Raw genomic sequence first — 72,089 nt, forward strand, 5'->3', positions numbered from 1 at the left:
GAGTAAGTCCCATTTGTTGATTCTTGTTATTAACTCTTGTGCTATAGGTGTCCTATTAAGGAATTTGGAGCCCGACCCCACAATATGTAGATCGGAGCCAACTTTTTCTTCTATCAGACACAGAGTCTCTGCTTTGATATCAAGCTCCTTGATCCATTTTGAGTTAACTTTTGTGCATGGTGAGAGAAAGGGATTCAGTTTCATTTTGTTGCATATGGATTTCTAGTTTTCCCAGCACCATTTGTTGAAGATGCTATCCTTCCTCCATTGCGTGCTTTTAGCCCCTTTATCAAATATAAGAAAGTTGTAATTTTGTGGATTGGTATCTGTGACCTCTATTCTGTACCATTGGTCCACCCACCTGTTTTGGTACCAGTACCATGCTGATTTTGTTACTATTGCTTTGTAGTATAGTTTAAAGTCTGGTATTTCTATACCGCCTGATTCACACTTACTGCTTAGAATTTCTTTTGCTATTCTGGGTCTTTTGTTTTTCCATATGAATTTCATGATTGCTTTGTCTATTTCTACAAGAAATGCTCTTGGGATTTTGATTGGCATTGCATTAAACCTATAGAGAACTTTGGGTAATATTGCCATTTTGATGATTTTAGTTCTGCCTATCCATGAACAGGGTATTTTTTCCATCTTCTAAGATCTTCTTCTATTTCTCTCTTTAGGGTTCTGTAGTTTTCATTGTATAAATCTTTCACCTCTTTTGTTAGGTTGATTCCCAAGTATTTTATTTTTTTTGAGGATATTGTGAATTGGGTGGTTGTCCTCATTTCCACTTCAGAAGATTTGTCGCTGATATACAGGAATGCCTTTGATTTATGCATGTTGATTTTATATCCTGCCACTTTGCTGAATTCATTTATTAGCCCTAGTAGTTTCTTTGTAGACCCTTTTGGGTCTACTAGGTATAGAATCATATCAGCCGAAAATAGTGATACTTTAAGTTCTTCTTTTCCTATTTTTATGCCTTTAATTTCTTTTGTCTGTCTAATTGCTCTGGCCAGTGTTTCGAGAACTATGTTGAACAGAAGTGGTGACAGAGGGCATCCTTGTCTTGTTCCAGATTTTAGAGGGAATGCCTTCAGTTTTTCTCCATTCAGAATGATGCTAGCCTGAGGCTTATCATAGGTAGCTTTTATGATATTGAGGTATGTGCCTATTATCCCTAGTTTTTCTAGTGTTTTGAACATAAAAGGATGCTGTACTTTATCGAATGCTTTTTCTGCATCTATCGAGATGATCTTATGGTTCTTATCTTTAAGTCTATTGATGTGGTGAATAACATTTATTGATTTCTGTATATTGAACCAGTCTTGCATCCCAGGGATGAATCCTACTTGCTCATGATGCACGATCTTTTTGATATGTTTCTGTATCTGATTTGCCATAATTTTATTGAGGATTTTTGTGTCTATGTTCATTAGAGATATTGGTCTGTAGTTTTCTTTCTTTGAGGTGTCTTTGTCTGGTTTAGGAATCAGGGTGATGTTGGCCTCATTGAATGAATTTGGAAGTTCTCCCTCTTTTTCTATTTCCTGAAATAGGTTGAAAAGTATTGGTATTAGTTCTTCTTTAAAGGTTTTGTAAAACTCTGCTGTATACCCATCCAGTCCTGGGCTTTTCTTAGTTGATAGTTTTTGATGGCTTCTTCTATTTCCTCAATTGATATTGGTATGTTTAGGTTGTGTATATCCTCCTGACTCAATTTGGGCAGATCATATGACTTAAGAAATTTATCAATGCCTTCACTATCTTCTATTTTATTGGGGTATAAGGATTCGAAATAATTTCTATTTATCTTCTGTATTTCTGTAGTGTCTGTTGTGATATTGCCTTTTTCATCCCGTATGCTAGTAATTTGAGTTCTCTCTCTTCTTCTCTACATTAGCATGGCTAAGGGTCTGTCAATCTTATTTATTTTTTCAAGATCCAAGTTTTAGTTTTGTCAATTTTTTCAATTGTTTCTTTTGTTTCGATTTTATTGATTTCAGCTCTGATTTTAATTATTTCTTGCCTTCTACTACTTATGCTGTGGTTTTGCTCTTTATTTTCTAGGGTTTTGAGATGAAGTGTGAGATCATTTATTTGTTGGTTTTTTTTCTTTTTTTAAGGAATGAACTCCAAGCAATGAATTTTCCTCTTAGAACTGCTTTCATTGTGTCCCATAGATTCCGATATGTTGTGTCTGTGTTCATTTATCTCTAAGAATTTTTTTATTTCCTCCTTGATGTCTTCTGTAACCCATTGATCATTCAGTAACATATTGTTCATTCTCCAAGTGATGCAGGATTTTTCCTTCCTTCTTTTATCGTTGATTTCCAGTTTTATTCCATTATGATCAGATAGGATGCATGGTATTATCTCTACTCCTTTATAATTTCTAAGAGTTGCCCTGTGACATAATATGTGGTCTATTTTTTAGAAGAATCCATGTGCTGCTGAGAAAAAAAAGTGTAACTGCTTGATGTTGGGTGGCATATTCTATATATGTCAATTAAGTCTAGGTTATTAATTGTATTATTGTGTTCTATAGTTTCTTTATTCAACTTTTGTTTGGAAGATCTGTCTAGTGGTGAGAGAGGTGTGTCGAAGTCTCCCATAATTATTGTATTGTGGTCTATTTGACTCTTGAACTTGAGAAGAGTTAGTTTGATGAACATAGCTGCACCATTGTTTGGGGCATATATATTTATGTTTGTTGTCTTGTTGGTGTATGGTTCCCTTCAGCAGTATGTAGTGTCCTTCTTTATCCCTTTTGATTAACTTTGGCTTGAAGTCTATTTTATTTGGTATGAGTATGGACACTCCTGCTTGTTTCTGAGGTCCATATGAGTGATATGATTTTTCCCAACCTTTCACCTGTATGTCTTTTACTATCAAATGCGTCTCCTGTAGGCAGCATATTGTTCGATTTTTTTTTGATCCATTCTACTAGCCTGTGTCTCTTGATTGGTGAGTTTAAGCCATTAACATTTAGGGTTACTATTGAGATATGGTTTGTACTTCCAGCCATATTTGTTTATTTATATTACTTAACATGATTTGTTTTTCCCCTTTGATTATTTTTCCTTTTAATGTACTACCTCCCGCTGTTGGTTTTCATTGTTATTTTTCATTTCCTCTTCCTGTAATATTTTGCCAAGGATGTTTTGAAGAGCTGGTTTTCTAGCTGCGAATTCTTTTAACTTTTGTTTATCGTGGAAGGTTTTAATTTCATCTTCCATCCTGAAGCTTAATTTCGCTGGATACACGATTCTTGGTTGGAACCCATTTTCTTTCAGCGTTTGAAATATGTTTTCCAGGATCTTCTAGCTTTCAGAGTCTGTGTTGAAAGATAAGCTGTTATCCTGATTGGTTTATCCCTAAATGTGATCTGCTTCCTTTCTCTTGTAGCTTTTAAAATTTTCTCCTTATTCTGTATGTTGGGCATCTTCATTGTAATGTGTCTTGGTGTGGATCTCTTATGATTTTGCACATTCGACGTCCTGTAGGCTTCTAGGGTTTGGAATTTTGTTTCATTCTTCAAGTCTGGGAAGTTTTCTCTGATTATTTCATTGAATAGATTGCTCATTCCTTTGGTTTGGACCTCTATACCTTCCTGTATCCCAATAACTCTTTTAAGTTTGGTCTCTTTATGTTATCCCATATTTCTTGGTGTTCTGCTCATGGTATCTTAACAGTCTTGCTGAGCTGTCTATGTTCTTTTCATGTTAAAATACTTTGTCTTCATTGTCTGATGTTCTATCTTCTAAGTGTTCTACTCTGCTGGTAGTACTCTCATTTGAGTTTTTAATTTGATTTATTGCTTCCTGCATTTCTAGGATTTCTGTTTGTTTGTTTTTTATAACCTCTATCTCCCTGTAAAGTTGATCTTTTTCTTCTTGGATTTGTTTATGTAATTCATATTCAAAGTGATCTTTCATTGTCTGATTTTGCTGTCTAATGTCTTCCTTGAGACTCCAGATCATCTGAAGCATATATATCCTGAATTCTTTATCTGACATTCCATCTGCTGCAGCTGTTACCTCTTCTAAAGTTGAGTTGACCTGCATTGCTTGTGGTCCTTTCTTTCCTTGTGTTTTCATACTGCTCAAGTTTCTTTCTGCTTTGTGAAACTGTTGTGTTATTGATTTTCCCCCTATATATTTATATTGCTCTTGTATAGTTGCAATGTCTCCCTTTTGTGGAGAAAGACAATATTAACAGTTCCCAGTATCAATAGTACATCATCTAAGCACACGTTTTCCTTATTACTACATTTATAGTTAGACTCTATGTCTACAAATGTTGGTTTCGATTATCATTTACAAATATAGTCATTAGTTTCATGAAAGGCATACCATTTCTGGTAGCTTGAAGAAAACTGAATTTCAGGTGTAGGATGTTATGCTTAGGGGGAAAGGAGTGAGGGTATGGGGTTAATCTAACTTAGTAACTTTCGAAAGCTCTAACCAATAGATGGGTAATTTATGGAAGAATGTATAGATTTAAATTCCTATCTGTATTTCTAGGATTACCCTACTTATAAATAGTAAAATTTAGGGGGTTGCAAGTGGGATAGAGGGAGTAAGAAGGAGAAAAACAAATAACAAGGAAAGAAAGAGAAATAGAGAGTGGCAAAAAGAAAATAAGAGAAAAAAAGGAAAGGGGGGGAGGGAGGTGGGACATATTCAATTCCACTATATTATATTATTCTGTTGATTCAGTTGTTAAAGACCTTTTTCATGCACAATTCTTGGTTTCACATATGTTGAGGTTTCGAGGACCAGAGAGGGAAGGGTAGAGGAGACTGGATGAATGGATGAAAAGAGAGAAAAGAAAGAAAAAAAAAGTCTCTCAGAACTCTGTTTTCTTTTCTTCCAGTTGGTGGCATTGTCTATTCCTAGCTTGAGTCTCTGGGTTCAGGGTTGTGGTGGTAGTCAGTGTGAGAGGACTTGAGCTTCCACCTGTGGCCTCTCTACTCTTGTTCTCTGAGATGTAAACCAGGTGCCTGATCCGCTGCAGAACCGAGCTGGTTGCCACGCCCACCAGTTGGTGGGTTTTAAGGGTTGGTGGGATTTTCCAAGATGAGTTCCATCAGTTTTTCTCATAAGGTGTTTGATGAGGTGGGGGGGGGTGTGGGGAAATCTTATGTTTGTCCAGATTTCGGTCAGGTGACCGCACGGGTGGGCGGCTGGGCCCCTCCTCCAGTTGGGGTGGTCTGTCTACCGCGCAGGCAGGTTGCTGGGCCCCTTCTCTGGGTCACGTGGTCTGCCAACCGTGCAGGCAGGAGGCTGGCCTCCTCTTCCAGTTGAGGTGGTCTGTCTCCTTAGAGTTGTTTTTATTTGCATTTCTGTAATTGCTACAGATGATGAATATTTTTTCATAGTAATTGTTGATTGATTGTATATCCTCTAAGAAGTGTCTGTTCAGGTCCTTGGTCCACTTATTGATTGTTTTTTTGTTTGTTTGTTTGTTTTTGGTGTTTAGTTTTTGAGTTCTTTATATACCCTAGAGATTAGTGCTCTATCTGATGTGTGAGGGGTAAAATTTGCTCCCAGTTTGTAAGCTCTCAGTTTACCTCACAGATTGTTTCTTTTGCTGATAAGAAACTTTTTAGTTTGATTCCATCACATTTATTGATTCTTAGTTTTTAATTCTTACACTATAGGATTCTTATTAAAGAAGTTGGGGCCTAATCTCACATGATGAAGATTAGGACCTGCTTTTTCTTCTATTAGATGCAGAATCTCTGGTTTAATTCCTAGGTACTTGATTCACTTTGAGTTGAGTTTTGTCCATGGTGAGAGATAAAGGTTTAATTTCATTTCTTTGCATATGGATTTCCAGTTTTCCCAGCACTGTTTGTTGAAAATGCTATCTTTTCTCCAGTGCATATTTTGGCATCTTTGTCTAAAATAAGATAATTGTAATTTTATGGGTTAGTCTCTCTGTCCTCTATTCTGTACCATTGGTCTACCAGTCTGTTTTGGTGCCAATACCATGCTTTTTTGTTACTGTTGCTCCGTAGTATAGTTTAAGGTCTGGTATAGTGATGCTACCTGCTCCACTCTTCCTGCTAAGGATTGCTTTAGCTATTCTGGGTCTCTTATTTTTCCAGATGAATTTCATGATTGCTTTTTCTATTTCTACGAGGAATGCCATTGGGATTTTTATCAGAATTGCATTAAATTTGTATAGTGCTTTTGGTAGTATGATCATTTTGATAATATTAATTCTGCCTACCCAAGAACAAGGTAGTTCTTTCCACCTTCTAAGATCTTCTTTGATTCCTCTCTTTGGGGTTCTGTAGTTTTCAACGTAGAGATCTTTCACCTCTATCGTTAAGTTGATTCCCAAGTATCTTATTTTTTTTTGAGGTTATTTTAAATGGGGTAGTTTTTTTCCCTCATTTCCTTCTTGGAGGATTTGTCACTGATATACAGAAATGCCTTTGATTTCTGGGTGTTGATTTTACATGCTGCTACTTTGCTGAATTCATTTACTAGTTCTAGAAGTTTTCTGGTGGAGCTTTTTGGGTCTCCTAGGTATAGAGTCATATCATCAGCAAATAGTGCTAATTTAAGTTTTTCTTTTCCTATATATATTTAGTTTCTTTTGTCTGTCTAATTGCTGTGGCCAGTGTTTCAAGAACTATGTTGAATAGAAGTGGTAAAAGAGGGCATCCCTGGCTTGTTCCAGTTTTTTGAAGGAATGCCTTCAATTTTTCTCCATTTAGAATGATGTCGTCCTGAGGCTTAGCGTAGATAGCCTTTATAATATTGAGATATGTTCCTGTTATCCCTAGTTTTTCTAGTGTTTTGAACATAAAGGGGTGCTGTATTTCTTCAAATGCTTGTTCTGTGTCTATCAAGATGATCATAAGATTTTTATCTTTAAGTCTATTGATATGATGAATTACATTTATTGATTTCCATATGTTGAACCTGCTTGCATCCCTGGGATGAATCCCACTTGGTCATGGTGCACAATCTTTTTTATATGTTTTTGTATTCAATTTGCCAGAATTTTATTGAGAATTTTTGCATCTATGTTCATTAGAGATATTGGTTTGAAGTTTTCTTTCCTTGATGTGTCTTTGCCTGGTTTGGGGATCAGGGTGATATTGGCCTCATAGAATGAGTTTGGAAGTGCTGCCTCTTTTTCAATTTCCTGAAACAAATTATAATATATTGATCTTGTAGAACTTGCCTGTGTATTCATCTGGTCCTGGGCTTTTCTTGGTTGTTAAATTTCTGATGGTGTCTTCTATTTCATTATTTGATATTGGTGTGTTTAAATTATGTATATCTTCCTGATTGAATCTGGGCAAATCGTATGCATTAAGAAATTTGTCAATGCCTTCAATGTTTTCTATTTTAATGGAGTATAAGTTTTCAAAATAATTTCTAATTATCCTCTGTATTTCTGTAGTGTCTGTTGTGATATTACCTTTTTTATCACATATGCTGGTAATTTGAATTCTCTCTCTCCTTCTCTTCGTTAGCATGGCTAAGGGTCTATCAATTTTCTTCATTTTTTCAAAGAACCAACTTTTTGTTCTGTCAATATTTTCAATTGTTTTTTTTGTTTCAATTTCGATAATTTCAGCTCTAATTTTAATTATTTGTAGCCATCTACTGCTTTTGCTGCAGATTTGTTCTTATTTTTCTAGGGCTTTGAGATGTAGTGTGAGGTCATTTATTTGTTGACTTTTTCTTCTTTTGAGGAATGAACTCCATGCATTGAATTTTCCGTTTAGTACTGCTTTCGTAGTGTCCCAGAGATTTCCATATGTTGTGTCTATGTTCTGATTTACTCTAAGAATTTTTTAATCTCCTCCTTGGTGTTTTCTGTGACCCATTGTTCATTTAGTAGCATATTGTTTAGTCTCCAGGTGAAGGAGAAATTTTTATTTTTTATTTTATCATTGATTTCCAGTTTCATTTTTTAGGTCTTAATATATCCTGGAGATTGATTGAATGTTGTTGTCTGTTGTGCAAGTGGTAAAATTTTTTTCCCATTCTGTAGGCCATCTCTTCACATTATTGTTTTTTTTTTTTTTTTTTTACTGTGAAGAAGCTTTGCAGTTTGCCATCCCATTCATTGATTCTTGCCTTCTTAGCATCCCAGGCACAGAAACCAAAGGTAAAATATCCATCACACTCATGATCTCTGTTACAGTGCCTGAGTCCCACTAGATTGTTTCCCCAATTGGCAGGGACATGAGAAATGGGCATTCTGCGGGTACTAAACAAATAGAGGACTGGGGTAGTTACTGAACCCTCTTCCCCTTTCAGGTATCACTGAGAAAGCCTGTCTCCAAGGGCCTTTGAGTTGAAATGTGAGCCGCAACATGTCAGAGATGCAAGCCTCAGATCATACCTGGATGTAAATCCACAGATGAGAAGTTGTAAGGGGACAATGTTGGGTCACCAGTTCAACTGTGGTGATGGTGGAGCCTTTCCTCTGCTATCAATAGCTGTGTAACCAACATTGATTCTGGAAAACAGTGGACGCTCTTCCCAAGTAGGCAAGGAAGGGGAATTCATAAGCTCTGGTCCACGTGTTGGTTGTCAGAATGTTGTGGGTGGCAGAGATGATGGGCTTCCCTGTGTTGTCTCAGGGTCAGACGGAAAGCTGAGATTTTCTGACATGATGAGGTGATCAGAGCCTGGGGTTTAGGGTTAGATATACTCTCAGTTCCTGGGCTGGTCTTAGCCACAGGGATATCTTAGGTGTTTACATCTCTTCGGTGGTTTCATTAGTTAAAATAATTTCCCTGGTGCCAATTCAACAAAATTAAAAAATTTTTAATGAAAATTTGACTATGTAATCTCAAATCCTTAGATAACTTCTGTTGATTTGCTAAATATGATCTCACAAAGACGTTTTCCTTTGATATAGAACAATTTTCAGTAATAGTATAAATCCTGGGCCCACAATTCTGTGTCCTGACCTATCCAGCTCACTTTTCTCCTTTCCTCCTATGTTTGAAATAAAGTGACACCTTCACACAGAAAAGTGCACAAATTGGTCTCCTTGATGATTCCATACTGAGTCCATCCTCTCTATTCATCTATCTCCATAGCCATATCAGTGTCCTTCTCATAAAGATCTAATTCTGCTCAAATGTGAAGACTGAAGTTTCAGTCCCTCTTGTCCCCTTAATCTGGGTTGTGTTCATCTTTATTCTGTGTCTCCCTCATTATCAGTTTCTGGAACCTGTGGTACCTGACATGGTTCTCATGTCAGGTACCACACTCATCTGAAAGAAATGGGCACCGTTGCACAAACCTCTGAGGGTCATGCAAGAGAAAAAACACCTGTCCCTCATGTGGAGCACTCCCTGGAATGGGCTCAGTGTGTGTCATTGGTGTGTAGTTCGTGAAGCACATGTGATAACTTGAGGAGGTTCACCATCTTTTCTTTCTGCTGGACTGTCTTGTATGCTCCCACAATCCTAATCAAGACTCAGCCTTCAGCCTCAGTTGTGTGATTATATTCTGTTGTCTAACAAGACATCTGCTTTTCGAATATTTTTTTCCTCATGTTTCTAAATTATTTCTAACTTCTACTGGCCAGAATATCAAATATCCCTCACGTAAGCATTCCTAATTATGTGTTCATCAGATGTATCTATAATGCCTGTATATAAAATAAGTCAGTCATATGTAAGATTTAAAATTTTCCAGGGATGATCTTCCCCAGTTCTTTACTTTCATATAGTTTTCCTTCTACTTTGATTTTGCCTAACTTTTATAATCTCTTCCCTACTCAAAGCACTGCCTATATCCCTAATGGTATTATTGCCATATATAGCTGGGAGCTATGGGTGTGTATAACTATTTCTTGAATATTTTCATAAATTGGAAGCATGCTTGCCTCCTGTCAATTTGATCATTATGGGATATCTCAGATATCAACAAAATGTATATATATATATATATATATATATATATATATATATATATATATTGCACAATCTTGCACTTTCTTGTGCAAAGCTGCTTTCTTGATTTAGTGACCCTTTTGGGTCAATAGGTGTGTCACAGGATAATAGTTCCTGTTTTATTTTCAGAGCTGAAGTTGGATACTTGCATTAAGTTGAAGAACCCTCCCAAGCTAGTGAGTCATGCCCTTGGAGGCTGAGCTGTCAAAACACCTGAGTGTGAGCTGCATGTTCTCATTGAAACTATGAGTGTCCTGACACTGAAAAGAAAACAAGTCTTCAGCAATTGGAGAATGGCATGCAGATTCCCAGGACTTCAAGCTTTGGGTAGAGTGGTGTTGGCTTCTGTGGCTCCGGGATGCACTTACCCATTTTAGCTCTCTCTATGAGGATATAGCTCCTTCTGCTGTGATTTCTCTTCACCATTGGTTCGTTCCAACAGCAGATGGAGACTGTCTGGTCTTACCTCTCTTTTTCATGGTCTCCCACCCTGACAGGCCTTTCCATCTCCATCTCCTGTTTGCATTCTGAAATCTGCTCTGTTCCTATATCTGCTATCCTGATATTCCCTGTAAATGCCACAGGAAAGCCCAGCTCGATGGGGGTCCTAATCCCATGAAGAACATCTTTTCAGACACATGCCACCTTCCCTGGAATCACATGCTGTCTAGGCTTTTTTGCCTTCTCTTCCCAGCTTCCGTGACTCCACTGCCTCTTTCTTCTGGGAACATGGCTTCATAAGTCACTAGCACATAGCTCCTTCTTGGACCCTCCTTGGCAAACAGGACTAAGTCAACCCTGGATTTTATCTTGGACATACAAAGGAAAATTGTGAAAACTGTTGAGAAAGATTACAACAACTAAACTTTATCTGAGCTATAGATAGCAGACCCAAACTGGTCTAGAGTCATTATGTCTTCACCCCTAGCCCACTCCATTTTCCATGACTCCTTTTTCTGCTCATTCCTGACCTACATTGCAATAACTTCCAAGATTTCTTGCAGATTCTTATTGCTGTCTAGCCAAGATGACTGGAGAACCCAATGGGCTCTAGTTGAAATGGATGGAATTGCACTATTTAATGACTCCTGGATGTTTTTGAATTGTTTGCAGAAAACCATGAAAATAACAATGAAAAAGATCAAGATTCATTGAATTCCAGGTAACAACAAATAATCTGAGGGTAGTAAAAAGGATAAAATAAGGGGTTAAGGATGATCTGAAAGGCAAAGTAGACACATTTCATGACCAAATGTAAAGAAAGACTGCTGTTGGCAGTGATGATGTTGACTCAACCCAGTATGATGGAGCCCTTTAGCAAGGTTATCTTTTGTCCTCCTGGGACTGGTACAGTGTGTCTGACTAAGAGGAACTGCACAGTCAGTTTTGGGCATTTCTCGCTTTTACGGAAATCAGTTGTTAACGTTATAAGTTGTAAAATCAGGATTAGAGGCATACTATCTTTCTACACTAATGGTCTGAGATCATGGACAGGTATGCCATAGCAAGAAAAGCAGAAATGAGTGTTATGTCAAAAAATGGATAGAAAAAATTCTAGAAGGCACAAGTTCTCTGGCCCTCTATCATGTAGCAGGGTGTATTCGCCTGCCAACTATGTGTGTCAATATCAGTCATGCACAAGGTTCATCCACAGCTATGTTTCTTATTATGTGCTCCTTCTGTACCTTATAGGTGGAGTCAAGCCTCCTTCCTCATGAGCTTGTTATCTGGCCAGTACACTGGATACTGGTGGCTCTCCCTCTCTCTTTCATATCATGGCACCTACACTATGTCCATGTGATGAAAATGGTTTCCTGGATCATTTTTGATGGGAGGCGCCTGTTTGGGGACTCTACCCATCAGCTTCGAATCAGGACCAGCTGGGAGGCTGTAGTTTCTAAACCACCTTGATTTTATCTGTCATTCTTCCCTGTCTCAGCACTCTCAACAGTGAACTACATGAGGAGAAAGAGAATGATCTCCTGCTGGACAAAAAATATTTTCTACCCTCTGGTCATCCTGATTCACCTGACACACAAGAACTTTTCAGAAGCTCTGTCGTCCCATCAGATGAGCCTAAAGTCAGCTCTGCTGTGGATGGAGCCAGTGAGTACTACTTAGATGAATTCAATTTCTCTTTCTGGTAAAGCCCAAATTCTCTGCACCCAACTCCACTGTCTAGGCTGAGACACATACATTCAGAACCAGGAGACCCATTTTGTTTCAGGGCAAGTGCATAGGTCAAGTGGGTCTAAGCTTTGCTGTTTTTCCTATGGCCTGGTCAGATTTCTTTCTGTGGCCTTTACTGTGCTAGTCATATATTTGCATGTAGGTTGCAGTTACAAGGGAGAACATCATGAACACTTCCCAGACTGATTCTACCCTTAACTTATGTCTACTGTGCTGAGCATGGTAGCTCAGGCCTTGGATGTCAGAGGCTTAGGAGGCTGAGACAGGAAGATCACAAGTTCAAAGCTAGCCTCAGCAACAGCCAGACACTAAGCAACTCATTGAGACCCTGTCTCTAAATGAAATACAGAATAGGGATGGGGATGTGGCTAAGTGGTTGAGTGTCCCTGAGTTCAATCCCCGTTACTCCTCCCCCCTAAAAAAAAATCATGTCTGCCATTTTTTTCCATGATATTTTCTGCCTGTGGATAAAGATTAACAAATCCTTCATTTTCTCCCATGCCCTGGTATCTCTGTAGAATGTTCTCTCCAGAAAAAGTAACTAAGGTGAACTCATTGTTACTTCAAAGCCCTATTTTTCAATTGGATGATTTCATTTTAGGGACTCTTGTCTGGGCACTGCTCATCTAATACCTAAGCACATGTACAAATGATCACATGTCCATTGGACACATGATCTCTGTCACTGTACCTTGGTCACTAGATGTATCAATAGGCAGGCACATAAGAAATGGGTTTTCCAGGAGTGATTAGCAAAGGAATAACTGGGGTTGTTACTGAACGCTCTTCTCCTTTCAGTTTTCCACAGAGAAGGCCCAATGGCCTTTGAGTGGACATGTGAGCCCGCACATATCATAGATGCAAGTTTCCAATGCACAGGTAGAGTCAAGAGCCCAAAGAAGCAGTTGTCCATCAGATAAATATAGAGAACCCCCCATGTGTATATTAAGCATTGTTTATATATGGTGGTTATATTGTATATAATGGGTATATATGGAGTATATTATTATTATGCAAATGTGTATTCCTTAGGTGGAGTTTTCCTTTCTTTAATAATGTGGTTGTTTATACATTGATTTGCTTGATTTTTATTACCTCTTCCTTTCCAAAAGCACAATTTACCTCCAGTGTGATTTCCTAGTTTTGGCTTATATATCTGGGCACTATTGGATTTTACCAATCCTATTACTTGCACATTTTTTAGCATTTTGAGCACCTTTGCCTCCTGGAAAATTCATCATTATTGAATGTGGAAGAAGCATGAAAGTAAAAGAAAATATCAAAGTCATTATAAGCTGCATATCAACTCATGGACTTCTTTGTCCAAAGCTGCTTTCTTGATTTGGTGACCCTCTTGGTGGAAGAGTATGTCACAGTAAGATCATAGATGAAACTGGATCTTGTTGTCTGTGCTTTTATTGTCAGAGCTGAATTTAGATGCTTCCATTTCAATGAAATATCATGTCAAGATAGAGGATGATGCTCTTAAAGGATCATCTGACAACATAGATGGTTTACAAGAGCATGTCCTCAATGTTGCCACAGGTTTCTGCAAACAGAAGATAACTGGAAGAAAACTTTGGTTTAGCAAGTGGAAAATAGCATGCAGATCCCCTGGCCTTCAAGCTTCAGGTATGTTGGCTCTGGGATGCACTTGACTCCTTTTAACTCTGTATAAGATTGTAGCTCCTACTTCTGCAGTGATTTCTCTTCACCTGTGCTTGTCTCCAACAGCAGATGGAGCCTCTGTTTGGTCTTATCTGTATTTCCCATGGCCTTGTAGCCTTGACCTGCCCTTCCATCTACATTTCCTGTTTACACTCTGAATTCTGCTCTGTTTTCATGCCTGCTCTCCTGATATTCCTCATAACTGTGGCAGGGAACCCCAGTCAGATTAGGATCCTAACCCTGTGAAGAGCATCTTTCAGACACATGCTACCTTCTCTTAAATTCCATACTTTTAGACTGATTTCCTTCTGTACCTAACTTCCTTGACATCACTGCCTCTTTTTGCTGGGAATGTGGCCTTCCTAAGTTACTAGCACATGGATCCTTCTCTTGGGGTTTTTTTTTTGGGGGGGGGGGGGGGGAAGCATTAACTCAAACCTGGATTATTACCTTGGACATGCAAACGAAAAGTGTCGATTTTTAAAATTGTTTTTATTTTATTGGGTCTTTTTAGTTATACATGAGATTAGAGGCCATTTTGATATCATTATACAAGCATGGACTATATCTTATTCTAATAATTACCCCAGGCTTGTACATGTACACAGTGGTGAGATTTTCTGTGTTTTATTCCTATATATAAATAGGAAAGTTATGTCAGCTTCATTCCTTTTCTTACCATTCATTTCCTTTCCTTATTGCTCCTCTTTGTCATTCCCCTTTGTCTGATTCTTCCCCTGTTCCCTCCCCCTTAGTGTAGGTTAGCTTCCAAATATTGAAAAAACATTTGATCTTTGTTTTTGGGGGGATTGACTTATTTCACTTAGCATGGTAGTCTCCAGATCCATCCATTTACTGGCAGATGTCATAAAGTTATTCTTATTTATGCCTCAGTGATGTATACATACAAACACACACACACACACACATATGTATGTGTGTATATATATATTATTATTAGGTTGACTCCACAGCTTAGCTATTGTGAATTGTGCTGCTAAAAACATTGATATGACTGAATCACTGTAGTGTGCTGAAGATAACCTCTTCAACAAATGGTGCTGGAAAAACTGGAAATCCATATGTAGTCAAGTGAAATTTAACCCCTATCTCTTAAAACTGAACTCAAAGCAAATCAAAGACCTTTTAAGTAGACCAGAAACCCTGCATCTACTAGAAGAAAATGTAGGCCCAACACTCTAACATCTAGGTTCAAGAACTGAATTCCTTAAGTACATTCCTACAGTGCAAGTAATAAAATCAAAAATTCACAAATGGAATGGCATCAACCTGAAAAGTGTCAAAATTGATGAACAATCATCCTGTATAAAAAGCTGTATTGCAAGACAGGAAGATGGTGAGATAGTGGAAAGCTACATTCCATGTTGGGCCTTGCTCATGAACTCAGCAGCAAGAGTACAGCTACTCAGTGAGGCTGGTGAAAGAGGAATTTCAAAAAATATAATATTGGACATTCAGTTGGATTAGGGGTTCAGAAATTTGAGTACAAAACAAAGAAAAAGAATACATAGAAGCCAACCCACCTGCCACATGGATACCAAAAGCAGCAAAGATTCCCCACAAATGGGGGGAGAACACAGAGAAACACAGATTTAGTACAAAAAAATCTCTGAGATCAGTAAAGCCTTCTGAAATTGGTTGATCCATAGGCAGCACTGTTTAAAATCTCTAGCAATTAGAGAAACGTAAATCAAAACTACACTGAATCCATCTCGCCCCACTCAGAATGGTAAATATTAAAACTAAAAGCAACAATAATGGATGTGGGCAAGAGGTTCACTTAATACATGGCTGGTGGAACTGTAGATTGGCGCAACCACTCTGGAAAGCTGTATTGAGATTCCTCACAAAACTTGGAATGGAACCACCATTTGACCCCATTATCCCACTCCTCACATACACAGAGGACTTAAAATCAGCATACTACAATGACACAGCCACTTCGATATTTAATAGCAGCACAATTCTCAAAGTCAAGCTAAGGAACCAACCTGGGTGCCTTACATCAGATGAATGGATAAAGAAGGAGGTATACATATATACTGGAATACTACTCAACCATAAAGAAGAATGAAATTATATCATTTGCTAGTAAATGGATGGAAGTAGAGATTATCATGCTAAGTGAAATAAGGCAGTCCCAAAAAGCCAAAGGCAGAATGTGGATGCTAACTCACAATAAGGGAGTGGAAGATTAGAGATTCATTGGACTAGACAAAGGGGAATGAAGAGAAGGGAGGGAGCGTGGTAATAGGAAATACAGTAGTATGACTAGGACACATCTTTCCTATCTTTATCTATAAATACGCGACCAATGTAACTTCTCATCATGTACAACTACAATAATGGCAGAATCCTATTTTCAACAAGTTATACTTATTCTGTGTTTGTATAATATATCAAAATATACTCTACAGTCATGTAAAAATAATATTTTTTTAAAGTATTTTCATTAAAAATACTGTATTCCTAGGGCTGGGGTTGTAGCTCTGTGGTGGAGCGCTTGCCTAGCTTGTGTGAGGTACTGGATTCAGTCCTCAGCACTACATAAAAATAAATAAATAAAATAAAGTTATTAAAGAAAAATAGCTACACACACACACACACAGAGTAATTCCCACCACTTCAAGTGGGAATGTTAATATATTAGTCACACAGTTGACTCCTACTATCCAATTCCTGAACTAGTTTTTGTTTCAGTTTGGTTTTTCTTATTGGTACCATTATTAAACACAGAATACCAGTAGTGTTGCAGAGCTGTAGTAACAAAACCAGCATGATAGTGTCACCAAAGGTATAGACCCATAGACCAATAGGACAGAATAGAAGACAGAGACAAATCCACATACTTAGAGCCCTCTGATACTTAACAAAGGTGCCAAAAATATACATTGGAGAAAAGAGCCTTTTTAATAAATGGTGCTGGGACAACTGGATAACTATGTAGAAAAATAACACTAAGGGCTGGGATTGTGGTTCAGCAGCAGAGTGCTTGCCTCGCACGTGTGAGGCACTGGGTTTGATCCTCAGCACCATATAAAAGTTAAAAAGTATTATGTTCATCTACCAACTAAAAAAAAACTTTAAAAATAAAAAATAACACTAAAACCCTATTTCTCACAGTGCACAAAACTCAAGTCAAAATGGATCACAGACTTAGAAATTAGACCAGAAACCTTATAACTGCTAGAAAAGAACATAAGGCCAACATTCTATCATATAATTGCTGGCACCAGCTTCCTTAACAGGATACTCAAAATTATGAATTGATAAGTGGAACGCCATCAAACTACAAAACTTCTTCACAGCAAAGGAAAGAAATAAGAGAGTGAACAGAGAGCCTATAGAATGTGAAAAAATCTTGGCAAGAACTCATCTGTTCAGAGATTAATACCCAGAATATATAAATAACTCAAAACACTTGAAACAAAAATATCCCAAATAATCCAATCAATCAATGGGCAATAAAAAAATAACAACAGAAACACAGATTGCCAAATCTATGAGGAAAAGCTTCAACCTCACTAGCAATCAGAGAAACACAAATGACAACAACACTAAAATTTCATCTCACTCCACCATGGCAATGATCAAGAATACACACAAAACAAAATGCGGGGAAGGTGGTGGGGGAAAAGGTGCACTTGTACATTGTTAGTGGGACTGCAGACTAGTACAACTCCAGAAGACACTATGGAGTTTCATCAAAAAACCTAGGGATGTAAGCATCCTATGAGCATCTGTCCACTCCTTGGTATTTTTCCGAAACATCTAAAAACAGCATATTACAGAGACAGCTACCTCAATGTGTATAGCAGCATAATTCACAATAGCTAAATTATGGAATCAACCCAGATTCCCCTCAATAGATAAGTAAATTTTAAAATTCATATATATATATATATATCATATGACATGTGTGCATGTGTACACATGTGTGCGTGGGCACACACACACATGCACATACACACGCACACTGGGGTTCTACAAAGCCATAAAAGAGAATGAAATCATGGCATTTGCAGATAAATGGATAGAAATGAGAATGTCATGCTACATGAAAAATCCAAGCACAAAAACTCAAAGCTTGAATGTTACTCTCATGCAGAAACTAGAGTAAACAAAGGAAATGGGGAGGGCAGGATAGAATATCACACAGATAAAGGAAAGAGCAGCAATGGAGAAGATCAAGAGGCAGAGAGCAGGGATTGGTAAGGGGAGGCAATGCAGAATGAATACTTTTTAAAATTTTTTTTTATGATGCTGCAATCTGTATATGGGGTAAAAATGGGAGCTCATAACCCACTTGAATCAAATTGTGAAATATGATATATCAAGAACTATGTAATGTTTTGAACAGCCAACAATAAAAAATTTAAAAAAATAAAAAAATTAAAAAAAAATAAAAAAAAAATAAAATTGATACATAAAAAAAAATAAAAATAAAATTTTTTTTTAGTTGTAGATGGACACAATATCTTTATTTTTATTTATTTTTACCTGGTGCTGATGATCCAACCCAGGGACTCATGCATGCGAGGCAAGTGTTCTACCACTGAGCCACAACCAGAGCCCCAGAATGAATTCTTAAAAAGTTGTCATGTGCACATATAAAGATACCACAGGGGACTCCACCTTTATGCATCGGTAGAAAGAAGCAATCAAATATAAATTAATAGATGAGCAAAAGGAAGTCTAGTAGAATGAAGGAGATTGAGAGACTTTAGGGAGGACAGGGGGTAAAAGAGGGAGGAAAGGGGCGAATCATGAATTGAAATCAAATTGCATGCATGTATGATTTTGTCCAAATGAATCCACTACTATGTATGACTATAAAGCTCTAGTTTTAAAAAGGAATATATTTAAGAAAATTATTGTAAAATCTAAAAAGGCAAAAACAAAAATTCTGTGGAAGTTTGGCTATAGGTGGGAGACACATTGTCCTGGAGCCTGTGTTTCCAATGTCATTTATAGTAGGACAGGTTTTATTATATTTACATGATCCAACTGACAAAGGGGGACATTAACAGACATGCTGGAGTTTACAGGGCTTAAAGACCAAATCAGGTGCTTTACTTTTTAGATGGTCTTCCTTCCACCCCACTAGTTGGTCTCAGCATCACAGACCTTACCACACAGTCTCTTGAGTAGCTTCCCTTTCCTTCACCTAGGGGGAACTGAGTATGTGGCAAAATGCTCCTGTCCCTTAAGGAAACCAGGGCTGTGGGAAAGTGCTGGGTGGCAGGCACAATTATTCCACATGGTAGACATCCACTTCTGCCCCAGTCTCTTGCCTGCCTCTTCAGATAAGCATGTTTACCAGATTTCTCTGGCTCTCTTCAATATCCAGTCTCTATCTTGCTTCCCTAGTTTTAATTTGAGTGTTAACAGAGGCCCCACTCCCCAACCTCTTGACACATTCCACTCTGTGTCTTCTGTTTTGCCTTTTGGAGCACCAATTAATTCACGCTCTCCAATCGCCTCCATGGCCATATCCTCAATCACTTCTGCTCAGGTTTCTCTAAGTCTGAGCCTTGACATTCTCATGCCAGATATTCTTGGGTCATGTTAATCCTTATTTTCTCTGGTTGCGCTGAATACTCATTTTTCAGATAATGACCTCAATTGTCAAATGAAGTGAACAATTTCATGGGCTTTTTATTGTGTCCTTTAAGTGAGAAACATCGGTGAAGTGCTAAGCACAGTACCCAGCTGGCAGGAACTGCTAGGCACACATTAGGTTGTTGCCTTCCCCATTTGGAGCTGCCATGGTGGGTGTGGTGTTGAGTCACATCTTCACTTCCTTCTAAAAAGACTTCCCCATCACTGTTTTCCCATGCACCAGCTAAGGTGTAACACCATGACTCAGTCCCTGCTCTTCCTCTTGTTCCCAGCCCCCAGAGGCCTGAATTGGAACCTGGCTCTGACCCACTCCCCTCTTACCAGGAACTCCTTTTTTGTGATGTTTCATATTTTCATCAACTTTTTTAATACAGGGGAATTGAACACAAGTCCTTCTGTGTGCTAAGCAAGTATTCTACCACTGAACTGCACTCAGCCATTGATCAATATTTTAACATATACACTTATCACATATATGCATATATGAGTGTAACTTATATATGTATTTGATTTTTGTGCATACTTAAGTTTCACTACAAGGCATTGTACTAGAGAGCACCTGGAATATTATACTCAAAGTTGGTTTACAAAATTGTTTCTCAAAAGTTTTTAAACTGGAATTTACATTCATTTGGAATACCCATCTATCAAAACTTTTTTGTTCTAAATAATAGAAACATATCAATCTGTTGACTTTTCCTTTTTCATGCGGCATAGGTATGCTAATGACATGAGAGGGAAGTCCTGGTACCTTCGAACTTTCATGGTGAAGGCTAAACTGTGCATGATTTGTGGTACAGGGTGTTTGAGGTATCCTGAACACTGGTTGTTTTTACTCCCTAGTTTCAGTTGTTTTCTCTGCAGTTTGGAATGTTGGTATGAATTTTCTAACTCTGGTCCTCCACAGCTCTTCTTTTTTCTCCTGGCTCAGATACTGTCATTGTCACCAGGACAAGTGGTATAAATATGACAACTAAAGGGCTTGGACACAATGAAGGAAAATTATTAATGCAAATAACTGTCAGTCCTCTTTAAGTGTGTCATGTGAATTTAGAAAATTTTCTGTGTGCCACAAAGCCTTCAGTCCTGTTCATTGAATCCTCTGTGGCTGCCTTTCTTCTCATTCTTCTTCTTGCCACAGTTGTTCTATTGCTCTGTTTGGGCCATTTCCCTGTACACATTCTTATTTACTTGATGTGCCTTTTCTAACCAGAAAACTCTTCATGTTTATAATATTGTCCTGAATATCCACTTGTTGATGAAAACAAAATTTGTCTTCTGGCAAGTTTATCATTATGTAATGATGTAAGAAAGATTATAAAAATAAAGAAACCAAAAGGTCTCTATGGAATTGACCCACCCTGCATTTTTGAAGGCTGCCTTTCTTGATCCTGAGCTCTTTCACATCTCTGCATCGGTGGGAACTGAGGATATTATCATGAGTAACAGCAGATCCTATATTATTGTGGTTTTCTTTTTTAGAGCTGATTCAGATGATCTTCCAGGAATGAAGAACTCTCCCAAGCTGGAATGTGATACCACAGATGGCTCCTTCACCAACAAGCATGGCCTCCCTATCATAGGCCGCATCGATGACTATACTGCTCTCAGAGAGAAGACTGAGGAGGGAAAACAGCTGGTTCAAAAGATCCTGTCTCTCCTGAGGCCCACATGCAACTTCTTGGGCCTTGAATCTCAGAGCTCAGAGGTAGTTCCAGCTGTAGCTTCATGGTTTACCCTTTCTTTGTGCCCTTTGTCCTTAATTCTACTTCTTTCTCCACTATTTCTTTTTGTGGCCTGCTTCTCCCAATGACAGAGAAAGTATCTTCCACTCATTCTAGCCAGGCCCTTGCTTCCCTATCTCCTGATTCATTCTAAGTTCTACTCTGTTGTAGAGAAGGCCAACTAGATATTCTCCCTCAGAGCCACAGAGAAGTCTGCAGCATTGCCACCATCCTCAGTAAAGCATTTGTTAAATGTTGATGTAGTGGTTTATTATCTGTTACAGTCATGCTGACCCATGTGGACAGATTAAAATCAATCAGATGGATAGGTACTGAGGGATTTGCATCCATAAAGGCCTTGGGTGTGGAAAGAGTAAGAACCTGGTGACCACAATATTTCTTTTTCCCGTGGCGCAATGGGAGGGAAGCAGTCTGCTGTGCTTCTCAAAGTGCTTCTCTGTGGAGAGAGAACAAGGGCCAGTGGCTGTGCTGTCTGAGCCATGGAGACCCATGGATGTGTAGACATAGCCTTGCACCCAGGGAACCCCCACTTCAGGGCAAGACAGACCCCTATTGATAAACCAACTGAGGGGCCACAATCCCAATGTGAGAAGTTACCTCTTGTGCCTTGAGTGCAGAAGGTCTTTTATTGCATGTGAGGAAGATAAAGGTTCTATGGACATGACATGGAATGGAGCTTTAACAGCCTTATAATGGGGGTGTCCAGGTGGAAGAGGCAATACAGGTAAAAAGAGCAGCATTTTAGTTCTGAGACCTCTAAGGGATGAACCAGGATTTTACAGGTTCAAGCAGCCCATACTTTGTGCCTCATTGACAAAGGAAGCTTGAGTCCTGTGCAGGCCTACAATGTCCTGAGCTCTGAGATGTCTCAGCTTCAGTGATGTCCATGGCTACCTCCCGCCTTTTCACAGGCACCAGGCAACAAATGTTTCCATGAGCTAAGAAGCAGCACCTGTGCCCTGCAGTACACCCTAGAGGAGTCAGCCTCCCTCCTGACCATGTTCTGTCAAGTAGCTTTACCAAGCTTCCACGGCCCTGGGCTGCCTGGCAAAGTGGTAAGAAGTCAGTGTTGTCTTCTGGTATAAGCCCTGCTCTTCTGCCCCATGAGTTCTGTATTCTGAGTTCCAGGGCTTTCTGAGGGTCAGGAGCTACATGGGTTGTTAGAATGTGCTGGACCTTAGTGCAGGATCCTGGGGGAGACCCCTGGACCATGGTGGCTGCTTTCATTGAAGCTCTGATTACCTTACTTCATCTTCACACCCCATCCCCTAAGATAATAATTCAAAGAGAAGAAAAGGAAATGAAGAAGCACAGACATGGACACCTTGGTAATCCGTAAATGTCCACTACCAATAATTCTGAAGTTTGAAGTTTGAAGATTCTCCTCTCCTCAGGGCTTCTTGGTCAAAAGATCAAAGGATGTCACTATGATACTGTAGCTTCTTTTGGTCATGGTCCTTGAATCCTAACACACCTTTTAAGTTATCTCTGTGCCAGTTGTAGGAAAAGGTAGATCCCCTAAGGAATTGTCTTGCCCTGGGTGGGCTAGCCTCTAGATCCTCTCCTCAGTTTCCATCCCACATGAATGTTACTGGTATGTTTTCGGATCAATCTATGCTGATTCCTAATTCCAAGGAGACCCTTTACCATCATCAGATCCATACAGACATTTTGAAAAGTGAACACTGTCATCAGGGCAGCCCTGTGTCTCAGACACAGTATCTCTGAAATTCCCAGTCCTGTAATGGATGGGGGAGATAAAGCTTCTACAAGGACTGAGATGGAGGTCTTGTTCACACTTTTAACAGGGGAACTTTTCACAGCATGTCCTTAAAATACCACAGGCTGTTTGTACATGTGCGTGTTTCATGTTCCATCCTTTTTTTCCTGGAAGATGACAAAGGCCTTTATTTCCTGTCAGACCACATAAATTGTAGCATGAACTGGCTAAAAAAAGGATCTGACCATATGGCATGCAGTAGGGCTGTGGTTGGGGCAAGAGGGATTTGAGTGCACAGGGAGGCTTATCCTCTAAGCTGGGACCTGGAATCTCCTCCCAACCCCGTGCAACTCCTTGTCTCATCCTCTTAACCACCTCCCAAGTCCCACCATGTTCCTCTCTTTTTGCATGCTTTGCCCTTATTCTAGCCCTGGGCATCATCAGCAGTGTGTAACAGTTCCATCTGAACAGGATTCTTTCATGTTTTCTTGCAGGTGACATTCTTAAGGGACCTGCTGTGTGCTCCAGCCTTGAGACCCTTTTTTTTTTATTGGTTGCTCAAAACATTACAAAGCTCTTGACATATCATATTTCATACATTTGATTCAGGTGGGTTTTGAACTCCCAATTTTACCCCAAATACAGATTGCAGAATCAAGTCGGTTACACATCTACATTTTTACATAATGCCCTATTAGTAACTGTTGTATTCTGCTACCTTTCCTATCCTATACTATCTCCCCCTTGCCTTCCAGGAGCCACACAAGAAACAAAGCTACCACAGGTCCCTAAAGCATGAGGAAGCCTAGGAATACCCCCCTCCCCACATCTGAACAACTGTCTATCTGCTAAGGAACATCTGGGCCCTGTTCCTTCAAAGCTGGTATAGGTTTGAAGAGGTGATCAGAGATGTCTCCTACTAGCATAGGCAGAAAGACAGAATGACTTCCTAGCAGTGATGGAACACCAGTAGTCAAATAGCACCAGCCCCAGCTCTAGGCAAAGTGCACCAAAGATTGCATAGTAAACCTTGTGACACTGCTTCTGAGCAGCCTCAGTGGCACAGCACCTGCCACAGCATAGTTCTCACCTCAGCAGCTCTCCTCAGATGATCAACTTGGGAGAAATGGTTGCCTCCTACACATGGGTCATGTGGTCCCAATGTAGAGCTCCTTGGCAGTTCTAGAAGCATGCTTCACACATCCACCCCGACCAGGTAGCTCCTCTAGGCCAAGCCAGGTTGGACTTTGCCCTGCACTATCAGGTCTGATCTTTGAGTCCATGTGAGGAAGGAATGTGGTGACTTGCTAAGAGGCCCTCTCATTCATACCCTAGCACAATCTGCTTCCTTTATTAACATGTTCTCCAAATTTTACTGCCCCCTGCCCTCCCATTAAGTATGCTGTGCCATTTTCTTAACCTAACATCCCTCAGGGCAATATGAGATTGATGTCCACACCACACCTATGCAAAGTCTTCTGTATGGCAGCCTCTACTTGTTTCTTAGTGGTGTGGGCCAGGCCCCAATTGTACTGAAGCCTCCTTTGTGTCTTCAGGGTGTTCCTAGGATGTGAGTAGGTGAGTATAAATGTAAGAGATTTATCTATGTTACTGTAGCCATACATTGAAGGCCAACATCAGTCATGGACAGGTTAGGTAAAACTGAATAGTGGTCTTTCAGTAGCTATTTTATTTTTTAAAGCAAAATTTGTATAAATAGATTCCTTTTGGCGGCTTTGTTTCCCATTTCTACACCAGTCCCTAGAACAAGTGTTAAGAATAGAAAATAAACTAAGCCAAACCCAGAAAACCAAAGGCTGAATCTTTTCTCTGATAAGTGGATGCTGATCCATAAAGGCGGGGGCGATGGGAGTGGGGAAGAAGGAACTTTGGATTGGGCAGAGGGGAGGGAGGGAAAGGGTGTGTGTGGGGGCGGGGTGAAAGATGGTGGAATGAGAGGGACTTTTAATACCCTACATACATGTGTGACTACACTACTGGTGTGACTCTGCACCATGTTCAGCCAGAGGAAGAATTTGTGCTCTATTTGCATACAATACTGTTATGTATAACTAATTAGAACAAATTTTAAAAGATTATAGATCTGTCATTGTGACTCAGTGGTAGAGCATTGCACGTGTGAGGCACTAGGTTCAATTCTCACCACCACATATAAATAAATGAATAAAATAAAGGTCCATCAACAACTAAAAAATATTTTTAAAAAAGACTCAAAAGTTTTAAAAGAATAGAAAATAAAACTCATGAAAAAAGTTATTGGCCAATTCTGAAGTCTCAGTTTAAAAAGTTACAGTTTTCTCTCTTTGCCATTTTGCAATAATCTCTATGGTATGATGGAGCGATTCTTAAACTTGATGTGTCTTTACAGTTCTCACAGGGAAGGGCATATTTTGCTGTTTGTTCTGCAGCATTAAAACTCAGGAGTCAGGATGACAATGGAAAATTAGGTTTCTTTCCATTCTGGGTTTGAGCAAGATAGAGAACAACATTTTCTTTCACAAGTCTACATCTTTGGCGAGTGAGAGGCTTGGAAAACTTTTATAAGAATAGAGAGCACAGTGGGGAAAAAAATCAAGAAATACCCAAGTGTATATTTAGCAAGGCTGTGTTAGCCAGAAACCTGTCTCAGTGCACGTTCCCCTTTGCAGTGCCCATGAGGGCCTGGCAGTCCATCAGCCTCCATCCTCAGTATAAAGAAGAACAAAAGTTAAAAAGAATTTGAAGATTTTTCATTTCAAAGGGGGTCTTTTGCACAATCAGCTGTGGGGATTGTGGCAGTGACTCCCTGGGCTGCAATATCAAGCACTTTAGTGAGTGTGGGACTCTAATCTAGGATCTGCCTCTTTATGTAAATATCCCAGGTGATACTGATGCAGACACAATTTGACACACTGATGATTCTGATACAGGTGGGCTGCAAACCACAGTTTAACACACGTGTGCATGTGCATGTCATTGACTCACAACAATAAATTTATTTAAGAACCTTAATTGATAATCATCATTCCATAAATTTTTAAATAAAAGTCTTAAAATAATCCTTCAGAAAATTCTTGTGCCCTTTCACCTTCCAGAATGAAAATAAAGCTATTAGTCTACAATTATATCCTAGAAATAGTTAAAAGTGAACAAGACAATGACAGAACAAAAACTGTAATCATTATCAACAAAACCACCATTACCAGCAGCAATTACAAAAGACTCTTCAATAGAACTCCCTGTGAGGAGATGTGAAGTCAACTTGTGCTTTACACTCAGGGGTTTCAAGTATTTGCATGAATGCTTTTGGCTTTTGAAATACAGAGGAATTTACTGGCAGAATTAGCTGAATGGTTGGAAACTCCTCAGATCCATTACTGAATCAAAAGATAAAGCAGCCAATGGTAAGGACCTCTAATCCTGAGGTTATTGCAACAGCCTGCAAATTTCCTTTCTTTATCTCTGTGCTTCAAGGACTGATAGTCTTGAGAAAATAATCAGTGAACACAGGAAAACTCAAATATTTAAGTCAGCTTAATAAGTAGCAACTTAAGGATCACAACAACAACATATTATCTCTTGAAAGTCTGAGAACTGGTGGATACAGTCCCCAGCTACTTTTGGAGAAAACTTTGAAAGCTATTGTATTTCCCCTTTTATGATTGTAGCAAAATAACTGTCTGAATTAATAATTTTTTAAAAAGTGAACCCAAAATATCCTTGAGGCAGGTTCTCCAGTGTATAATTTTTTATAAATATATTATTTCTCTGTGTGTGGCAGAAACAGAACTCATTCTGTAACAAGTAAAAGGAAAGGGGCTGAGGATATAGCTCAGTTCGTAGAGTGTTTGCCTCACATGCACAAGGCCCTGGAATCTATCCTCAGCACCAAGGGGGAAAAAAGGAAAGGGGAAAACCTCAGTCATATATGACTACCACTGTCTCCCAATTTTCTCTAATTCCAATAATTCCATGGAGAATCCTGTGAGGAAAATAGAGTGAAAGTCCATAAAGGGGAACAGAAAAGAAAAGAGAGGACAGGTACCTATTGTAACACTTAAAATACGTAATAGTGTCTCACCTGCTGACCTAAGACCTTCCGAATTTACAGAGAATTCCTCATATCCCTCAGATCTCCTCACAGCTGAGGTGAGAGAGGCGCTAGTGATGATTTTCCATTGCTGCCATAAAAATCTCAACAAACATCATGGCTGAGAATAACACAACCTATTATGCTGGAGTTGTAGGTTAGGAGTCCATAGAAGGTCCCACTGGCCTAAAATCACTGGGGAACAGGGCTGTATCACCCAATGGAGGATCTAGGGCACATCCTGCTTCCTTGATTTTTCTGGCTCTAGAAGCCACCCACTGGTCTGGTGGCTGCTTCCTCCACCTCCAAAACCAGCACTATCTGGAAGAGTGCCTGACCCATCACCATGAGTTCTTTATCTGCCTCTTTTTAAAGACCCAGGGGATTATGTGGATTTTGTAGATTACCCTGTGCCATCCAGGATGGTCTCCCCTTCTCAGAATCCTTAACATAATACCATCTGCAAAGTCCCTTGCTAGATAATGAGACATGTTCACAGGTTCCAAGGAGGAAGAGGATCTCCTGGGGATGACATTACTCTACCTGCCACATACTCTTAATTCATGTGCAAAGTAATATTGGAATTAAAAACAAAACCAAAAATCTCTAACTTAAGCCAAGTTAGTAAAATTAAGGCACTACCTCAAAGCCTAGTCTTCAAAAGCAACTCAACAGTAAGTTCAAATTTAAGACCTAGAAATTCTCCACTGATGACTTCAGGATTTCCTAAGTATCCGATTTATTTTAGATGTGGCCCTTATTTCCTGAAAGGCTGGCTTTGGATGCAGAAATATCATCTGAGACAGAGAGCACACAGTGAAGGCAGTAGATAGAGGAAGATTTGGTGGACCAGAAGCCTGTGGACTTTTGCTCGGTACATGGAGAGTTCTAAATGGAGCAGGTGGCTGGTTTTCTTTGAGCTTACCCTGGTCTGTCTTTCCTTTAACTATTGAGATCCTGTATGCCCCCTGGACACCAAGAAGGTCTCCTAGGGAAGGGTTTGTGGATTCAAGTTCCTGGGTGTGAAGGCAGGATTCTAGCCAGAAGGAACAGGAGATTCTTGACTACTGGTCCCTGCATCCCTAGAGCACCTACCAGTCCTTGGGGCTGTTGTGGCATCTTAGCTCTCAGGTGCAGTCATCTTCCTTGGTCTCCTCAAAAGCAGAGAAAAATGTAGTTGTGCTTCTCCTCCAGGGGCAAAATATTCCTTCATCTTCATCTGAGATGTGGACAACCCCTTCTGTGTTGGTCTGCATGGTGTGTATGTGGGGGGGCCACAGGCTATGGGGACAGGAGTATCAAGAATAGGAATGAGGAGTGGAAACAACAAGGCTGGCAATGAGGACCAGGAGGAGTACAGGAATGGGGACACAGTGTGTGGAGAAACTTGAAGTCTCAGTGTTCTGTTCTCAGTCCCAGAATGGCACCCGGTATCTCTGTTGATTGATTGGTTCTCAACAGCTGTTCTTTGGACTGTGCTGTTTCAGCTGACTGACTTTCAGAAGTGAGGGACAAGCAGTGAGTGACGGGTATGGAGAAGTGTACTAACTGCATCAAGTGACCACAGTAGAGAAGGTAAACACAACCTAGCATATCCATATCCCAGTATCTGGAGCTTGTGAATTTGTTATTTTACATAGCAAAAAAGAATACTTGTGATCTAGTTAAGAATGTTCAGATAGGGAGATAGATGATCCTAGAGAGTCCATTTATTCACAATTTTCCTTGTATGTGAAAAAGACATCAATGTAAAATAACAATTCTGTTTTAAATGAAATGAGAAAATAATTGATTCTGGGCCAACATCCTGACCATGGTTTAGGATCATGGATTCATGTTACCCTGTGTGTTGATTTTGACATTAGATAGGTGGACTTCATCAAAGCACAGACATGTCTTCTAAAGGCATTGTTAGTTTTAGCATTGGTGTAAGCTAGAGCTCTGCTAATATTAGTGAAACATTCTGAGAATAAGAGTCATAAGGATGTTAGGCCACATACAGAGGTTGAAAGTAAATGGTTATTAAAGAAACTGCAATAGCCCAAGATAAATTTGACTCAATTCACAATATTCCATCTCTCCACAATCATGATGTTCTACGTCAAGTCCAAACAGTGTGCATGATCTTTAATATACAGAGTCAGCCTCTTCAGAAATTTTCAGTTCCACCAAGGGTTGAATGAATGTATCAGAATGATGTGACATGGGAATTATTTGATCACCCAGGACTGGCTTTGAAGAAGGTTGGGGACTACAGACCAAGGACGGTGGGGTAGCCTTTAAAAGTTGGAAAAGACAAGGACACAGTGGCCCCCATAGCCTCTAGAAAGGAATGCAAACTTGCTCACAGAACATCAATATAGTGCAGTGAAATTCATTTTAGACTTCAGATCTTCAGAACTATAAGGTAATAATTTGTAAGACATTAAGTTTTGGGTGACCTATTACAGTAGCAACAGGAAACGCGTGCAGTGCTTACTTATAGATTAAAATCTTTTAAAACCACTTACGGTGGCTATGTTTTTCCCACAAATTCAGAACAATTATTTTTTCTGTAAAATGATTAAGTCTCCAATTCTTGTTGTAGACAGTTGAATTGACACTGGATATTGTAACAACCATCGTCTCACAGTAAATCTAAGCCTTCCCACTATTTTCTCATTTTTTACAAATGTCTAGTACTGGCCAAGAGGTTGTGTGCAGATGTGTACTTATGATGTGCTTAGGGAAGTTTACACACTGGCTCTAACATTTTCTATAAGGCTATTGCAGAGTGTTGGGCAAATGAAGGTCCTTTATCACATCCATGTCACCCAGAATCTGAACCTTCTGCCATGTAGGAGGAATTCCCCACTTACTGAAACTCTAAGAAATAAATGCTTCCTGAGGGCTTTGGAAATATCACCATAAACATCATAAACATCTCCTCCAGGTTTTGATGTGAGTTGGGAGATTCAAGGGGCAGACATAGGAAATGCAACCTGGTCCCTGAAGCTCATGGTCCTTAATTTAACCATGTCCAAAGCTCAGGTCCCAATCTCATGGTTCTTAATGGAAGTAGATGTCATGGTGACATTGGTGGAGTCTAGTGTCCAGGGCCAGTTGTGTCACCTATTCACCTGTGTCCTTTCCAGAGGAAGCTGGATTGTCTGTGTCTCTATTTGATTGGAATTTGCCAACGTCAATTAAAATGAAGGAAGGCCTGAAAAATATTTAAGTGTATAAAGACCCTAGGTCTCAGAAATTACCTTAATCTTAACTTGATTTCTATAAATGACTCTATTGAAGTAAAATTGAAACTTCATTCTGACCCACCAGAAGCTCCCAATTAACATATAACTAGGGACTGTCAAGAGGAATAGACCAAGTAAGGAGACAACTAAGTAACTGAAAGAATTCAAAAATACTTCTGGCTTTGCCTCCATGTTCCCTGGGGAAAGCCACCTTCTTGCATCCCCTAGACAGCCCCTGAAGCAGCTTCAGTTCCAAGCTGACTAATTCATGAGTCACTGTTTCCTATAATAAACTGTTTAAAATTCCATTCTACCTCAGTTTATTTAGTTCATTTTTCTCATTCCTCTTTGTTTTCATAGCTTTTTTCTCTTTTACCCCAGTGATGCTTTTTTTATTGGTTGTTCAAAACATTACAAAGCTCTTGACATATCATATTTCATACATTAGATTCAAGTGGGTTATGAACTCCCATTTTTACCCCAAATACAGATTGCAGAATTACATTGGTTACACATCCACATTTTTACATAATGCCACATTAGTGACTGTTGTATTCTGCTACCTTTCCTACCCTCTACTATCCCCCCTCCCCTCCCCTCTCATCTTCTCTCTCTACCCCATCTGCTGTAATTTAATTCTCTCCCTTGTTTTTTTCTTTTTTTCCCAATCCCCTCACAACCTCTTATATGTAATTTTGTATAACAATGAGGGTCTCCTTCCATTTCCATGCAATTTCCCTTTTCTCTCCCTTTCCCTCCCACCTCATGTCTCTGTTTAATGTTAATCTTTTCCTCCTGCTCTTCCTCCCTGTTGTGTTCTTAGTTGTTCTCATTATATCAAAGAAGACATTTGGCATTTGTTTTTTAGGAATTGGCTAGCTTCACTTAGCATAATCTGCTCTAATGCCATCCATTTCCCTGCAAATTCCATGATTTTGTCATTTTTTAATGCAGAGTAATACTCCATTGTGTATAAGTGCCACATTTTTTTTTTATCCATCTATCTATTGAAGGGCATCTGGGTTGGTTCCACAGTCTAGCTATTGTGAATTGTGCTGCTATGAACATCGATGTGGCAGTATCCCTGTAGTACGCTCTTTTAAGGTCTTCAGGGAATATTCCGAGAAGGGCAATAGCTAGGTCAAATGGTGGTTCCATTCCCAGCTTTCCCAGGAACCTCCATACTGCTTTCCAAATTGGCCACACCAATTTACAGTCCCACCAGAAATGTACAAGAGTACCCTTTTCCCCACATCCTCACCAGCACTTGTTGTCGAGATGATCACGTGGTTCTTATCGTTAAGTCTATTGATGTGGTGAATAACATTTATTGATTTCCGTATATTGAACCAGGCTTTGCATCCCAGGGATGAATCCTACTTGATCATGGTGCACAATTTTTTTGATATGTTTTTGTATCCGATTCGCCAGAATTTTATTGAGGATTTTTGCATCTAGGTTCATTAGAGATATTGGTCTGTAGTTTTCTTTCTTTGAAGTGTCTTTGTCTGGTTTAGGAATCAGGGTGATGTTGGCCTCGTAGAATGAATTTGGAAGTTCTCCCTCTTTTTCTATTTCCTGAAGTAGCTTGAAAAGTATTGGTATTAGTTCGTCTTTAAAGGTTTTGTAAAACTCTGCTGTATACCCATCTGGTCCTGGGCTTTTCTTAGTTGGTAGTCTTTTGATGGTTTCTTCTGTTTCCTCAATTGATATTGGTCTGTTTAGGTTGTCTACATCCTCCTGACTCAATCTGGGCAGATCATATGACTTAAGAAATTTATCGATGCCTTCACTATCTTCTATTTTATTGGAGTATAAGGATTCAAAATAATTTCTGATTATCTTCTGTATTTCTGAAGTGTCTGTTGTGATATTGCCTTTTTCATCCCGTATGCTAGTAATTTGAGTTCTCTCTCTTCTTCTCTTCATTAGCATGGCTAAGGGTCTGTGGATTTTATTTATTTTTTCAAAGAACCAACTTTTAGTTTTGTCAATATTTTCAATTGTTACTTTTGTTTCTATTTCATTAATTTCAGCTCTGATTTTAATTATTTCTTGCCTTCTACTTCTTTTGCTGTTGTTTTGCTCTTCTTTTTCTAGGATTTTGAGATGAAGTATGAGATCATTTATTTGTTGTTTTTTTCTTTTTTTAAGGAATGAACTCCAAGCAATGAATTTTCCTCTTAGAACTGCTTTCAATGTGTCCCATAGATTCCGATGTGTTGTGTCTGTGTTTTCATTTATCTCTAAGAATTTTTTAATTTCCTCCTTGATGTCTTCTATAACCCATTGATCATTCAGTAACCTATTGTTCATTCTCCAAGTGATGCATGCTTTTTCCTTCCTTCTTTTATCGTTGATTTTCAGTTTCATTCCATTATGATCAGATAAGATGCATGGTATTATCTCTACTCCTTTATATTGTCTAAGAGTTGCCCTGTGACATAATATATGATCTATTTTTGAGAAGGATCCATGTGCTGCTGAGAAAAAAGTGTAACTGCTTGATGTTGGGTGGTATATTCTATATATGTCAATTAAGTCTAGGTTATTAATTGTGTTATTGAGTTCTGTAGTTTCCTTATTCAACTTTTGTTTGGAAGATCTGTCCAGTGGCGAGAGAGGTGTGTTGAAGTCTCCCATGATTATTGTATGGTGGTCTATTAGACTCTTGAACTTGAGAAGAGTTTGTTTGATGAACATAGCTGCACCATTGTTTGGGGCATATATATTTATGATTGTTATGTCTTGTTGGTGTATGGTTCCCTTAAGCAGTATGTAGTGTCCCTCTTTATCCCTTTTGATTAACTTTGGCTTGAAATCTATTTTATTTGATATGAGTATGGACACTCCTGCTTGTTTCTGAAGTCCATATGAGTGATATGCTTTTTTCCAACCTTTCACCTTCAGCCTATGTATGTCTTTTCCTATCAAATGCGTCTCCTGTAGGCAGCATATTGTTGGGTCTTGTTTTGTGATCCATTCTACTAGCCTGTGTCTCTTAATTGATGAGTTTAAGCCATTAACATTTAGGGTTATTATTGAGATATGGGTTGTTCTTCCAGCCATATTTGTTTATTTATGTTACTAAACATGGTTTGTTTTCCTCTTTGATTATTTTCCCCCCTTTACTGTCCTACCTCCCACTGTTGGTTTTCATTGTTATTTTCCATTTCCTCTTCCTGTAATGTTTTGCCAAGGATGTTTTGAAGAGATGGTTTTCTAGCTGTAAATTCTTCTAACTTTTGTTTATCGTGGAAGGTTTTAATTTCATCTTCCATCCTGAAGCTTAATTTCACTGGATACACAATTCTTGGTTGGAACCCATTTTCTTTCAGTGTTTGAAATATGTTATTCCAGGATCTTCTAGCTTTCAGAGTCTGTGTTGAAAGATCAGCTGTTATCCTGATTGGCTTACCCCTAAATGTAATCTGCTTCCTTTCTCTTGTAGCTTTTAAAATTCTCTCCTTATTCTGTATGTTGGGCATCTTCATTATAATGTGTCTAGGTGTGGATCTCTTATGATTTTGCACATTTGGCGTCCTGTAGGCTTCTAGGATTTGGGATTCTGTCTCATTCTTCAAGTCTGGGAAGTTTTCTCGTATTATTTCATTGAATAGATTGCTCATTCCTTTGGTTTGGAGCTCTATACCTTCCTGTATCCCAATGACTCTTAAGTTTGGTCTCTTTATGTTATCCCATATTTCTTGGATGTTCTGCTCATGGTTTCTTAACAGTCTTGCTGAGCTGTCTATGTTCTTTTCAAGTTGAAATACTTTGTCTTCATTGTCTGATGTTCTATCTTCTAAGTGTTCTACTCTGCTGGTAGTATTCTCAATTGAGTTTTTAAGTTGGTTTATTGCTTCCTGCATTTCTAGGATTTCTGTTTGTTTGTTTTTTATAACCTCTATCTCCATGTATAGTTGATCCTTTGCTTCCTGGATTTGTTTGTGTAATTCCTTGTGGAAGTGATCTTTCATTGTCTGATTTTGCTGTCTAATGTCTTCCTTGATACTCCAGATCATCTGAAGCATGTATATCCTGAATTCTTTATCTGACATTCCATCTGCTGCAGCTGTTACCTCTTCTAAAGTTGAGTTGACCTGCATTGCTTGTGGTCCTTTCTTTCCTGGTCTTTTCATACTGCTTGCGTTTCTTTCTGCTTGGTGAAACTGTTGTGTTTTTGAAAATTTTTCCACCTATATATTTATATTGCTCTTGTATAGTTGAAAAGTCTCTCTTGCAGGGTCAGGCGGCGGTCTGCCTACTTTGCAGGCGCGGGCGGCGGCTCTGCTCTGCCCTTATTCCAATTGGGGTGACGTGTCTACCACGCCAGTGGGCCGCTGGGCTTATTCCGGGCGCGGGAGGCGGCTGTGCTCTGCCCCTACTCCAATTGGTGTGACTTGTCTACCACACCCGTGGACCGCTGGGCCTGTTCCAGGCGCGGGCGAAGGCTCTGCTCTGCTCCTACTCCAATTGGGGTGATGTGCCTACCACCCCGGCTGGCCGCTGGGCCTGTTCCACCGGTCGGTCTCAGGTCTGCCTACCTTGCAGGCACGGGCGGCTGCTCTGCTCTGCCCCTACTCCAATTGGGGTGTCCTGACTACCACGCCGGCAGGTCGCTGGGCCTGTTCGGGCGCGGGCGAAGGCTCTTCTCTGCCCCTACTCCAATTGGGGTGACGTGTGTACCACGCCGGCAGGCCGCTGGGCCTGATCCGCCTGTCTGTCGCAGGTCTGCCTACCTTGTGGGCACGGGCAGCGGCTCTGCCCTGCCCCTCCTACCATGCCCGCCGTCCGCTGGGCCTGTTCTGCCGGTCGGTCGCAGGTCTGCCTACCTTGCGGGCGCGGGTGGCGGCTCTGCTCTGCCCCTACTCCAATCAGGGTTACGTGACTACCACACTGGCGGGCCGCTGGGCCTGTGCCGTGCGTGGGCGGTGGCTCTGCTCTGCCCCTCTGGCTTGATGACAAAGTGAGAGAGACTCGGATGTTTGTAACTCACTTTCTTTACCAGGAGACCAACTGTTTCTGTCGCCGCTGGTATCGATGAAGTTCTCTCCTCCGCCGCTTTCTGATGACATCAGATCTCTGCCATGTTGGTATCCCATGGGAATGGCAGCATTTCGTTCCCTTTGCCGGGTGACCAAAGCAACGGGTGAGTCCTGACCGGCCCTCACAAGCCCTGTCTCAGTCCTGTTGCCACTGCCTATGAAGGCTCGGTTGGTATTTACCTCCACAGTATTCAGCAGGACCCGGACCGAGAAGCAATTTCTGCGGGTTCTTTATCCCTGGGCCAGACCAGTTCCGGGAGCCGGAATTCGGCCGCTCCATGCTCGGTGTATGTTATGATAGGAGCAGGCTCCAAGAAGCAGTTTCCGCGGGTTCTTTAGTACTGAGCCTGAGTAATTTGTCTGCGAGCCGCAGGCGAATGGCAGCCTGAAATTACCTGTTCTATGGCTGAATGAGCTGCGATCAGTCGAAAACAGGGATGGTGACGTCAGCTCTCCAAGATGGTGGCCACTGGCTTCCTCTGTGGTCTGACTGGTGTGGAGAACCGAATTGGACCGCTTCCTTCCCCCGTCTCAAACCCAGAATTCAGCACTGAGTATGGTGATTTCACAGCTGGCAGAAGCTCGCAGAAACTGCAGCGCTGTATCTTTGCGTTGCTATCTCCTCGTTTCCTAGCGCACGCCACAGACTCTAGCCGCGGGGCAATTTGCTGAATAAGCAGCGTGACCCTCCGTGCAGACAAATCTCTCGCATTTGAGCCCCCGTAGCTGATCCTCGTGCGATGGAAATCCTTCCTCTAGGTTTTGGAGCACCCCAATTTTGTTGGAAATTCCTAACAAGATAGCTTTTAGCCGTTCTAACTCGTCATTCTCCCGCACAGTGACGCGGTACACGGGGGTAATGCTCTCCCTTTGCCGCCATCTTCCCCTCCCTCTTCGAGTGTCTATTTTTTAAAAGGTTTATGTGTATCACGGCAGTTGTAAAGATTTACAGGATCAAGACCACTTTTAAGTTTAGGATCAGGTTTCAGCTACCTAAAAATATTGACTGATAACAAAAAGTGTTCCAAATGTGGCTATTCTGATCCATATTTTTCCTTAAAAAGAAGTATTTACAGAAAAAGTATAAAAGTTTTTGTGAGTTTATTATGCAAGCTAGCTTCCAGACTTCTCTTCCCAAATGCTGATTTAGAAATTTGGGTTCTTCACATATTTTACACACTTTTAAGTAGGATTATTTGGGGGGTTTGCTATTGAGTTGTATAAGTTCCTTGTATGTTTTAGATATTAACCCCTTATCAGATATATATGTTTAAAAGTTAGAAATCTCAACATTCTTCAACTAAACCCCTGGTGTTTTCAAAAGTCAAAACAGAAGTTCAGAGGTGCAAGCATATGCTAATATGAAATATTTATAATAATGGACACACAAACATGGAGTGAAAGCAGGTTAGAGTAAGAATGTTCAAATTAGTAAGTAGAAAGAAGAATCAGTCAAAAATTGTTAAAGAAACATTAATGACAGAAATTGTAAATACAAATGAAATTTTAATAAACAAAAAGATGCACAAGAGGAAAAACAACAGTGAAGAGACAACATACATAATGGGAAAAAATATTTGCAAATTGTGCATTTGAAAAGAGGTTAATATTCAGGTTATATGTGAAACTGAAACAAAAAAATAGAAAAAAGTAAATAATCTGAATTTTAAAATGGGCAAAGGACCTCAATAGGCATTTCTCAAAATAAGACATACAAACAGCCAACAGTTATGAAAAATGCTCAAAGCAACTATTCATCAGGGAAACAAAAAATCAAAACCACCATGAGATATCACTTTACTCCAATTAGAATGACTATTATTAAAAAAGACTAAAAAATAATGGTGGTATGGTTGTGGAGAAATGAAAATTTTCATATGCTATTGTTGGGAGAATAACTTGGTATAGCCATTATGGAAAACAGTATGAAGTTTCCTCAAAAAATAATTAAAAATAAAACTACTATATGATCCCAATATTCTACTACTGGATATTATCCAAATAATACCAAATCACTATGTTGAAAAGATATTTGGACTCCCAAGTTTAGTGCAGCAATATTCACACAAGTGAAGATAAAGAATCAATGTATGTTCCCATCAGTGGATAATTGGATAAAGAAATTTTGTATACATGCACAATGGAATAGTATTTGTACATTAGGACAGTAGGATCAGTATAGATAACAATATTGTAATGCATACTTCAAAATATCTAGAAGACTATATTTGGAATGTTTTAACCACAAAGAAACGATAAGCATTTGAGGTAATATATATGTTAACTGCAATGCTTTGATCATAACATCAAATTTAATGAGAATGTATATAATTATCAAAACATCACATTCTGTCCCATAAATAGAAACAATTATTGTATGTCAACTAAAAAAAATATCAAACTTAAAGAAATCATGCAAACAAAAAAAATATAGATGACAAAAATAAATGTAAAGATATCCCAAGTTCATGGATTCGAAGAATTAATACTCAAAATGTACATACTACCCAATTTAACATAGAGATTCAATGCCATCCTTATAAAAATTCCAATGACATTTTTCACATGAAATCCATATGTACCACAAAAGGCTTCAAATAGCCAAAGCAGTGTTGAGAAAAAAGAACAAAGTTGAATGTGTCATACTTCCTAACATCAAAATCTACTATACATCTATAGCAATTAACATATTACTGGCCTAAAAACAAACTCATAGAGAACAGAATAGAAAGCCCAGAAATAATTCCATGTGTTTGGGATAAATTAATTTTTTACAAAGTTACCAAGAACAAACAATGTAGAAAAGACAGTCTCTTTTGTAAATGATGTTAGGACAACTAGATACCCATAAGCAGAAAATGAAATCAGACTCTCATGTTGTATACAACAAATAAACTCAAAATTCATTAAAGATTTAAAAGTAAGGCACAAAACTTTAAAACTACTAGAAATAAACATAGGAAAAAATCTCCATGACATTGGCATGGGTAATGATTTTCTTATATGAACCCCAAAACACAGGTAGCAAAACAAAAATACGATAGTAAAAACCATCTACATTCTTCCCACTGGAGAAACGTTTCTATTAACATTTTAGTTTATATCCATACATTGTATTAAAATCAGACCAATTTTAAATCTTTTATTCCCATATTTTTTCTTATTAATGTATATTGAGCAACTCTCCATGTTATTAAATATTATTCTATAATATCTACACTGTATGTACATAATTCTACAGTGTACCCATAAAATAATTTATTTTATTTGGCATTATTTTACCACATTGAACAAGGTATTGACATAAATATAGGGACAAATGGGGTATATAGACAAATTGGCCCCAGAATAAATGTAACCTTGGGCTCACCAGCATGGATATTAAACCTATTTTATGAGGAAAAAATCATATAAAGATTAAGATTCCAGGCTCTGGAGCCAGACTGCCTGGGTTCAATTATAAATCTACTATTTACTAATCTTTGACAAGTTATTTTGCCTTTTCGTGCTTCAATCTATGGATCTGTAAAATGAGGATGATGATAGTTTTTATCTCAAAGACTATAGTGAAAATTAAATGAGTTGACAGATGAAACTGAAATATACTGATGTTTGATATATGCTCTGGAAATATTAACCTTGTTATTCTTACCAATGAACTAAAGAAGAAAGGAAATTTTAAATCTTCAATTCTGCAGGTGACACAAAACAATGAAAGTGTACACCAGAATGAAATGAAAGCCAATATCATGGAGATATATATCACAAGATACTTTGGTATGTGCGTGAAACAGAAGAGTATAAACTAGAAGACAAAGGTAATGTGTGATACATAAATTAGAAGATAGAATGAACTTTTTAATTCCAGGCTGATGGACTCCAAGCAAATAATTACAGCCCAGGGAAGGAAGCCAGACTAATTTTTAAGTTGATAAAACTTTTCAAAAACCGTCTGAATTCATTATCACCATAAAACTGTGAGTTCTATTGCCACATTTAAAGACTTTAATTTCAGAGAGGTTAATTTAGTTAACACAAGTTTATTTGATATTATAATGACCAAAAACTCTGTATTTTAACTGCTAATTTTGTGTGATAAAACACTGCCTTTCATTTTAGACTCTTGCTGAAATCAAGACTGTCATATTTGGGAGAATGATTAAACCTACTTGTTGGGCACAATCTACTTCAGGAGTTGGTAGACCATAACCTTTGGGTTGAATCTGGCCTGTTGCTGTTTTTCTGAAGAGTTTTATTGGACTTCAGCCATTAATTTTAAGTTGTGTGTGTATATTGCCACATTACAACAACAAAATTGAGTGAGTGAAACAGGTTATGTAGTCCATAAAGTAAAAACTACTAACAATATAATACTTTGCAGAGCATTTGCCAATACATGATCTATTGGAGTAAATAAAAAAATAGATCACACTCTTCAATATATAGAACAAAGAGTGAAAGCAAGATTTGTGGATTAGAATGTGTAAGTTATCACAAGTCCTAAAAATGATGGCTACAGTTTGCTCATGACTAAAAGACAACAGAGCAGAACAAGTAAAATGGAGATGTAGGATACAGAGATAATAAAGCCTGGTGTTAACAAGTACACCAATTATATGGCAGGACAATAGAAAACAGTACTTTAGATGTCCTGAGAAACAAACTCATTTATACCATTAATATATGTGAAAGCTATCATCGACCCAGTTCTTTAGGGATTAAATATAATCCTTGATATTGAATATAATCTTTGATTTCTATGCTGTATATAAAATCCATCTTTTTCTTCAAGAGGAATGGCACCCATACTTCCATTCCCACCAGATAGTTGATGAATGCTTGGGAACACTACAATGTCTAGAAGAAAGACTCTTTTTCAAGAAGATTGCCTTTTATAAACTTTCAAGAGTCACTTGTAAGTTTTATTTCAACCAAGCCATTTAAGTGACTTTTCTAATACCCAGGAGCAGACTGAACACTCTCCTCATTGCTACCTTCATCTCTCTGTTCCTGATTGTATAGATGACTGGGTTAAGAAATGGAGTCAAAACTGCATCAAATATGGCTAGAAATTTGTCCAGAGGTGTTAAAGGAGAGGGGCACACATAGAAAAAGATCAGTGGACCAAAGAATAAAACCACCACAGTAATATGAGCTGAAAGAGTGGAAAGAGCCTTGGATGAACCTCCTGAGGAGTGTTTCTGAAGAGTAGCCAGAAGGAAGATGTAAGAGTGGATGAGCAGAAAGAATGCCCCAAAGGAAATGAACCCACTGTTAGCAGTGACCATGGACTCCAGTTTATGGGTGTCTGTGCAGGCAAGTTTGATGAGCCGGGGTATGTCACAGTAAAAGCTGCCCAGTACATTGGGGACACAGAAGGGCAAGTTAACAACAAAATCCAACTGGGTTGATGAGTGAATGAGACCAATGGTCCAGGCACCCACTAAAGTAAAAATGCACATTCGTGGGCCCATGCTGGTCCAGTAGTGCAGAGGCTTGCATATGGCTATGTATCTGTCAGCGGCCATGGCTATGAGCAACACCATCTCAGTGCCCAAAACAGCATGGCTAAAGAAGATCTGAGCTATACAGCCCCCAAAGGAGATGACTTTCTGCTTTCCGAAGAGATCACAGATCATCTTGGGTGCTGCAATAGAGCAAAATATCAGATCAATGACAGAGAGGTTGGCCAGCAAAAAATACATGGGGGAATGCAAGTAAAGGTCAGATGTCACAGTGACAACTATGAGGAGGTTTCCTTTCAAACTGGACATATAGAAGAGACAGGAAAAGCAAAAGAGAAAAATCTGGATCTCCCAGGAATTGGAGAGTCCCAGGGACACAAATTCAGACACTAGAGAGTGGTTTGGTCTATACACTGGCTCATTTGGTAGATTTACTTTCATGTTTCCTAAAGGAAAAAAAATGAGAAAATTCAAATTATTAATATTATATTATTTTCCTCTATGAAAAAGTGTATAAATTATTGAAGCCAAATATTACCTGAGCATTTAAAAAAAATCTAATATTCTCTTGACCACTAATTACTGTTGTTACATATGTCAGTAATTGTGCTTCATCAGGGCTTGCTAACACCAGGAATGTGAGCAGTCCAGTGGACTGGTACACCTGTGGCACCTGATAAAACCACATAGAGCACTGACATTAACTCGCTGTGATGGATGATCAATGCTAACCATTCTCTCCCTGGAGGAGTAATAGCCAATTTTGTATTCCAGACAAAGACATGTCAGAGATTTGTAGGATTCTGTGACTGATTTTGTTGCTCAAACCAGAAATTATATTTCTCTAATTTAGACCTTTGAAGATGTCACTCATTCTTTTATACTCAAATTGAATGGCAGCTCATCTGTCTACACCTTCCTCATGACCCTCTTATGTACCCAAATTTACTTACGTTACTTGTTGGTCATGTATTTGTTCTTCCCATATGATTATAAAACTGATCAATAATAAAATCATCATCCCTTCAAGTTTTTATTTCCATAGTTTCCCACACAGCGTCTTGCAAATACTAAGTGAGCAAAAAGATATTTTGAGTCCACAAATGATTGGAATGAAATAGTTTCTATTAATGTATTAAACTGAATTAAAAAGTCATGAAGGTGTTTGGGGAAAGAGCACTTTAGACAGAGACAACAGATAGCAAAAGCCCTGAGATGGGAGCTCACATGCCATGTTCAAAGAACCGTAAGGAGATTAAAGAGGCTGGGACATAGTGTGTGAGGAAGGAGTGTGTATAGGGTTGAGAAGCCAGGGGAACACAGGCAATATAGGTCATTATAGGTCTTCACATGGGCTTTTGTTATTACTCTGAAGAATTACCCAACAACCAGATTTTGAACAGAGAAATGAAAAAAGTCCACTTCACGTTAAGGGATTAGTCTGACTGCTACATTGTGAATACACTTCAAAGTTTCAAAGATAGCAACAGGAAGATAGGCTAAAAACACATTTTTTAATCTTGAGCGAGCAATGATACAAGAGATGATGTTACTCAGAATGTGGTGGCAGAGGTAGTGGCAGTTAAAAGTAAGTAGATCCTGGATATATTGAGATGATACATAGGGAACTGGACTTTTGGAGACAATGAAACACTGCGTTTCACTGGAGAACTTTCATCTGAAAATAAACAAAAATCCCCAAACCTACAATAAAATATGCATAGTACTGATAAATGCACATTCAGTTGCAAATCTAATGAGGACTCTGGAATAGTAGAGGATAGGAAAGGCAGCAGAATACAACAGACACTAGTATGGCAATATGTAAATCAATGGATGTGTAACTGATGTGATTCTGCAATCTGTATATGGGGTAAAAATGGGAGTTCATAACCCACTTGAATCAAAGCGTGAAATATGATATATCAAGAACTGTGTAAGTTTTGAACAACCAACAATAAAAATTTTTAAAAAAGGAGATGTTTGAAGCTTTAAAAAGGAGACTGGGGTTGTGGCTCAGTGGTCATGAACATGACAAGGCCCTGGCTTCCACCCCAGCACCTCACCCTCCATAAACGGGGGGAAGCTGAGGCAAACACGCTTTGCTTTCCTTGACTATTATTTTCTTTCCTTCTCTCTTTTTAACTAAAGGCCATTGAGGTTACAAACTATGATTATTTAATATTTGCTCTCTAAATAAAAATGATAGTAGAAGCAAATGTGACTCCATGTTGTTTTATGACTTCATCCTGTAAAACAACCATGCCAAGTAGAAGGGTCATGACTGGGGCAAGATATACTTTTCCTTTTGCTATAGAAACCTTTAAGAACACAGAACTACCTAATGGGGCATTGTTTCTGTAACTAGGGTAACAGGGCTCTGTTTCTGTAACTGGGGTGATTGAGCTAACTGTGATTGGTTAGGCTTCCTTCCGCTTGACTGCACTGTCCTGCTTCTGTAACCTGGCTTGCTTGTATTGGCTAGACCCCCTGAACATCCCTTTTGCAGTTTTCAGGCTTATAAGAAGTGCCCTTGCAATTGTTCGGGGCTGATCATATCAGAGGCATATCCAAATTATTTCAGCCATACTACTTGAAAACTCAACATCTCTTTTTTTTTTTTTTTTGCCATTCCTATGCTTTTTGTAATTCTGATAGTCCAAATCTTCTTCCCTACTCCCAGCCGGACTTTCTGGTTCTTTGTTTTATACCTTGTCCACTTGCTTCATTAGCAGTCAAAATAAAAATATTATCAGGGACTGTCTCAATAAATCTTTACTGTGCATGAATTAAGTAACCAATTCTGCTACCCTTCTTTTCACTTTGCCTCTGAAGTCTAATTTCCATGTACCTGAATTTATTATTTTTCCTGAAGTTCATTTACATTTACCTTGCATCAGGGTGACCAAAATTAGAGGGAAGAATAAAAACATCTACGTTCCCAACAGACAAAGGTCATAGCAGAATGATTACCCTACCCCTCCAATAATACCATTATAACAATTTTTCTATGTCACAGTTGAAAATGATCCTGTGGATCTGTAAATAGGCATTCAGGAAAGGTAGGTGGTGAGGGGTGAGGTGTCTGAAAAAAAACAGCTTACCAGTCAATCTTTCTCTAAATTCTGTGTGTATCATTTGGTTTTAGTTCCAGTAAAGGTACTAAACTGTAGTGAACTTCTCCCTTTTCAACTTTTCTGAAAAGACAGAAATAAAACAAAGCAAGTAGTCCTAACTTTGAACTTCTGTAGGTTATTAATTTTCCTTCATTAACCTGTTGAAATGATTAATGATGTGAAACAAGTAAATTCTTTACTAAAGCATTTCTGGAAGTCCCAAATGCCCTGTTTATGCTGAAGATGTCACATTTGCTGACCTCAAGTTTCCCTAAATATCACCCTTGATATCACCCTTGAAACCAAGACACATTCTTAGTACAGGGTAAAAGTCAAAGTCAGTTATTTACTTTTTCTACAATCTGTACTCCCTAGTATAACTGGTTCCTTTTTACTGACATTATTACTAACCTGACTATAATCAAACAGTTATTTGACATCTGAAAACGGAGATTCTACCACTAGGCTATTTTTCTGTAACTGAATTGAATATATCAAGTCCTTTTTTTTTTCTGTTGTTATCTTCACTTTCTGTCTTTGTGCCTACTTGTTCCCAGACCACAGCATCTTCAGGTAATCAACTCCCTGAATAGCTGAGTTTTCAGCTTGTGTGACTGCTATTATATAAAAAACTAAAATAATCAAAAAGATGAGTAATTACCAGCATTGGATAATAACCAAGTAATTCTGCAGAAACCTGGATTTGCCAGTTTTTCTCATGTTGTCAGGGGAATTGTTCCTGGAACCCAATTGGTTTAGGAAGAATAACCAGAAGAAAAACTTTGTAATGACTCACTGGAGAGGAAACAAAACTGAAACTGGGTATTTTAAAAGTATCACCTTGCAGGAACAGCAGTGCATGCCTGTAATCCTAGCAAATCTGGAGGCTGAGGCAAGAGGATCACAAATTTGAGGCTAGCCTTAGCAATTTAGTGTGACCCAGTCTCAAAAAATGGCTGGGAATGTAGCTCAGTGGTAAAGTGCCCCCTGGGTTCAATCCCCAGTACTGCAAAAAAGAGAAAGAAAAATGATTACTTTTGGCAATTATATCTTCCAATTCTCACTTGCTTGTTTATTGCCTAAAATGAGGCAGATTGTGAAATACGAACACAGCTAGTCAAATTCATGGGGATTTAACTCTAAACTTCAGCTACAATGTAAAATCTCCAAAATAACAATAGCCATTTTAAAAAAAAAAATGTCCACGAGATTGAAACTCTCTTAAAAGCTAGAACTAGACATGGAGTTTATTCATTCAGCTCATTCTTCTACCCATATGTAAGTCCCTGCCCAAAGAGCTTGAAGCCCCACAAGCAAAGCACCTTAGCCCATTCTGGGTAATAGTTCCACTGAAGACATCATGCACACAGTAGGTAGAAACACAGAAGCAAGAATCCTTAAATCTCCCTCTCAGGGGAAGTAACACCTGAGTGGAGACTTGAGAGTTGGAGACAGGAATGAGGGTGGAAAGATGAATTCCAAGCTTGAAGAATGAAGTATGGCAAGTTCAATATGTCAGAGAAACTAAGTGGTTTAGAACTAACAGGACAGTAAGTGCAGGTGGAGAGTGGGTAGGAGAGTTTTTACAAAATAACACACCTGATCCAGACTATTTGAACCAAACTGAGAGGTGGGCCAAGACTCTAAATTTTTTTTGAAAGTGCCTCAGGTAATCCTCATGAATAATTCTCTTTGAAAGCTGTTGTTCTGCCTTATGCTTCTCTTTGCAGTCCCATACTATACCTTTTTAACTGTACCAATGTCATCACATTGAAACTGTTTCTCTCTACCCTGCCTTATTCATATTTTCTCTCTCTCTCTTTCTCTCTCTGTCTCTTTCTCTCTCCACTGCCTTGTGCATTTTCTACCATATGTTAGGCACTGTATAAATATTTGTTCAGTTGAGCAAAACTAAAATATGAAGAATAAAATCAATCCAAACTTAAAAATGGAATTTTAAAATAAAATCATAACAGATGATTAAAACAGAAACAAATCATGATAGAATGGTCTAAAATTATAAATTTTAGACAGAAGACACTATAAAATAAGGTTGAAATATAAGCAAATGACTGAATTCTTAACACTGCGTAAGTCGAAACTGCTTCGTAAGAAAGACTTCCCCTGGCAGCAAAGCAGAAAGAGCCCCTGATCCCCTTCAGTGTCTCTCCAAAGCCACTCATGTCTATGGCCCACAAACCCCTTTCCACACACCTAGGAAAACAATGAGAAAATGCTTTGTGATTCAGGCCTGTGATCTGGCAGCTCAGAAGTACATGCCTCTTAGCCCCAGAGGAGTCTATAGCACAGTAAATTCAAACAGTGTAATCAAGCTTCATTTTAGCTGGAAAAAAGAGAATATATCTAATATATTTGAGTTAAGAAAACTCAAAATCCAGTTTAAAGTATTACAGAATGACTTGAGAGCAGCAAAGGTCACTACTTTTCATTTTTAAATCATTATAATTAAATAGAGAATATATGAGCCTAATTTCATTTTTAAAATTAGAACATCACAAATAAAACCAAAGACCCTTTGACAATGACCCCTAATCCAATTTCCCTTCCTTAATCTCTGGGGATAACAACAGATGGTCACATTTTTCCAGACCTTTCTTAGCTTTACATTTATGTGTACTTAACATTATAGATGACTCTAGTTTCTTTTCACTGTTTTATAGATACTGCCAAGAATTAATCAAGGCCCATAGAAGAAGAGATGTCACAATTGCCATGCCCACAGCCAGTTGTGCCAGGGCAAGGTGGGAAGTAGAGTGCTTAGAGATTGCATGTGAGACATAAGGCTTCATTACAGAAGTGCCTTCAGGGAAGGTCCAGTGGTGACAGTTGAACGAGTAGCACCTCCGTCCACAGCAGTGCTTTGCCAAGCAGTGCCCTCTCTCCCTCATGGCATTTTGTCAAGTGGTGGTTGGCCGAATGAGTGACACATATCCTTTGCACATTACTCTCAGTTCTACCGCAGTCACCACTAAGAGGGGATCTATATGTTAGGCTGTAGGAGCAGTGACATCATCAGCATTAACTTGCTTAATTTGCTTGTATACACAGCATCCCAAGGGGCCATGTTGTGATGTACATGCAAATAACAATAAGCAACTTTCCACAGATAAAGTTAGTTTGCCCTAGTCCAAGTGTGCACGAGAGAAAGACATTCCTTTAAAGTAATATGCATCTGGACACAACAGCCCAGGTTTGCTCTCAATGTTTCCTTAACTTGGCTAGATTTTTGAGAAAAGAAAAGGGCTTTCAGGATCATCTTGTTTATTCACCCCATTTTCTTTAATCGTGATACAACACTCAAATGGCTAACTGAAGAGAACTTATTGAAGGAATTATATTCAGGAGTTTGGGCAGAGTTATTAGAACCAATAAGACATGGAAAAGGAATCCAGGGCTAGCAAAGGAAAAGAGCTCTTAGCATCTGTAGGGTAACAGGGCTCTGGGTAAGAAGGGGTTCTACAATCATAAGTAAGCTACAACTGCAGAAAAGGGTGTCCCCATAGGATCCATACAAGTGGAGAATAACAGCTTGCTTCTGTAGCTTATTGTAGGCTTTTCCTGAACCCAAAGAAACTACTCATCATCTCAAAGTGTTGAGCCCCAAGTAGTATTGTCACTGAAACTTAGCAGACTATTCCACTAATCTATGAAGTCGGTTGCTTTGAAGTGATAGGGCATGTGGGTAGATGAATAAGTTCCATGTGTTGTGACCTCATTAGTATATTTCATTTCCTACATAATGTACCCCTGGTCAGACACAATATTGCATACATATCATTTGATAGCTCACACAGTTTTTGTTCTTCTACCCCAAAACATTTATTTAATAGACTCTTCTATGTGTGCTCTCAAGATTCTGACCTCCTTGCACAGACTAGAAGAGTCCCCAACTGGCAAAGAGTGTTTGCAAGTGATAGGAGAGAGAAAGAAGATCCAGTTCAATATCCCTTATCCCCCCGTGGAGTGCTACCAGAAATTTCTGTATTTAGGAGAGATTCTTCCTTTAAAAAAAAGCTCATTTATATTATTATATTATTATTAAATAGTAATAAATATTATTCCTTAGGAATTGAGGTTCATTATTATAATTATTATAATCTTTCATAAGTAATTTACATGTAATTCCTTCTCTGTTTTCATAAGTGATTTTTCTCCATTCTAACTAGAAGACGGAGTGGTTTCAATGTTACTGTAGATATCAGAGTAGGCAAAGAAAGAAAGACTTTTCTCTGAATTTTATCATAAAAAATGAACTTGCTTTGTTCAACAAAACACTTTGTTGTTGCACAGTGTTCACAATGCAGTCACTTAAGAGATCTTCCCGTAACTCACTAGCTGTCTGCATACTTTCTTCATTGCCACCTTCATTTCTTGATTTCTTAGTGTGTAGATGACAGCATTCAGAAAAGGTGTGACAAGTGCATCAAATATAGCCAGGAACTTATCCAGGTGTGTGGAGGAAGACGGCTGTACATAGATGAATATCAAAGGACCAAAGAACAAGACCACCACAGTGATGTGAGCTGTCAGTGTGGACAGAGCCTTGGAGGAGCCAGCAGAAGAGTGTTTCTGAACAGTGAGAATGATGACAACATAGGAAATGATCAGTGTGAAGAAGGAGCCCACAGAGATGAAACCACTGTTGGCTGTGACCATGAATTCCAGTCGGTAGGTGTCTGTGCAGGCAAGTCTGATGAACTGAGGGAGGTCACAGTAAAAGCTGTCCAACACATTAGGGCCACAGAAGGGCAACTTTACTACAAAAGCCAATTGAACTAGTGAGTGCATAAGGCCAACCACCCAGGCAGCCACTAAAAAGACGATGCACATCCTTGGGCTCATGATGGTCAGGTAGTGCAGAGGCTTACATATGGCCACATATCTGTCAAAGGCCATGGCTAGGAGCAGCACCATCTCCACACCACCAATGAGATGGATGAAGAAGATCTGGGTGATGCAGCCTCTAAAGGAGATGACTTTGTGCTTCCTGAAGAGGTCATAAATCATCTTTGGGGAAGTAACAGAAGACACACCCAGGTCAATGAAGGAGAGGTTGGCCAACAGAAAGTACATGGGAGAGTGTAAGTGAGGCTCAGAAGCCACCTTGAACACAATAATGGAGTTTCCCATCATACTTGCCACATAAAACATGGAGGAGAAAACAAAGAGGAGTAGTTGGATACCCCAGGAGTTGGTGAGTCCCAGGAACATGAACTCCAACACCACAGAGTGATTTGCTCCATCCATTGGCTTTGTTGGAGGTGCTGCCTGAAGGAGGAAAAACGGGAGAAAATGCAAATTATGACAACGATATTAATAGACCAGGAGGGATGAGGTCAAAATCATGAAAACCTTCTTTTTACTTTAGCATTAAAACCAACCTGAAAGACAAGGCTCGTTGGCCCTCAGACTAGGCTCCGGCAGAGTGACCACCCTCCTCACACACAGTGTGTCCTGTCAGGCTCCCTGTGCTGGAACCCAGCACCTTGGTTACAGGGGTCTGGCCAAGGTCGCAAGCAGAGTCACAGAGTGTGAGGCAGACCCAGGAGAAAGCCATTGATCTGGTAACAAAAGCCACAGAAGAGAATAAAGCCAATTACGCCAGGAGGCACTCCAAATCTCCAGCATGCTGTATCGGCTTCCTCCACACTATCAAGTCTGAGGCACACAGGCACAAGGCCAAGAAGAGCATTGGAGCCAAGTGTGAAGAAGCCGGTCAAAGAAATCAGAGTGAGGGCAAGGGCAGTGATAGTGACAGTGAAGGGGAGAGTCCAGAGAAAAAGAAACTTCAAGAAGAGCTGAGGGCTGCTGTTGTGATGCAGAAGCCCAACATAGGATGCCATGATATTGGTGGGCTGAAGGGGGCCAAGCAGGCTCTCAAGGAAGCTGTCATTTTGCCAATTAAATTCCCACACTTGTTCATAGGCATCTGTACCCCTTGGTGGGCGATACTGCTCTTTGGACCCCCTGGCACAGGGAAATCCTATGTTGCCAAGGCTGTGGCAACAGGAGGAGATGGTTTCTGTGAGCACAAAGCTGTTTTTATCAGAAGAGAAGATAGGCACATCTTCAATGCTGCCATTTTCCCCCTAAGAACACTGAACCCAGCCACTGCCTTGGGTCCCTGCCCTGGAAATGGTCTAATAAATCCTTTTCCCTTCTTGAAATTAAAAAAAAAGACCTAAAGCCCAACAAGTGTTCAACATCAATAATCATCAGAGAAGTATAACACCATAATGAAAGAAATGAATAAGAAAAATTAAAAATAGAACTATTACATAATCCACAATATCATTTCTAGATAAATATCCAAATGAAATGACATCATTATATCCCCCAAAAATATCTTCCCATAGTCACTGTAGCATTATTAGCAATATCCAATGTATGGAAACAACCTGACTGTCCACTGACAGTTGAGTGGACCTCACACATGTGTGTATACACACGCACACAATGGAATATTCTTCAGCCTTATTAAAAAAAGGGAAATCTGTGTTTGTGACAATATGAATGAATCTGAAGGTTATTGTGCCAAGTGAAATTAAAGACACATAGAAAGGCCAATACTGAAAGATCTCATTTTGTATGTGGAAAATAAGTCATAGGTGGGCTGAGGAGAGGAAATGGGAAGATATTGATCAAAAGGTAGAAATATTCAATTAGGATGGTTAATTTCTGAAGATCTATTGTGTAGTATGGTGACTATGGTTAATAGTTAAGATATGGTTAATAATAATATGGTACTGTGTCCTTTAAAATCCCTAAGAGAGTAGATCTTGAATGTTCTCACCACAAGTAAGTATATGAGGTGATAAATGTGTTAATTAGTTTGACTCAATAATTTCACTGCATATGTATATCAAAACAGCACACTGTACACCATAAACATACATAACATTTGTCATTTTGGGTTGGCAAGGATGTGGGTAAAAGGCACACTCATACATTGCTGGTGGGACTGCAAATTGGTGCTTCACTCTGGAAAGCAGTATGGAGTTTCCTTGAAGAACTTGGAATGGAACCACCATTTGACCCAGCTATCCCACTGGTGGCATACATCCAAAGGAGTTAAAATCAGCATACTACAGTGATCCAGCCACATCAATGTTTATAGCACTCAATTCACAATAGCTAAGCTATAATCCAACCTAGGGGCCCTTCAACAGATGAATGGATAAAGGAAATGTGGCATACATCCACAATGGAGTATTATTCAGCCATTAAGAAGAATACCTTTACACCATTTGCCAGTAAATGAATGTATCTACAAACTATCCTGCTAAGTGAAATAAGCCAGTCCTAAAATGTTTTTTTTTCTGATATGTGGAAACTAATCCACAATAAGGGGAAAGAGAGGAAGAATAGCTATTATTCAGAAGATTAGACAAAGGGGGATGAAGAGAAGGGAGGTAAAAAGAAAGGCAGTGGAATGAATCCAAAATAATTTTCCTATGTACCTATATGAATACACCAGAGTGAATTCCACCATGTGTACATACACACAAGAAGAGGGTCCTAATTAGAATAAGATATATTCTATGCTTGTACAATTATATAAAAATGAATTCTACTGTCATGTATAATTAAAAATAAGTCATTTTTTATATCTTAATGAAACTAGAAGGGGAAAATCACTATTGTGCCTATAGATTTTTAAATTGTGATCACACAGAGAAGTTGGTGGTTGTCATACAGAGTTCCATGAGTATCGTCTCTGAATTTAATATCTCTCTGCTTTCTCCCAGAGTGGTTGCAGTGATGTTCCTCATGAGATAGAGGAAGCTGTGATTCAAGCCAAATTCTTTTAATTTTTCCATCAAAACACATAGCCTCATTCAGTCACATGAGACTACTCACGTTTTCTCAGCAAGTGTACCCACCAAGACCACCAGATTATTCTGACAAATAAGACCTTCCTTCCTATTTCCCACCTCTGGAAAACACTATCTTCAAATCTTATTAAATATTTACCATAGCTAGAAGGTCTTGCTTTTTATATTATTAGCATTTGTTTTACATCCTTTTAAGTTAGTGGACTGCTTACAAGACTAGCTCACCAGTAAACTTCTCAAAGGGATAATGACCTATTCATGTTTAGATTCTTTGAGGCCATAAAAAAAGTGGTCCACAGAGAGGTGCAGGTCCATGAACTGTCCGTTACCAGTTTGCACCACTCTAGATATAGAGATGGCAAATAAATGTTTAGAAGCTTTTCTAGCAATTTAATTACACTGAAGAACAAATGTCTGATTTTGCATTCTACTAAAGTATGAAACACTGGGGGGAAAAATCTAAGATAATCTGACAGTCATTGCCTGGGTGTACTTAGCGCAGGATCTGAAAACTTCACCCTATTAGGGGCACTATGGTATAGTAGACAGCATTTTGTTTAAACCTCTATGAAAGTACTTACCACATTATATTGTAATTTTGATTTTATTTAGAGAAACAACGTAACATAGTAGAGAGAATATTGACCTTGGATTCTGAAAAACAAGATTTATTTCATGGTTCAGCCACTGACAAGTTAATATTAGGCAGGGTATTAAACTTTTGAGCCTCAGTTTATTTATCTATTGAACAAATTATTTTTTTATTGTAGGGAAGAAATAATTAAAGATCATACTCATACATTCAGTATGCAGGTATTCCATGTAGTTTTCAGTAAATATTAACATTACTTTCTTTTCTTTCATTTGCCCCTTATAGTGCTTTATGCATGGAATAAATGAATAAATAAAAAAGAAATGATTTTGATAAACAGATAGCATTAAAATACCATATCTAAATATTACCTGTCTTATTCTCTTAGTAATAGATTATAACATTTATTCTTTTAGTGATCAACAGTAAACTTTTACATGTAAATTAATTTTCTCTTAAAGAACATGGTACTTATTTTTAGTTCTGACTACAAATGTAATCCATTGTTAAGTTCTCCTTCTTAACTAGACTACAATTCCCACAAATTTAAAGACTGCATATGTCTTCTCTACAATGTTTCCCAAAACTTAGAATCACAACAGGTATACGATAAAGGACAAATAAATATTTGCTGAAAGATAGAAATATATGTATTTGATTTCTTTAAAAACACAAGAAAATATATCTAATTATATAATCAAAGAAGATAGGCAACAAGACCATGCAGAATTCTGAAGTGACAGAGAAAAAATAAAAAAATAAAGCATTATAAAAATGAGCAAGAATTACATAAAAATAAGAAATAAAAAAGATTAAAAAGAAAATTCAAGAAGGACTTTGAAAATTGGAAATTACATGTATAATTCTGAAAACATGAAAGAAAAAGCTCACTTTAAGTCAGTTTCTAAGATATGATCTAGTCTGCTTTCTGGATATATTCTTCAGAAATTGTATGACTATAAACAAATTGCAGTACTAACTCTCCAGGATTCTTTTAGGTTTTTTTTTTTTTTTTTTTTTTAATTTTTTATTGTGGGTTGTTCAAAACATTACAAATTTCTTGACATATCATATTCCACACTTTGATTCTAGTGGGTTATGAACTCCCACCTTCACCCCATACACAGATTGCAGATTCACATCAGTTACACATCCATTGATTTACAAATTGCCATACTAGTGTCTGTTGTGCTCCGCTGCCTTTCCCATCATCCACCCTCCCCCCTCCCCACCTCTCCCCTCCCCTCCCCTCCTCTCTCTCTACCCCCTCCACTGTATAACCCTGAGGGTCTCCTTCCATTACCGTGCAATTTACCTTCTCTCTCCCTTTCCCTCCCACCTCTCATCCCTGTTAAATGTTAATCTTCTTCTCCTGTTCTTCGTCCCTACTCTGTTCTTAGTTACTTTCCTTATATCAAAGAAGACATTTGGCATTTGTTTTTTAGGGATTGGCTAGCTTCACTTAGCATAATCTGCTCTAATGCCATCCATTTCCCTGTAAATTCTATGATTTTGTCATTTTTTAATGCAGAGTAATACTCCATTGTGTATAAATGCCACATTTTTTTTATCCATTCGTCTATTGAAGGGCATCTAGGTTGGTTCCACAGTCTTGCTATTGTGAACTGTGCTGCTATGAACATCGATGTAGCAGTGTCCCTGTAGCATGCTCTTTTTAGGTCTTTAGGGAATAGACCAAGAAGGGGAATAGCTGGGTCAAATGGTGGCTCCATTCCCAGCTTTCCAAGAAATCTCCATACTGCTTTCCAAATTGGCTGCACCAATCTGCAGTCCCACCAGCAATGTACAAGTGTACCCTTTTCCCCACATCCTCGCCAGCACTTGTTGTTGTTTGACTTCATAATGGCTGCCAATCTTACTGGAGTGAGATGGTATCTTAGGGTGGTTTTGATTTGCATTTCTCTGACAGCTAGAGATGTTGAGCATTTTTTCATGTACTTGTTGATTGACTGTATGTCCTCCTCTGTGAAGTGTCTGTTCAGGTCCTTGGCCCATTTGTTGATTGGGTTGTTTGTTCTCTTATTGTCTAATTTTTTGAGTTCTTTGTATACTCTGGATATTAGGGCTCTATCTGAAGTGTGAGGAGTAAAGATTTGTTCCCAGGATGTAGGCTCCCTATTTACCTCTCTTATTGTTTCTTTTGCTGAGAAAAAACTTCTTAGTTTGAGTAAGTCCCATTTATTGATTCTAGTTATTAACTTTTGTGCTATGGGTGTCCTATTGAGGAATTTGGAGCCCGACCCCACCGACTGTAGATCGTAGCCAACTTTTTCTTCTATCAGACGGCGCGTCTCTGATTTGATATCAAGTTCCTTGATCCATTTTGAATTCACTTTTGTGCATGGCGAGAGAAAGGGATTCAGTTTCATTTTGTTGCATATGGATTTCCAGTTTTCCCAGCACCATTTGTTGAAGATGCTATCCTTCCTCCATTGCATGCTTTTAGCCCCTTTATCAAATATAAGATAGTTGTAGTTTTGTGGATTGGTTTCTGTGTCCTCTATTCTGTACCATTGGTCCACACGCCTGTTTTGGTACCAGTACCATGCTGTTTTTGTTACTATTGCTCTGTAGTATAGTTTGAAGTCTGGTATCGCTATACCGCCTGATTCACACTTCTTGCTTAGCATTGTTTTTGCTATTCTGGGTCTTTTATTTTTCCATATGAATTTCATGATTGCTTTCTCTATTTCTACAAGAAATGCCATTGGGATTTTGATTGGCATTGCATTAAACCTATAGAGAACTTTTGGTAATATCGCCATTTTGATGATGTTAGTTCTGCCTATCCATGAACAGGGTATATTTTTCCATCTTCTAAGATCTTCTTCTATTTCTGTCTTTAGGGTTCTGTAGTTTTCATTGTATAAGTCTTTCACCTCTTTTGTTAGGTTGATTCCCAAGTATTTTATTTTTTTTGAAGATATTTTGAATGGAGTGGTTGTCCTCATTTCCATTTCAGAGGATTTGTCGCTGATATACAGGAATGCCTTTGATTTATGCGTGTTGATTTTAAATCCTGCCACTTTGCTGAATTCATTTATTAGCTCTAATAGTTTCTTTGTAGAGCCTTTTGGGTCTGCTAGATATAGAATCATATCGTCTGCAAATAGTGATAATTTAATTTCTTCTTTTCCTATTTTTATGCCTTTAATTTCTTTCGTCTGTCTAATTGCTCTGGCCAGTGTTTCGAGAACTATGTTGAAGAGAAGTGGAGAGAGAGGGCATCCCTGTCTTGTTCCAGATTTTAGAGGGAATGCCTTCAGTTTTTCTCCATTCAGAATAATGCTAGCCTGAGGCTTAGCATAGATTGCTTTTACAATATTGAGGTATGTTCCTGTTATCCCTAGTTTTTCTAGAGTTTTGAACATAAAGGGATGCTGTACTTTGTCAAATGCTTTTTCCGCATCTATCGAGATGATCATATGGTTCTTATTTTTAAGTCTATTGATGTGGTGAATAACATTTATTGATTTCCGTATATTGAACCAGCCTTGCATCCCAGGGATGAATCCTACTTGATCATGGTGTACAATTTTTTTTATATGTTTTTGTATCCGATTCGCCAGAATTTTATTGAGGATTTTTGCATCTAGGTTCATTAGAGATATTGGTCTGTAGTTTTCTTTCTTTGAAGTGTCTTTGTCTGGTTTAGGTATCAGGGTGATGTTGGCCTCATAGAATGAATTTGGAAGTTCTCCCTCCTTTTCTATTTCCTGAAGTAGCTTGAAAAGTATTGGTATTAGTTCTTCTTTAAAGGTTTTGTAAAATTCTGCTGTATACCCATCGGGACCTGGGCTTTTCTTAGTTGGTAGTCTTTTGATGGTTTCTTCTATCTCCTCAATTGATATTGGTCTGTTTAGGTTTTCTATATCCTCCTGACTCAATCTGGGCAGATCATATGACTTAAGAAATTTATCTATGCCTTCACTATCTTCTAATTTATTGGAGTATAAGGATTCAAAATAGTTTTTGATTATCTTCTGTATTTCTGAAGTGTCTGTTGTGATATTGCCTTTTTCATCCTGTATGCTAGTAATTTGAGTTCTCTCTCTTCTTCTCTTCACTAGCATGGCTAAGGGTCTGTCGATTTTGTTTATTTTTTCAAAGAACCAACTTTTAGTTTTGTCAATTTTTTCAATTGTTTCTTTTGTTTCGATTTCATTAATTTCAGCTCTGATTTTAATTATTTCTTGCCTTCTACTTCTTTTGCTGTTGTTTTGCTCTTCTTTTTCAAGGATTTTGAGATGAAGTATGAGATCATTTATTTGTTGGTTTTTTCTTTTTTTAAGGAATGAACTCCAAGCAATGAATTTTCCTCTTAGAACTGCTTTCAATGTGTCCCATAGATTCCGATATGTTGTGTCTGTGTTTTCATTTATCTCTAAGAATTTTTTAATTTCCTCCTTGATGTCTTCTATAACCCATTGATCATTCAGTAACCTATTGTTCATTCTCCAATTGATGTATGCTTTTTCCTTCCTTCTTTTATCGTTGATTTTCAGTTTCATTCCATTATGATCAGATAAGATGCATGGTAATATCTCTACTCCTTTATATTGTCTAAGAGTTGCCCTGTGACATAATATATGATCTATTTTTGAGAAGGATCCATGTGCTGCTGAGAAAAAAGTGTAACTGCTTGATGTTGGGTGGTATACTCTATATATGTCAATTAGGTCTAGGTTATTAATAGTGTTATTGAGTTCTATAGTTTCCTTATTCAACTTTTGTTTGGAAGATCTGTCCAGTGGCGAGAGAGGTGTGTTGAAGTCTCCCATGATTATGGTGTGGTGGTCTATTAGACTCTTGAACTTGAGAAGAGTTTGTTTGACGAACATAGCTGCACCATTCTTTGGGGCATAAATATTTATGATTGTTATGTCTTGTTGGTGTATGGTTCCCTTAAGCAGTATGTAGTGTCCCTCTTTATCTCTTTTGATTAACTTTGGCTTGAAATCTATTTTATTTGATATGAGTATGGACACGCCTGCTTGTTTCCGAAGTCCATTTGAGTGATATGATTTTTCCCAACCTTTCACCTTCAGCCTATGTATGTCTTTTCCTATCAAATGCGTCTCCTGTAGGCAGCATATTGTTGGGTCTTGTTTTGTGATCCATTCTACTAGCCTGTGTCTCTTAATTGGTGAGTTTAAGCCATTAACATTTAGGGTTATTATTGAGATATGGGTTGTTCTTCCAGCCATATTTGTTTATTTCTGTTACTAAACATTGTTTGTTTTCCTCTTTGATTGTTTCCCCCCCCCTTTACTGTCCTACCTCCCACTGTTGGTTTTCATTGTTATTTTCCATTTCCTCTTCCTGTAATACTTTGGCTAGGATGTTTTGAAGAGATGGTTTTCTAGCTGCGAATTCTTTAAACTTTTGTTTATCGTGGAAGGTTTTAATTTCATTCTCCATCCTGAAGCTTAATTTCGCTGGATACACAATTCTTGGTTGGAACCCATTATCTTTCAGTGTTTGAAATATGTTATTCCAGGATCTTCTAGCTTTCAGAGTCTGTGTTGAAAGATCAGCTGTTATCCTGATTGGCTTGCCCCTAAATGTAATCTGCTTCCTTTCTCTTGTAGCTTTTAAAATTCTCTCCTTATTCTGTATGTTGGGCATCTTCATTATAATGTGTCTAGGTGTGGATCTCTTATGATTTTGCACATTCGGCGTCCTGTAGGCTTCTAGGATTTGGGATTCTGTCTCATTCTTCAAGTCTGGGAAGTTTTCTTGTATTATTTCATTGAATAGACTGCTCATTCCTTTGGTTTGGAGCTCTGTACCTTCCTGTATCCCAATGACTCTTAAGTTTGGTCTCTTAATGTTATCCCATATTTCTTGGATGTTCTGCTCATGGTTTCTTAACAGTCTTGCTGAGCTGTCTATGTTCTTTTCCAGTTGAAATACTTTGTCTTCATTGTCTGATGTTCTATCTTCTAAGTGTTCTACTCTGTTGGTAGTATTCTCCATTGAGTTTTTAAGTTGGTTTATTGCTTCCTGCATTTCTAGGATTTCTGATTGCTTGTTTTTTATAACCTCTATCTCCCTGTATAGTTGATCCTTTGCTTCCTGGATTTGTTTGCGTAATTCGTTGTCGAAGTGATCTTTCATTGTCTGATTTTGCTGTTTAATGTCTTCCTTGATACTCCATATCATCTGAAGCATGTATATCCTGAATTCTTTATCTGACATTCCATCTGCTGCAGCTGTTACCTCTTCTAAAGTTGCGTTGACCTGCATTGCTTGTGGTCCTTTCTTTCCTTGTCTTTTCATACTGCTTGCGTATCTTTCCTGCAGGTGCGGGCGGCGGCTCTGCTCTCTCCTTATTCCAATTGGGGTGTCGTGGCTACCACGCCGGCAGGTCACTGGGCCTGTTCTGAGAGCTGGTGGCGGCTCTGTTCTGCCCCTACTCCAATTGGGGTGACGTGTCTGTCGTACCAGCAGGCCACTGGGCCTGTCCTGCTGGTCGGTCGCAGATCTGCCCACCTTTCGGGCACGAGTGGAGGCTCTGCTTTGCCCCTACTCCAATTGGGGTGTCGTGACTACCCCGCCTGCAGGATGCTGGGTCTGTTCCTGGCAAGGGAGGCGACTCTGCTCTGTCACTACTCCAATTAGGGTGGTGTTTGTACCCCGCCGGCAGGCTCCTGGGCCTGATCCGCCGGTCTGTTGTAGGTCTGCCTACCTTGAAGGCGCGGGCGGCGGATCTGCCCTGCCCCTCCTACCACGCCTGCGGACCCCTGGGCCTGATCTGCAGGTTGATCACTGGTCTGCTCACCCTGCGGGCACGGGTGGCGGTTCTGCTCCACCCCCACTCCAATTGGGGTCACATGACCACCACACCGGCAGGGCCTGATCCGGGCGTGGGATAAGGATCTGCTCTGCCCCTACTCGAGTTGGGGTGACGTGTGTACCACACTGGCAGGCCACTGGGCCTGACCCGCCAGGCTGTCACAGGTCTGTTTACCTTGCAAGCGCGAAGGGTGGCTCTGCCCTGCCCCTCCTACCACGCCCATGTACTACTGGGTCGTGGGTCTGCCCACCTGGCGGGTGTGGGTGGCGGCTCCGCTCCGCCCCCTCTCCAATTGGGGTCACGCGGTCACCACGCTGGCGAGCCGCTGGGCCTGCTCCGGGGGCTGGCGGCGGCCCGGCTCCTTCCCTCTGGCTCGAGGACAAATTGAGGAGACTCGGGTGACTGAGCCTCACCCCCCTTACCAGGAGACCAACTGCTTATGTCACCGCTGGTATTGATGAAGATCTCTCCTCCACTGCTTTCTGCTGACATCAGATCTCTGCCATGTTGGTATCCTATGCGAATGGCAGCATTTCGTTCCCCTTGCCAGGCAACCCAAGCAATGGGTGAGTCCTGACCTGCCCTCAGCAGGACCCGGACCGAGACACAGTTTCCGCGGGCTCCTAGCCCCGGTCCAGGGAAGTTCCGGGAGCCGGAACTCGGCCGCTCCGTGCTCGGTGTAAGCTCCTATAAGTGTAGGCTCCAAGAAGCAGCCCCCGCGGGCTCAGTTCCGGGAGCCGGAATTCGGCCGCTTAGTGTTTGGTGTATGCTCTGATAGTAGCAGGGTCCAAGAAGCAGCCTCCGCGGGCTCCGCAGCCCTGAGCCAGGGCGGTTCCGGGACGGTTCCGGGAGCCGGAACTCGGCCGCTCTGTGCTCGGTGTAAGCTCCTATAAGTGTAAGCTCCAAGAAGCAGTCCCCACGGGCTCAGTTCCGGGAGCTGGAATTCGGCTTCTTGGTGTTTCGTGTTTGCTCTGATATTAGCAGGGTCCAAGAAGCAGCCTCCGCAGGCTCCGCAGCCCGGAGCCAGGGCGGTTCCGGGACGGTTCCGGGAGCCGGAACTCGGCCGCCCCGCGCTCCGTGTTCACTCCGATAAGATCAGATTTTAAGAAGCCCCCAGGCGCTGAACCCTAGCAATCTGTCTGCAAGCCGCAGGCGAATTGCAGCCTGAAATTACCTGTTCTATGGCTGAATGAGCTTCCAGGATTCTTTTAAGTACTATGGTTCTTAGAAGAGTTCCTTCATCAGCTGTAAATTTACTTATCTTTGGATCTCTGAGGTATGAGTTATAACTATGGAATTTGAATGTGCCAAATGAATTAAACTATATCCATCCAAATATCAGTGAATATAAAAACTCACAAAGTTAGAGTCTTTACAGTTTAAAAGTCACTTGACACAGGGTCAGGATCCAAAACAAATTCCCAGACATCTAATCCTTATAAAGGGAAAAAATGAGTATTATGGTTTTAAATATAGAGTTATCAAGTTAAATGGGACTGAAAGACATCTCTCAGATTTAAACAAGGTGCTTCATTCATGTATATTTCTTTCACCATCTAGAAATATTGCAAGTTCATTGTTTTCCTCAGTTCAAACGTCTATATTTTTCTTCTTAAAATTGCCACAGAATCATCTTTAAAGTCAAGTAAAATCTATCCCCTTCCATTTAAGAACTATTTTTGTTTATTAATGTGGAAAATATTTGTAATTCTGTATCCTTTGCTTATATACATGAATAAACAAAGTCACCCTAGAGCTTTCAGTTTGCAAGAAAACAAACAATACCTTTTACTCTTTGATTTTCTTTCTCACTTACTCATAAAAAGAGAAAAATTCCCATCTGTCAATACTCTTTAAAATTTTCCATTCTTCTTATAGTTCAGAGATAAAATTGATACAAAAGCCAGGCTCCATGGCACATGCCTATAATCTCAGCACCTCGAGAGGCTGAGGCAGGAGGATCCTGAGTTCAAAGCCAACCTCAGCAATTTAGCAAGGCTCTAAGCAACTGAGTGAGACCCTGAATGTAAATGGAAATATTAGAAAGGGCTGAGGATGTGGCTCGGTGATTAAATACCCCTGTGTTCAATCCCAAGAACCAAAAAAAAAAAAAAATGGATACAAAAACTAATTCTAAACCACAAAAGCAACCAAGAAAAATTAGCCTGTTAGTTTTAAGTTTTGTTTTCAAATTTTCAACATCACATTTCAAAATTACGTTGCATTGGAAAATATTTATTCAGCTTTGTGTCTTTTTCTTCATGTCAAATTTTATATTTATTCAGGTGTCTCTGAGAGTCTTTTCCACAGGGCAAACTTGAAAAGTTCCTAGTGAATTTGCTTCTAGTTACAAAAGATAATCAGTTTATTCCCATCTCTTTTGAAAAATCAATGTAAAGAAAAACATTACCTTTGTTTTTCGGTTTGGGGGGGAGTTGTTGTTTGTTTTAGATTTCATGTGTCATGTGCTATTTTTTGCATATTTATCAAGTAGTAGAGGATGAGATCATTGAGGTAATCATGACTTAGAAGGATTAATTGTAACCTACGCAGAATCTAAAATATTAAATATCTTTAAAAACTTTGTAACTTTTCCTAATCTTTCCCATTTCCCTAGGTACAATGTGGTTCATTTTTAGTGCAACATCAGTTAGCCTTTTCCAATATGTCCATGGCTTTTTTCACAACTATTCTCCTGTGCTATTCAGTTTCCTTTCCTGGACAAGACTTAGCTTTAGGCTAGACTCACTCCCTTTAGGATCTGACTTGTGTTCACAGCAATTCCTACAACAGAATCATGTCTCAAAGTAAAGCTTCACTTCCCATGGTTAAATTTGTTTCCATATATACATTTTACCTGTATAAAAAGAACAGCATCTTCTGGGACTCAGATTTTCCTCTTCTAACATAAAGAGTTATATATTACCCTGCCATGGGAGGATATAAATCTATTTTATATACCAAAAGAGGCAGTGACCCACTGATACTGCATGGTTCAGGGACTTTTTCCCTAGAGAAACTTTTTTCTTTTTTTTGTCCAATGCAATCAAAGGATGTAAAAACTCATAAAATGCTAGAGTTAAAGAGAGAAACAAACATGGGAATTTTTGCTACTTTGTTGTAAATATTGATAATTTCACACCACAATCAATCTCTAAAAATAGGAAAATATTAACTCAGAAAAAAAACTACAATCAACTCCAAAAAACCCAAATGTGCTAAATTTTTAGTATAATTTAAGTAATAAAAGTATATTTATACATACTTAATTTTTATACAATAATATATTGTGTAATTAAGGATGTGCATGTTGCTGTACAGAAGCTCATAATAAGATTTTTAGGCAAAAAAAAAAATCAAGTCGATTGACTTTGGATTTTGAACTCTTGTATCAGTCAGGGCCCCTTCCAGCATCAGAAATGCCACACTCAAGTTAGGTTCAAGAGAAGAGCTTAATGAAGGCACAAAGTAGGACACAAAAGCATTGCCAGTGGAATTAGAAGGACAAATAAAAGTTATTCCTTTACTCTCTGCATCTATTGTTGTCCTTTGTCCTGGGGAAATTAAGGCTGGACAAATAAAATGAAAGCAGAAGAAATTTCACATCATAGAATAGTCATTATACAATTGCATAGTAATATTATATGTATGTTATATTATGTGGAAAAACATGGAAGCCTGAGTTCACTGCACATGCAAGTTAATCTGTCCTTCTCCACAATCTCCAAAGTCTTTACTGCTCCAGAGCCACCTCAAAACTTGTAGTCTTATAAATTTCCCAGTGGTATACATTTTACAAAAAAAAAAAGAGAAATCCACAAATAATTGGGCCTCTTTCCCTGTATTAGACATTACAAAGTGCAGAAACTTTAAAAGAGATATTCTGGCATATGCCAAATCAATTAGATATGTATGGAACTGAAGAACCACACTAAGTGAAAAGGAAAAAAAGAACACAACCCAATCATAGGAGTGGACAATGGGTCTCTAAAGCAAAAAAAAATTACTATAAGTAAGGGATAACTTGGGCAGACTAATCAACAGTATTAGGAAAGGGAACTCATTGACTTGTGGATGCTGTGGACAGGGAAGAAAGGGAGAAGAGCTGGGGACTTATATTAGCCAAATTATATTGTTATATTGTGTGCATGTATGAATAAATAGTAACAAGTCCCATAATTATGTACAAACATAATTACAGACATGTACCACTAAATCTGGCTCTTATACTGCTTTTTACTGGTTTGGGTATGAAGGTTATGGGATCTCAGAGAATAAATTAGGGGTATATTCCCTTTTGTCATCAGGAATAGTTTGCATAAAACTAGAATTTCTTCAAAGTTTGATGGAACTACTTGATTTAGCACAACTACCAGAACTTGGGGAAATATTCTAATTATTCAGTTTCTCAAATTTATAAGATTATTTTAGGCTTACTATTCTTTTTCTTGAATAAATTTTGAGATATTTTACTGTTTATAAAAATTTCTCTCTCTTCTAAATTTTAAAATTCATTGGCATAAAAATTATTATAGCCCTTTATCTTTAAAAACTCTGCTTTATCAAGTAGATACGTATTCCTTTCTTGATTCTCTCTCTCTCTCTCTCTCTCTCTCTCTCTGTGTGTGTGTGTGTGTATTTTGTGGGGGTATAAAATTTTATTTTCATTGATCAAGTTAACCAGAGAATTGCCTAGTAATTAGTCTTTTCAAAAACCCAACTTCTGACTTTGTTGGGCTTCTCTATTTCACTATTTTTCCCCAGTCGTTTAGATTTTACTCTAATCTGTCTCTTCCTTTTAACTTATTTTGTTCTTTTTCTAGCTCCTCATCTCGGAAAGTTGGATATTTAATTTTTTGGTTTCCTATTTTCACATATGTGCATTTTCCATTGAAGTAAATATAAGTTTTATACCCCACAAGGTCAAAGTATTTTAAAGTAATCACAAATACTTCATTGGAACACAAATTATTTAAGAAATTCTAAAATGTCCTTTGGGCTGGGCATGGTGACACAGGCTTGTAATCCCAGTGATTCAGGAAGATGATGCCAAAGGACCACAACTTCAAGGCCAGTGTAGGCAATTTAGCAAGACCCTGTGTCAAAAGGGCTGTGGATGTACCTTAGAGATTGAGTGCTTGCCTCACATGGGTGAAGCCCTTGGTTTAATCCCCAGGACTCACTCTCTCTCTCTCTATCTCTCTTCTCTCTCTCTCTCTCTCTCTCTCTCTCTCTCTCTCTCTCTCACACACACACACACACACACAAATGAAAACATTTCAAATATATAGGAATTAAAGTTACATATCCTTGGGGGATCCAACATGGCGGCGAGAGGAGAGGCAGCGCTTTCAGTACCTCCTCAACAACGGGGTCAGAGAGACGCATGGATACGCTTAGATTCGACCTGCTGAGAAACTCCTAGCAAAATTCCACTAAAGAGAGACCGGCCGGGAATCGGTAGGATTTTTGGAGGTGACAGTTTGCGCTAGACGAGTGAATCTCCGCCACTCAGCACAGAGGTCCAGACCCGCCAGCCGCTGCCCCCACGACTCGGCGACTGTCAGCTGCCTGCACGCGGCCCCCGCGTCAGGGCAGATAGACTCCGAGGCGTAGCGCAGCAGGAACGGTGCAGGGACTCTAGGAAGAGGTCTCTCGCCAAGCCTTCATGAAATAGCAAACCGGGAGCTGAAACCAACCAGAGACAGACCAGTCCCACCCCTCCCTTCGGACACTCCGGCAAGGAGCCTGGGGCCCGCCATAGCAGAGAGGTGACATCACCAGAGTTCCCCCGACAGAATTCCTTCCCAGCGGAATCCACATTAGCAGGTGTGTGACTCCCACCCCCTCCAGATACAAGCAGCCAGGAAACCTCAGGAATCTCTCCAGGGGCGTGTCTGTAGGGAAGCAGAGGGGATTCCAGATCCCCACCTCCCCTTAACACCAGCGGCGACACCCAAGATCTTAGCCACCAGGTTCTGGGGGCGTGCCCACCAAAGGGGTCCGCAAAAATTAAACTGTTGGTTCCCAGATCACCCCACCACAGCACTGGGGCTTAGATGAATGACAGAGAGGGTGTTCATCGTTCGGGATATAGGACACGCGGTGGGGCTGCAAGTGTAATCAGATCCTTGGGGAACCGCCTCTGGTGAACAGGACCTGGCTGGCTGGCTGGGAGGAGGAACAGGGGGAGGGGCCGGATAAGTGAAAGGGCTCTGGACTAACAGGATTGAGAGACTCCCAGGGATTTCTGTCAGCACATAGAGGGCAGAAGCTCGGCTCAGAGGGCACAGCTCCGCCTATTGGAAGAGAAGAAAATGGGATTCAGCCATAGAACAGGGGATGCCAGCATGGCAGAGATCTGATGTCATCGAAGAGCGGCCGAGGAGAGAACTTCATCGGTGCCAGCGGCGACGGAAACAGTTGGTCCCCTGGTAGGGAGGGTGAGTCACAGATACCCGAGTCTCTCTCGCTTTGTCGTCCAGCCAGAGGGGAGGAGCGGGGCGGCCGCCCGTGCCCGCAAGGTAGGAAGACCTGCGACCAATCTGCAGATCAGGCCCAGCGGTCTGCAGGCATGGTAGGAGGGGCAGGGAGAGCCGCCGCCCGCACCAGCAAGGTAAGCAGACCTGCGACAGACCCGCGGATCAGGCCCAGCGGCCTGCCAGCGTGGTACACACTTCACCCCAACTGGAGTAGGGGCAGAGCAGAGCCTTCGCCCGCACCCAGATCAGGCCCAGCAGCCCGCCTGTGTGGTGGTCAAGTGACCCCAATTGGAGTGGGGGAGCGGAACTGACACCCGTGTGCGCAAGGTGGGCAGGGCAGACCGGCGACCAACCTGTAGATCAGGCCTAGCGGTCCCCGGGCGTGGTAGGAGGGGCAGGGCAGATCCTTTGCCCCCACCTGCAAGGTAGGCAGACCTGCGACAGAACGGCGGATCAGGCCCAGGGGTCCGCGGGCGTGGTAGACACCTCACACCAATTGGAGAAGGGGCAGAGCAGAGCCCCCGCCCGCACCTGCAAGGGAGACTTTTCAACTATACAAGAGCAATATAAATATATAGGGGGGGAAAAATTTAAAAAACACAACAGTTTCACCAAGAAGAAATAAGCGCAAGCAGTATGAAAAGACAAGGAAAGAAAGGACTACAAGCAATGCAGGTCAACTCAACTTTAGAAGAGGTAACAGCTGCAGCAGATGGAATGTCAGATAAAGAATTCAGGATATATATGCTTCAGATGATCTGGAGTCTCAAGGAAGACATCAGACAGCAAAATCAGACAATGAAAGATCACTTCCACAAGGAATTACACAAACAAATCCAGGAAGCAAAGGATCAACTATACAGGGAGATAGAGGTTATAAAAAACAAACAAACAGAAATCCTAGAAATGCAGGAAGCAATAAACCAACTTAAAAACTCAATTGAGAATACTACCAGCAGAGTAGAACACTTAGAAGATAGAACATCAGACAATGAAGACAAAGTATTTCAACTTGAAAAGAACATAGACAGCTCAGCAAGACTGTTAAGAAACCATGAGCAGAACATCCAAGAAATATGGGATAACATTAAGAGACCAAACTTAAGAGTCATTGGGATACAGGAAGGTATAGAACTCCATACCAAAGGAATGAGCAATTTATTCAATGAAATAATCAGAGAAAACTTCCCAGACTTGAAGAATGAGACAGAATCCCAAATCCTAGAAGCCTACAGGACGACGAATGTGCAAAATTATAAGAGATCCACACCTAGACACATTATAATGAAGATGCCCAACATACAGAATAAGGAGAGAATTTTAAAAGCTACAAGAGAAAGGAAGCAGATTACATTTAGGGGCAAGCCAATCAGGATAACAGCTGATCTTTCAACACAGACGCTGAAAGCTAGAAGATCCTGGAATAACATATTTCAAACACTGAAAGAAAATGGGTTCCAACCAAGAATTTTGTATCCAGCGAAATTAAGCTTCAGGATGGAAGATGAAATTAAAACTTTTCACGACAAACAAAAGTTAAAAGAATATGCAGCTAGAAAACCATCTCTTCAAAACATCCTTGGCAAAACATTACAGGAAGAGGAAATGGAAAATAACAATGAAAACCAACAGTGGGAGGTAGGACAGTAAAGGGGGGGGGGAATAATCAAAGAGGAAAACAAACCATGTTTAGTAACATAAATAAACAAATATGGCTGGAAGAACAACCCATATCTCAATAATAACAACCCTAAATGTTAATGGCTTAAACTCACCAATTAAGAGACACAGGCTAGTAGAATGGATCACAAAACAAGACCCAACAATATGCTGCCTACAGGAGACACATTTGATAAGAAAAGACATACATAGGCTGAAGGTGAAAGGTTGGGAAAAAGCATATCACTCATATGGACTTCAGAAACAATCAGGAGTGTCCATACTCATATCAAATAAAATAGATTTCAAGCCAAAGTTAATCAAAAGGGATAAAGAGGGACACTACATACTGCTTAAGGGAACCATACACCAACAAGACATAACAATCATAAATATATATGCCCCAAACAATGGTGCAGTTATGTTCATCAAACAAACTCTTCTCAAGTTCAAGAGTCTAATAGACCACCATACAATAATCATGGGAGACTTCAACACACCTCTCTCGCCACTGGACAGATCTTCCAAACAAAAGTTGAATAAGGAAACTATAGAACTCAGTAACACAATTAATAACCTAGACTTAATTGACATATGTAGAATATACCACCCAACATCAAGCAGTTACACTTTTTTCTCAGCAGCACATGGATCCTTCTCAAAAATAGATCATATATTATGTCACAGGGCAACTCTTAGACAATATAAAGGAGTAGAGATAATACCATGCATCCTATCTGATCATAATGGAATGAAACTGAAAATCAAGGATAAAAGAAGGAAGGAAAAAGCATACATCACTTGGAGAATGAAGACTAGGTTACTGAATGATCAATGGGTTATAGAAGACATCAAGGAGGAAATTAAAAAATTCTTAGAGATAAATGAAAACACAGACACAACATATCGGAATCTATGGGACACATTGAAAGCAGTTCTAAGAGGAAAATTCATTGCTTGGAGTTCATTCCTTAAAAAAAGAAAAAACCAACAAATAAATGATCTCATACTTCATCTCAAAATCCTTGAAAAAGAAGAGCAAAACAACAGCAAAAGAAGTAGAAGGCAAGAAATAATTAAAATCAGAGCTGAAATTAATGAAATCAAAACGAAAGAAACAATTGAAAAAATTGACAAAACTAAAAGTTGGTTCTTTGAAAAAATAAACAAAATCGACAGACCCTTAGCCATGCTAGCGAAGAGAAGAAGAGAGAGAACTCAAATTACTAGCATACAGGATGAAAAAGGCAATATCACAACAGACACTTCAGAAATACAGAAGATAATCAAACATTATTTTGAATCCTTATACTCCAATAAATTAGAAGATAGTGAAGGCATAGATAAATTTCTTAAGTCATATGATCTGCCCAGATTGAGTCAGGAGGATATAGACAACCTAAACAGACCAATATCAATTGAGGAAATAGAAGAAACCATCAAAAGACTACCAACTAAGAAAAGCCCAGGACCAGATGGGTATACAGCAAAATTTTACAAAACCTTTAAAGAGGAACTAATACCAATACTTTTCAAGCTACTTCAGGAAATAGAAAAGGAGGGAGAACTTCCAAATTCATTCTATGAGGCCAACATCACCCTGATACCTAAACCAGACAAAGACACTTCAAAGAAAGAAAACTTCAGACCAATATCTCTAATGAACCTAGATGCAAAAATCCTCAATAAAATTCTGGCAAATCGGATACAAAAACATATCAAAAAAATTGTGCACCATGATCAAGTAGGATTCATCCCTGGGATGAAAGGCTGGTTCAATATACGGAAATCAATAAATGTTATTCACCACATCAATAGACTTAAAAATAAGAACCATATGATCATCTCGATAGATGCGGAAAAAGCATTCGACAAAGTACAGCATCCCTTTATGTTCAAAACTCTAGAAAAACTAGGGATAACAGGAACATACCTCAATATTGTAAAAGCAATCTATGCTAAGCCTCAGGCTAGCATCATTCTGAATGGAGAAAAAATTGAAGGCATTCCCTCTAAAATCTGGAACAAGACAGGGATGCCCTCTTTCACCACTTCTGTTCAACATAGTTCTCGAAACGCTGGCCAGAGCAATTAGACAGATGAAAGAAATTAAAGGCATAAAAATAGGAAAAGAAGAACTTAAATTATCACTATTTGCAGATGATATGATTCTATACCTAGCAGACCCAAAAGGCTCTACAAAGAAACTATTAGAGCTAATAAATGAATTCAGCAAAGTGGCAGGATATAAAATCAACACGCATAAATCAAAGGCATTCCTGTATATCAGCGACAAATCCTCTGAAATGGAAATGAGGACAACCACTCCATTCACAATATCTTCAAAAAAAATAAAATACTTGGGAATCAAACTCACAAAAGAGGTGAAAGACTTATACAATGAAAACTACAGAACCCTAAAGAGAGAAATAGAAGATCTTAGAAGATGGAAAAATATACCCTGTTCATGGATAGGCAGAACTAACATCATCAAAATGGCGATATTACCAAAAGTTCTCTATAGGTTTAATGCAATGCCAATCAAAATCCCAACGGCATTTCTTGTAGAAATAGAGAAAGCAATCATGAAATTCATATGGAAAAATAAATGACCCAGAATAGCAAAAACAACTCTAAGCAGGAAGTGTGAATCAGGCGGTATAGCGATACCAGACTTCAAACTATACTACAGAGCAATAGTAACAAAAACAGCATGGTACTGGTACCAAAACAGGCGGGTGGGCCAATGGTACAGAATAGAGGACACAGAAACCAATCCAGAAAACTACAACTATCTTATATTTGATAAAGGGGCTAAAAGCTTGCAATGGAGGAAGGATAGCATCTCCAACAAATGGTGCTGGGAAAACTGGAAATCCATATGCAACAAAATGAAACTGAATCCCTTTCTCTCGCCATGCACAAAAGTTAATTCAAAATGGATCAAGGAGCTTGATATCAAATCAGAGACACGCCATCTGATAGAAGAAAAAGTTGGCTACGATCTACATACTGTGTGGTCGGGCTCCAAATTCCTCAATAGGACACCCATAGCACAAAAGTTAATAACTAGAATCAACAAATGGGACTTACTCAAACTAAAAAGTTTTTTCTCAGCAAGAGAAACAATAAGAGAGGTAAATAGAGAGCCTACATCCTGGGAACAAATGTTTACTCCTCACACTTCAGATAGAGCCCTAATATCCAGAGTATACAAAGAACTCAAAAAATTAGACAATAAGAGAACAAACAACCCAATCAACAAATGGGCCAAGGACCTGAACAGACACTTCTCAGAGGAGGACATACAATCAATCAACAAGTACATGAGAAAATGCTCACCATCTCTAGCAGTCAGAGAAATGCAAATCAAAACCACCCTAAGATACCATCTCACTCCAGTAAGATTGGCAGCCATTATGAAGTCAAACAACAACAAGTGCTGGCGAGGATGTGGGGAAAAGGGTACACTTGTACATTGCTGGTGGGACTGCAGATTGGTGCAGCCAATTTGGAAAGCAGTATGGAGATTTCTTGGAAAGCTGGGAATGGAGCCACCATTTGACCCAGCTATTCCCCTTCTCGGTCTATTCCCTAAAGACCTAAAAAGAGCATGCTACAGGGACACTGCCACATCGATGTTCATAGCAGCACAATTCACAATAGCTAGACTGTGGAACCAACCCAGATGCCCTTCAATAGATGAATGGATTAAAAAATGTGGCATTTATACACAATGGAGTATTACTCTGCATTAAAAATGACAAAATCATAGAATTTGCAGGGAAATGGATGGCACTAGAGCAAATTATGCTAAGTGAAGCTAGCCAATCCCTAAAAAACAAATGCCAAATGTCTTCTTTGATATAAGGAGAGTAACTAAGAACAGAGTAGGGACGAAGAGCATGAGAAGAAGATTAACATTAAACAGAGATGAGAGGTGGGAGGGAAAGGGAGAGAAAAGGGAAATTGCATGGAAATGGAAGGAGACCCTCAGGGTTATACAAAAGAACATACAAGAGGAAATGAGAGGAAAGGGAAAAATAATACAAGGGGGAGAAATGAATGACAGTAGAGGGGGTAGAGAGAGAAGAGGGGAGGGTAGGGGAGGGGAGGGGGGATAGTAGAGGATAGGAAATGTAGCAGAACACGACAGTCACTTGTATGGCAATATTTAAATCAATGGATGTGTAACTGATGTGATTCTGCAATCTGTATGTGGGCTAAAAATGGGAGTTCATAACCCACTTGAAGCAAAGTGTGAAAGATGATATATCAAGAACTATGTAATGTTTTGAACAACCAACAATAAAAAAAAGTTACATATCCTTTTTATAAACCTTTTGTTTGTTAATATATTAGTCAGAGACTGAGGTCTACCTGAACCTGATTCGTTGAATATGTTGGACTTACTTTGTTCTTTTACTCTGTCAGGTTTTGTGATTGTTCCATGTGTGTTTGAGAAAATTGTGTATTCTCTCATTGTTGAGTATATGAGTTCTGTATATTTCAATTATATCGTGATTGCTGTTCAATCATTAATTTTGTCCATGATTACTCTACTTCATAACATTACTATTTTTGTCTGCTTGACTTACAAATGGCGTAAGAAATGTATTGAAGTTTTCTGTTATGTTGTATTCCATCCATGATGTAAAAATGTCGCCTTTGAGCAAGTTTTTCTTCATGTGTTTTGAGATTATTATATGAATTACATATGAGCTTAGAATGTTCCTGGCAAATAGAACCTTTTATCATGTAGTATACTCTCTTCTCCTAATGGTTTTTGATTTTACTTATTTATTGCCTGCTATGA

At 39.3% G+C, this 72,089-nt stretch overlaps 3 protein-coding genes across 3 annotated transcripts; 1 reads left to right on the forward strand and 2 right to left on the reverse strand.

The window, feature by feature from the left end:
* The first annotated feature begins 10,279 nt into the window (after nucleotides 1-10,279).
* LOC131425044 (myomegalin-like) lies at nucleotides 10,280-24,716 on the forward strand. The gene is made up of 6 exons (XM_058586326.1): nucleotides 10,280-11,108; nucleotides 11,886-12,052; nucleotides 13,682-13,768; nucleotides 20,930-21,155; nucleotides 22,104-22,247; nucleotides 23,407-24,716. Exons 3-6 carry the CDS (start codon nucleotides 13,740-13,742, stop codon nucleotides 23,491-23,493), a joined length of 486 nt encoding a protein of 161 aa, XP_058442309.1. The 5' UTR covers nucleotides 10,280-11,108; nucleotides 11,886-12,052; nucleotides 13,682-13,739; the 3' UTR covers nucleotides 23,494-24,716.
* Nucleotides 24,717-40,223: 15,507 nt separating this feature from the next.
* On the reverse strand, nucleotides 40,224-41,189 carry LOC124108671 (olfactory receptor 4F15). The gene has a single exon (XM_046467149.1). The coding sequence runs from the start codon at nucleotides 41,187-41,189 to the stop codon at nucleotides 40,224-40,226; it is 966 nt and encodes a 321-aa protein (XP_046323105.1).
* A 7,004-nt stretch (nucleotides 41,190-48,193) lies between these two features.
* On the reverse strand, nucleotides 48,194-49,132 carry LOC124108712 (olfactory receptor 4F21-like). The gene has a single exon (XM_046467254.1). It carries the CDS (start codon nucleotides 49,130-49,132, stop codon nucleotides 48,194-48,196), a length of 939 nt encoding a protein of 312 aa, XP_046323210.1.
* Between the last annotated feature and the right edge of the window lie 22,957 nt (nucleotides 49,133-72,089).

Source organism: Marmota monax, unplaced genomic scaffold (genome assembly GCF_021218885.2).
Source record: "Marmota monax isolate L192 unplaced genomic scaffold, Marmota_monax_Labrador192_F-V1.1 WCK01_AAM20220418_F8-fsc00181, whole genome shotgun sequence".
NCBI lineage: Eukaryota > Metazoa > Chordata > Mammalia > Rodentia > Sciuridae > Marmota > Marmota monax.

Bases quoted from the DNA above. Each gene is read 5' to 3' on its own strand.
- LOC124108671 (XM_046467149.1), bottom strand. From the start codon at position 41,189: ATGAAAGTAAATCTACCAAATGAGCCAGTGTATAGACCAAACCACTCT.
- LOC131425044 (XM_058586326.1), top strand. From the start codon at position 13,740: ATGCAGATCCCCTGGCCTTCAAGCTTCAG. The intron at 13,769-20,929 runs GTATGTTGGCTC...TTTCTTTTTTAG, and splicing joins CCCTGGCCTTCAAGCTTCAG to AGCTGATTCAGATGATCTTC. The intron at 21,156-22,103 runs GTAGTTCCAGCT...GCCTTTTCACAG, and splicing joins TTGAATCTCAGAGCTCAGAG to GCACCAGGCAACAAATGTTT.
- LOC124108712 (XM_046467254.1), bottom strand. From the start codon at position 49,132: ATGGATGGAGCAAATCACTCTGTGGTGTTGGAGTTCATGTTCCTGGGA.